Here is a 72,089-nt window from a genome sequence, read left to right as displayed (position 1 = left end):
GTTGCAAACAGTCGTGCCAAAACTAAGCAACTTTCTCCTTTTTGTTTGTCGCCTTTCTGCATGAAGTCTGGCCCAGCTTTATGTGAAGATCTTCATGCCTGCTCTGCCGGTGAGTGTGGTGCATTCTAAACCCTGTGTATGAAGATAATGACACAATACATAAAGAGCTTTCATATAACATCATTACTCAATCTGACGATTCCAACAGTATGCCAAAGTGACCCTGATCCAATTTTCTGTTTCCTTCTTCAGGCAGCTTTTATGTACCAGCTGCAGGGGAGGTATCTTCAAAATCAGGTGCAGCTATGCAAACCCACTGATGTTAAAGTTTATGGCTGGACCAATGTTGTTAAAATTGATATTGATACTATGTGTTTTGGTTTACAGGGAATTATATGGCCTCAGGTTGTAACTGGAGCCATTGCAAATATCTTCAACGCAGTCATCAACTACGTCTTCCTATACCGTCTGGATTTGGGCGTTGCGTGAGTTTCCCAACATCACTATATTGCAGTAGTGCTGTATTGGATGACATTATACAGAGATATCTATTTATCTTGTCACTGTGTTATTTTTCAGTAACTTATTTACACTAATCTGAATGGCCATCTGAACACACAATTAATATTCTATTTTCATAACCGCAAAGAGCTGTCAACAAAATGTGAAAATAATTGTGCTTTCTACTGTTTCCTCTAAATGCTTTTTTTTTGTTTTATAAGTGGCTCTGCTGCAGCCAACGCTATCTCCCAGTATGTGCTGGCTGTGGTCTTATTCGTCTACATCTGCTGGAGGGGTCTGCACAAGGCCACGTGGGGAGGTCAGTTGTTTTCTCATGTTATTGAGACATTTTTACCACAACATGAAATTGATTCAAATGTTTTCTTGTGTTCTAATGGGGTGGACTACATTAAATCAATCAATCAGTCAATCAAACTTTATTCATACCGCACTTTTCATAGACAAAGAAATAAAACAAAGTGCTTCACAAAAAAAAACCAATGCCAACACCCCCCTCCCAGTCCATAGACAGAGCAACACATAACTTTGTGATTAATAAAAACCAACAAAACTCAATAAACACACGACTGGATAAAACAAGACTACATAACATTTAATTAAAAGCCAAGCTAAAATAATGGGTCTTGTAGTAGGGTCTTGTTGTCTCGTAGTAATAAAAAAGATGCCTCACTCCCAGAAAACCTGAGGGTCCTACATGGTTCTTAAGTTTAAAGCAAATCTGATAAATAGCTAGGATCAAGACATTCAGAGCTTTAAAAAACAATAAAGTATTTTAAAATCAATTCTGAAGCAGACAGGTAGCCAGTGCAGTCTTTAAAATAATGTGTAATGAGTAATGTGTGAAATATTTCTGGTCCTCGTTAATACTTGTTCAGCTGAGGTTTGCAGTAATTGTAGTGGAGCTACATTCTTTTAAGGGAGACCAGAAAATATAGTATTACAGTAAAAAAGCACTTTTACATTTCAAACATGTGGTTCAAAACTGAGTTCTGAGTCAAATATAACCCCTAGGTTCTTTACTGACATGAAGTTTTGAACCCAGTTTCTCTCTCTGAGGTTCAGAACCATCCATCCATAGCCTGATATCTACATCTATTGGTCCTGAGTCATCAGAAGACATGGCAATGTAGAGCTGTGTGTCATCAGCATAACTATGGAAACTTATGCCCTGTCTCCGGATGACGTTTCCAAGTGGAAGCATATATAAATTAAAAAAGTGCAGGCCCTAAGATTGAGCCTTGGGGAACACCACAATTCACTGTCTGTCAGCTGTTAGAGGCTTCACAAGAGAGCAAGGTCAGGTGAATGTTCTTTGGTAAAAGGAATGAGAATACCCGGGAAGGGTGAAGGCCATTGTTTTTAAAAAGCTGAGGTCCATTTAAAAAAAGGTAGTGAAATTGTCCACAAAGGGGAAGTCTCTGTTCCTGCAGTAGCTCTTCAGCCAAATGTGGAGTTGGCATAAGCGACTGAATTGTATATCATCACCTGCTTCTCTTGTTCCATCCAGTAATATCACCTTCTTTCATCCTTCAAGTCTCTGGTCTTTCACAACTTCCTGATCGGTTTTCCTTTGTGAACATTCTAGTTCTTAGGTCTTATATAACGTTATATAATTTCTCAGAAGCTTGTTATGTAAAACTAGCAATAATTTGCCAGCAGTACATTCTGACTTGAACTAAACGTGTGCACAATTATTGATTTATTAAGTGAACCCTGAAGCCCACTTTATGACTTTTAAAATACATCTGCAGTATTTGAATAATTTCACATAATAAACTCATACGGATGAAAGAATTTCTACCATAAATCTCACATCAGCATACGTCCATCCTTTTCTGTATTTTAGCAAACCCAACTGCTCACAAGAGATAGCTCTAACATGAAATGAAAAGATAACCAACAGCTTAACATCCAACCTTTGACCCACAGGTTGGACAATGGAATGCCTGCAGGAGTGGGGTCCCTTCGTCCAGCTGGCCATCCCCAGTATGCTCATGCTTTGTCTTGAGTGGTGGATGTTTGAAATAGGAGGATTCCTGGCCGGATTGATTAGTGAAGCTGAGCTGGGCGCTCAGTCCATAACTTACGAGCTGGCAGTTGTGGCTTACATGGTAACTCCTCTAAATGTTTTTCCCTACACATTAATTATGTATTAATCGCTAACTCTCTGCTTGTGTTGGCCATTGAACTAATGAAGTTATAGTTAAAGGGACAGTTCACCCCTGTGCCATCTAGATCCATTATATTGGAGAGAAGGCCGATATCTCCAACACTCGTCAACACATAAACATTCTAGATTAATAAATAGCACTGCAAGAAGAAAAATTAGATTTTTGAGTGAACTGTCCCTTTAAATAAAAGTAACATTAAAAAACATCTGGTAATTACTCATCTATTTTTATTCCCATAGTTCCCGTTAGGATTCTCTGCTGCTGCCAGCGTACGGGTTGGGAATGCTCTCGGTGCAGGAAACATAGAGCAGGCCAAGCTGTCTTGCAAAATCCCCATAATTTGTGCATGTAAGACCCAATGCATACAGCACATGTTGCCTGAAACACCATTAAACCTGAGCAGTAGTAGTACATCACAAATACATGTCAATCATCTGAAAATACAGTTAATACACAAGTGAACTGGAGCTATTTATCTGTTTGATGTTTGTATTGTGAAGCATCATTTCAAAGATAACAAAACATGGTATCGCCATGCTTATTTACAATATAGACAAACAGATAATAAAAAATTATAATAAGAGGAAAACAATAATGATCATATGTTAATGAAATTATTTAGGAAAAATAGCAATAATCATAATAACAATACTAGTGCTTATATCATTTCACCTGCAAACTGTTCTTTCCTACATATCAAAGATAAACACACTCTTTATCTCCCCCACCCCGCACTGCAGCTAAGATTCAGTTCCTTCTGCGAGATGAGACTAAAGGTTTTTCTCTTAATGTTTTAACTTGTCTTTAATGATCAATCAGAATCTCTCCCGTTGAAGTTTGTCCAACAGTCCATAGTTTCAATATTGGGCCACTTTGAGTTTTCTTACATCTTTAGATTTTGCCAGAATGTTGGCTCTATCTGAACATTCCATATCTTTAGAGAAGAAAAGAGTTATTAATACAGTAACCTTGTATTTTGAGATAAAGAACGTAGCTGTGAAGTAAATTACCTTCCTCTGAGTCCTCTGGAAATATTATATGTCATTTTTTCTTGGAATAATATAATCTGTATATAATGTTATAACAATGCTGTGCATTATTGAACATGTGTAAATAGTTATTTTGTATCTGAGTACCCAATTATTTCCCCCACTCTGCTTATTGTGGGATATTATACGATCTGACCCGCCTCGCATTCTCAAACTTTTACATAATTTCCAATTTCTGGAAACCTGAAGCTGATGGAAATATGCAAATGTTCCATTTATATACAAGTCCCCTATATTACGTATCCCCAGTTGGTACTAATTATCTTAAAACCATACTGCATCAGAGAAAAAAAGTCTTGAGTCATAATGTTCCACCGATCCTGCTGTCAGCTCTGTGTCGTCTGGGCTGTTCTCAGAACATCATCAATACATTGTGTTTGAATTGATATTTGATCTGAATGTTAATTACAGAAATAGCATCCATCCATCGTCTACCACGTATCCGGGTCAGGTTGCGGGGGCAGCAGCTCCAGTAGGGAACCCAAAACTTCCCTTTTCCCAAAAATAGCATTGTCATGTAACTCTAGCACCTTGGTAACCCAAAGGTTCCAGTGTATGCCACACTACTGCAGAGTACCGGTTGGATTCGAGCCCTGAGACCTGTGTTGCACGTCACTCCTTCTCTCTGCCCCAATTTCCAGTCACTGTACCTACACTGTCACGTAAAAGCAAATGTAAAAGAAGAAAAAAATAATACTACGACCCATTACAAGAAATATGCTAGATGTTTTTTTGTAACATTTTTTTTAAATTAACAACTGTTTTGTTTCTTTTCCCCATGGCAGTCATAATTGCGTGTTTTGTTGGAGCCATCCTCACTGGAGCCAGAAATGTCGTTGGATACATCTTCACATCAGAACAGTGAGTAAAGTTGTCGGCACAATATTCTTCTCTTTATTGCTCTGACAGAATCATTCATTTTGTGTATCCTTGTTGGTCGTCATAGCAGGCTTAGTTATACATTTCTGTCCAGACTGTTATACATTAATTGAGGTTATAATCATCATGCTGCCTCACAAACAATGAACACCTTATTGCTGATGCCACACAAGAGAGCTATTCATTACATGTTTGCAGCCATGTGCCCAGTTTCAGTTCAGCCAAGCAAACCTAATCTGTTCAGCTTGAGATGCCAACATGCCTCACCATCACATCGTAGTGTCCATGTCTATCTTCATGTTTTGTAGAGAAATTGTACAGAGGGTTGCTGACGTCATGATCATATTTGGCTTCATGCATCTTGCTGATGCCGTTGCGGTGAGAAACAATTTCATGCCAGTAATAAGAATTTTAGACCCAACACCGACAGATTCAGAATGGGATTTGAGCAGATCTCTGTTTGATATGGACAGGCTGTGGCTGGAGGAGTTCTCAGAGGAGCAGGAAAACAGCTGATTGGTGCTCTGTGTAACCTAGTGGGATACTACTTCATTGGTTTCCCTATTGGTGTGTCCCTAATGTTTGCAGCAAACATGGGCATTGAAGGTAAGACCATTAACATACCAATTGAAATAAGTGTTGTATGTAGTCTTATCTCCTGCTTGTCAAGTCATGTTCAAGCTATTAAAACTATTCTCTCGTCTCTGTCAAAGGAATGTGGACAGGACTTACCATTTGTGTGTTAATGCAGTCGATATTTTTTGTCACATTTGTGTACAAACTCGATTGGAAGAAGGCTGCTGAAGAGGTGCGTACCTACCCCCCCCCTCATGATGCCACTTTGTACTACGTCTTGAGATGTGTTTGAAGTTAAAGGGATAGTTTGGATGTTTTAAAGTTGTATGAGGTACTCATCCACAGTCAGTGTGTTTCCTGCAGCAGATGGCGGTCAGAACGCCTCCAGTTTGGAGAAACAGACCGCATTACCATCACAGGAGCTGAGCAATGTCCTGCTGTGGACGGGGGCAGCAGCTAAATGTGTTTTAGCGACCTATAAAAATCTATATTTTCACCTTGGCGTCAGTCAGGGAACTGAAGCCGTTATCTACGCTCTCTTCAAAGCCCCCAGATTTTTTTTTCACCCGAAAACAGGAGTTACTGGTGTACCGCTGCCTCAATCGTTACGTTTGTTTGTGTAATTGTGTGACTTTGGTGAATTCCGAACTAACCGTTTAAAACACCAAACACACACACAAACAAACTATCGAGGCAACGGTAGACTTGCAACTTCCATGTTGTGCAAGGTACAACACGGGAGTTGTTGTTGTTGTTGTTGAAGAGAACATCGAATACGTTAATAATATAATAGTAATAGTTGGAAAGGGCAGTCTGACGGCAAGGTAAGAGAAAATATTCTAATTATATAGTACACAAAAATATTTTTTTATTTTAGGTCGCTAAAATACATTTTGCTGCTTCCCCCGTCCACAGCAGGACATTGCTCAGCTCCTGTGATAGTAGTGCTGTCAGTTTCTCCCAACTGGAGGCGTTCAGACCGCCATGTGCTGCAGGAAACACACTGACTGTGGATGAGTACCTCATACGACCCCACTTTAAAACATCCAAACTATCCCTTTAAAACCTGATACCAACAATTGTTTTTAATGTCTCATCAGGCTCTTGTGAGAGCAGGAGTCCAGATCAAAGAAGAAAAGGAGATGGTCGGGATGGAAAATACAGGTAAGCTCCGAGGCATTAACTGAAGCATCTTGTGACAGTATTTTGTTAAAACTAAAGGTTGTCCCTCAAACCTCCAGACTCAAATCAGATCCAGTCCCAGGTCAGCAACGCTGCATCCAGTTCTGAGAGTGCTGAGGAGGACCACACATATCAGGAGGTGCATATTTCAGGCCACAATAAATCCACTGCCACGACAGTGGGAAATGTTCTGTCAATAAAACAGCTGGTCTTACGGCGTGGCCTCACATTGCTGATCATGGTCGTCATCGTCGTCGTTGGAATCTTTGCAAGTAACTTCCTCACCAGGCTGCTGAAATGAGTCGTCCGCTGATTTAAGGTTGACTGGTGGCTGACAGGATTGATAAGGTCTATTACACAATATTTTTAACACTAAATGACCTTGTAGTGAAAGTTACTGCAGCTGATGATCCCACTGAGAATCAACCTCTGTGCCTGCAGCATTTAGCCAACAACCCTCTCATATACCTGGAGAGTTTCTCTACAGCTGAATTAAACAAGGGGATAAGCGTGGAATATCTAGCAAAGCAAAGAGGCTGACATTGTTTTTGAGGAGTAAGCAGTCCAAACCAGTCAACGTATACCGGTCTGGACAGCAATAGGAAACTAAGCCTACTCCGGCACATAGAGGGCGAAAATTGCTTAATGCAAATCATGAATTTCTTGAGGTATGTCATGTTTGAATTGAAAAACAAGCAAAGTTAAGTAGCTCAGGTAGAGTTAAAAAAGGGAAATGTTTTGAAGATGTTTGTATTGTAGAGGAACACTTTGAGAAGTTTACACAGTACTTTTGGTACAATTCAAGTGCACTTAAATGTAAATGTATTTTACAGGTAAACAGGGGAGCATAGCCATGTCCTATCAGTATCAAACATTATTCCTCCTATTGTGTTTGGGTCAAAACTTTCCCTTTTTTAAGTCTATATATTTCATATATATTACTTTGCTTGTTTTATTGTAAAAGGCTTCAAAGAGCTCTATAAATACAACAAAACCAATGGTTATCATATGATTTGATTTTGAAGGTCTCGACGTTATCAAGGATAACGATAAAGTTATGAGGTAAAACACTGTATTCGGATTTCTGAGTTTCATATAATGAATTTAAAAATATTGTCAAATGTTAAGATGTGCCTAGCACAATATGAGGGGTGGGGCAACTGTTCCAAAGGTTTTATATAGAGCTGGGGAACGTAGGACCGTTTATCAGATACCCATGTGTGTGTGTGTGTAACAACAATCGTACTACTTTTATTTTGTCATCAAAGTTTTGTTGTTGCAATACCAAAACATGCAAATTCTGATATTTTGTTATTCAGGTTCCTTTTAAGTTACTCTTTGTATCGTGGTCTGTTGTTTCAGTATATACACAATGTACACGTAACATAGACGTAGTGTTTTCCTGCCAAATACAGTTACCAAAGAGAAAATCAGCAATACCAACAAAGTTATGTAAGCAATACATTGAGAGTGTTTGCTATTATGGGTAGTATTCTCATCCTTGTCATCTCTTGATCTAGCTAAAAAATCATTAAAGGATTTATATAACTGTGTTGTATGTATGTGTGTGCTAAGTAGTACCGAACACTATTGCTCATTAAAAAGCAGGGTTTCACAGTACATGAGAGGGTTTGAAAGAATCCTTTTAACGACTATAATCCAGGAGTGCAAGGACGTTCTTAAATATCTCACGGAAACTCATGTTCCATTGCTTGACCTGAGTCTGAGTTTGGGAGAGAACTGATTCCAAGTTCTGCGGGATGAGATGCTCAGTGTACAGAAAGGTTCCCGTAAAGGCCACTGATGTCATGTCTTGTATTTTTCCTGAAAATGTGGAGTTTTTACAAAAGACAAAAAATCTGTCATGTTGTTATCATAGAAAAACAAACAAACATACAGCTCAAGTGTTACTCGTCAATTTGTAGCTGTTTTAAAGCTGTTTCTTCCTGTCAAATGTTGGCAGTTCCTCTGGATTTGAACTGTTACTTTTACCAGTTATCTGTCTTCTTAATTAAACCGTGATTTTTAGTTGTTTCTTGTTTGGAAATGACCATTTCCAGTGCAAAGACTTAAGTCAGAATCATATTTTGAGTAGCTAGTTTGTCAAAAACAGCTTTTCAAAATATTTCGCTAAAGTTATCTAACCTGGCTAAACCTTACCAGAACAATCGCTCGTGGTGAAACCTGTGGGTGGAACTCAAAATGTCAATTAAGTTGAGTAATATAATGTAAGTGATCTTATCTGCCTGCATTTATAAGAGAGCATATTATGCTTTGTCATATGTCCATATATAATTTTATTATTGATATTGATAATAATTGACTGTTTTTTTTTGTTGCTGTTAGGATTAATGTGTAGCTTTGTAGACCCGTGTAACACTTTAATTGTTATATTTGTTTATGCTCTGCAGCGAGCAGACGTGCTTGTATTTATTTAAAATTAATACTGGCTGCCATTACAACAAAATTACAAAAATACATCTGCGAATACACTATACACTTTTAAAAAATGGTATTTGTTCAATCTAATTAACAGTGAACTCGAATGGTTTACAGTCCAGGATTGTTTGAATCTGTGTCTACATGTCGCCAAAACGCCGATGAAGACAAACGTGGGAGTGGGAAAAGTCTGGGATCAACAGACTTAACCGGTAGCCTACATACTGGACACTAACAAGTACATCACAACTATGATCAAACTAATGTTAACGGTAGCTACTTATCGACCAATAATGGCTAACGTTGATATTTCAGTGTTTCAAGCAGTTTGTCTACTTATTGCCGTTGTCATGGATGTATTGCTGGAGCGCTGGGTCTAACCTATAGCAACAGAACGTTTGACGGTCCGGCGGGGAGTCGGCTGACTCAGTGCTAACTGCTGAGTGCTAACAGAAGATCTGTCCGTCTCCCTGGCACACTCTACTCCCGGAGGAGCAGCCTCCTGACAGTGGTGAGGACGAGGCGAAGCTGCCAGTCCTTTTCTCGTTTCTGCCACTTTGGATTTAATCAAAGCAAACTATCAACACATGTAGGTGTAACCGATGTATAAATGATAACATGTTTTATATTTCACAAACATCCATTTGTTCATATTTTGTTGTAATAATACTCCTCTTTGTATATTTATTTAGAGGAGTCTTATTTTGTTAAATATGCATTTATTTTGATACTCCTGAAACCGGCACTTTCTGGGGGTTCGCGCCACTTTTCCGGAGACTGTTGGAGGTTCCGCGGAAGAGAGGTGTGCATGTCCAAAAACCCTGACTGAAGTTACCGTATGATGACTTTAATGTGTTTCTTCTGTTTCAGCGGTATTTTATGGACAAATTAAGGAGAAAACCAACGGTCAGAGACAATAAATGCTGGTTGAAAAGGCAGAAGTTCTTGTTGAGGAAAAGGTTGAAGAAATCGGAGCTTGAATGTCGAATCAATACATAAAACTTGTAGTTAAATCGAAATATGATAAGTCAAGCATGGAACATATTCTCAGCTGAGACGTTCCTGTTTTGCAGTCTCTCTCTACCCTGCTTCGCAGTAAAACGTCCCGCCTCTCGGTTACATCAGTTTTTATATCATTTCCGGTCTTTGACGTCTGACGTCATCACGTCACATCATACGGGGTATTCGAACGACTCTGCCAGGGATAATTGGGATATTGTGAATGCATAATATGAGCGGCGCGCTCATATTATGCATTCACAATATCCCAATTATCCCTGATATGATAAGACAGTTATGAGTGAGTTGAGCTTTATTTAATATAAATAGTAACTAACATTTCTTCACATTATCTATGTAAATACCTCTCTGGGAACCATCACCTTATCGTGGTGGAGAGGTTTGTGTGTCCCTATGAACCTGAGAGCTGTGTTGTCTGGAGCCTAGTGCTCCTGGTAGGGTCTCCCAAGGCAAATTGGTCTCAGGTGAGGGGCCAGACTAAGAATGGTTCAAAAACGACTTCATGAAAGAAAGGAAAAGGAAAGGAGAGACCCTGCCCGGAGGAAGCCCGGGGCCCCCGTCTGGAGCCAGGCCCAGAGGGAGGGCCCGACAGCGAGCGCCTGGTGGCCGGGTTTGCCACGGAGCCCGGTCGGGCACAGCCCGAAGAAGCTACGTGGTGCCTCCCATCCATCCATCCTGTGGGCCCACCACTCATGGAAAAAACCGCTGGGGTCGGGTGCGCTGTCACATGGGTGGCAGTGATGGTCAGGGACCTCGACGGACCAGACCCGGGCAGCAGAGGCTGGAACGTCACCTCTCTGTGGGGGAAGGAGCCGGAACTAGTGCGGGAGGTGGAGCGCTACCAGTTGGATCTGGTGGGGCTTACCTCCACGCACAGTCTTGGCTCTGGAACCGTACTCCTGGATAGGGGTTGGACTCTATTCTTCTCCGGAGTTGCCCAAGGTGTGAGGCGTCGGGCCGGGGTGGGGATACTCACTAGCCCCCGGCTGAGCACCGCTATGTTGGAGTTTATCCCGGTGGACGAGAGGGTCGCCTCCCTATGCCTTCGGGTTATGGTGGGGAAAACTCTGACTGTTGTTTGTGCCTATGCCCCAAACCGCAGTTCTGAGTATTCGGCCTTCTTGGAGACCCTGAATGGAGCCCAGTAGGGGACTCCGTAGTCTTGCTGGGAGACTTCAACGCACACGTGGGAAACGATGGAGACACCTGGAGAGGCGTGATTGGGAGGAAGGGCCTCCCTGATCTAAACCCGAACGGTCGTTTGTTATTGGACTTCTGTGCTAGCCATGGAATGGCCATAACAAACACCATGTTCGAACATAAGGATGCTCATAAGTGCACGTGGTACCAGAGCACCCTAGGCCAAAGGTCAATGATCGATTTCGTAATCGTATCATCTGACCTGAGGCCGCATGTTTTGGACACTCGGGTGAAGAGAGGGGCGGAGCTGTCGACTGATCACCATCTGGTGGTGAGTTGGATCAAGGGGTGGGGGAAGACTCTGGACAGACCTGGTAAACCCAAACGGGTAGTGCGGGTGAACTGGGAACGTCTGGAGGAAGCCCCTGTCCTGGGGATCTTTAACTCACACCTCCGGCGGAGCTTTTCAGCCATCCCTGTGGAGGTTGGGGGCATTGAACCTGAGTGGGCGATGTTCAAAACCTCTATTGCTGAAGCTGCGGTGATGAGCTGTGGTCTCAAGGTCTTAGGTGCCTCAAGGGGCGGTAACCCTCGAACACCGTGGTGGACCCCGGTGGTCAGGGAAGCCGTCCGACTGAAGAAGGAGTCCTTCCGGGTTATGTTATCCGGGAGGACTCCGGAAACAGTTGCAGGGTATCGAAGGACTAGAAGGGCGGCAGCTTCTGCCGTGTCAGAGGCAAAGCAGCGGGTGTGGGAGAAGTTCGGAGAAGGACTTTCGGTCGGCACCAAGGTGCTTCTGGAAAACCATCCGGCACCTCAGGAGGGGGAAGCGAGGAACCATCCAAGCTGTGTACAGCAAGGTTGGGACCCTGCTGACTTCAACTGAGAAGGTTATCGGCCGGTGGAAGGAGCACTTTGAGGAACTCCTGAATCCGACTAACACGCCCTCTATGGTTGAGGCAGAGCTGGAAGCTGATGGGGGATCATCGTCAATTTCCCTGATGGAAGTCACTGAGGTAGTCAAACAACTCCACAGTGGCAAAGCCGCAGGGGTTGATGAGATCCGTCCAGAAATGCTGAAGGCTTTGGGTGTTGAGGGGCTGTCTTGGTTGACACGCCTCGTCAACATTGCGTGGAAGTCTGGGACAGTGCCTAGGGGTTGGCAGACCGGGGTGGTGGTTCCCCTATTTAAAAAGGGGGACCAGAGAGTGTGTGCCAACTACAGGGGTATCACACTTCTCAGCCTCCCTGGTAAAGTCTACTCCAAGGTACTGGAAAGGAGGGTTCGGCCGGTAGTCGAACCTCTGATTGAAGAGGAACAATGCGGATTCCGTCCTGGTCGTGGAACGGACCAACTCTTCACTCTCGCAAGGATCCTGGAGGGGGCCTGGGAGTACGCCCATCCGGTCTACATGTGTTTTGTGGATCTGGAGAAGGCGTATGACCGGGTCCCCCGGGTGATACTGTGGGAGGTGCTGCGGGAGTATGGGGTGAGGGGGTCACTTTTGAGGGCCATCCAATCCCTGTACGCCCAAAGCGAGAGTTGTGTCCGGATACTCGGCAGTAAGTCGGACTCGTTTCCAGTGAATGTTGGCCTCCGCCAGGGCTGCGCTTTATCACCAATCCTGTTCGTGATTTTCATGGATAGGATATCGAGGCGTAGTCGTGGAGGAGAGGGGTTGCAGTTCGGTGACCTGAGGATCTCATCGCTGCTCTTTGCAGATGATGTGGTCCTTATGGCATCATCGGTCTGTGACCTTCAACAGTCACTGGATCGGTTCGCAGCAGAGTGTGAAGCGGTTGGGATGAGGATCAGCACCTCCAAATCTGAGGCCATGGCTCTCAGCAGGAAACCGGTGGATTGCCTACTCCGGGTAGGGAATGAGCCATTACCCCAAGTGAAGGAGTTCAAGTACCTCGGGGTCTTGTTTGCGAGTGAGGGAACAATGGAGCGAGAGATTGGCCGGAGAATCGGAGCAGCAGGGGCGGTATTACAGTCACTTTACCGCACCGTTGTGACGAAAAGAGAGCTGAGCCAGAAGGCAAAGCTCTCAATATACCGGTCGATCTTCGTTCCTACCCTCACCTATGGTCATGAAGGCTGGGTCATGACCGAAAGAACGAGATCACGGGTACAAGCGGCCGAAATGGGTTTTCTCAGACGGGTGGCTGGCGTCTCCCTTAGAGATAGGGTGAGAAGCTCAGCCATCCGTGAGAGACTCAGAGTAGAGCCGCTGCTCCTTTACGTTGAAAGGAGCCAGTTGAGGTGGTTCGGGCATCTAGTAAGGATGCCACCTGGGCGCCTCCCTAGGGAGGTGTTCCAGGCACGTCCAGCTGGGAGGAGATCCCGGGGAAGACCCAGGACTCGGTGGAGAGATTATATCTCCTCTCTGGCCTGGGAACGCCTCAGGATCCCCCAGTCGGAGCTGGAGGATGTGGCCCGGAGAAGGGAAGATTGGGGTTCCTTACTGGAGCTGCTGCCCCCGCGACCCGATCCCGGATAAGCGGTAGACGATGGATGGATGGATATCTATGTAAATACGTGGCTTTGTCAGTTATTACACAAGATAATACATTTATTAGTTCATAATATCACAAATTCCCTCCTTACACACCATTTATGGTGTGTATAATACTATTGATATATCAGGCACTTTTAATAACTGTGATGCAAATTCACTTTGGTCCAACCAACAACTTTGGTATACAAATACAATCACAAAGTGTACCATATCACCTTTGTGGTGCATCAAAAACAATCTTTAGTATAGTTGACATGTCTTCAGTGCAAAACTTCAGTTCATAAAAATAACTGCAATATAAAAGATCATTTTAATATGAAATCCACTTTCGTGCAGAATATTCAACTTTAGTATAGAAATTCATTTAGTGTATAAAACAATAAGAGTATAAATAGAACAAAACAAAAAATAAAACTTTATAAAAGTTGAGCTTGTTTTTACATCGATAACTTTTTTTGTCACACCCTCTCGTGACATTTTCTCCTGATTCTTTGGTTAGGTCAGTGGTGATCAGTCTATTAGCAAGAGTGCAGATTCACGGGATGCAGCAGCATACACACAGTATTAATATGCCTATCGATGAGTCCTTCCAAGGCTCTGGTAATGGATCCGTCTGGGGCAGTGTTATTTGGGATGAAAGTACAACACACAGATCCAAACCATTTACAGAAAACCCCTTTTTCAGCTTACATGTCTAATGCAATTCTGTTCTGTTGTGTCATCAGGCTAGTTCTATCAAATTGCATAAATCTATGGAGAGGGGATGGTACTCGTGTACATTTGTTTTGTTATTGTGAAATCAATCAATTTTGTCATAAGGATTCTCATTCATGGTATAAAACAACATCCACATGTGGTGACTATTACAAATCAGAATACTTCTTTCTTGCCATGTAGGTTTTTACCTACAAAGAATTTGCTCTGGTTTAGCTGGTACATAAATATAAAAATTGCATAAATATTTACAAAATATAAACAGTGGAGATAATGTACAAATTAATATAGCTATTAATTCTGAAGATACCAGTGACATGAGAACTCTCCATTTCCTGAACCATCTTTCCATAGCATCAACAGACTAATGCTCTACTCCTGAATTCTCTGCTAATTCTCTATAATGTTGTCAATCTTTATACGGCTCTGGTAACTGATCTCTCTGAAACAGTATTATTTGATATAATAGTGCTACAGGATGATCCAAACATGGCACACGCACCTTTCTCTGCTAGGTCCATTTTGTCATGTCATTAATCTGATGGCTGCTTGTTGTTCAACTTGTCCCTTGATGCCCTTCACGGAGATGATGTACAGGTTCTTAGCACCTGTGTTGTCAGCACAGTTGATGACCCCTCCCTGGGACACTCCTACAGCATTTTTATTTGCTGTGGAGCTGAAACTCCTCCCAGGTGCTGTGTTTCTCTTCAACTGAGTTCAAGCTCACAAGAGTTTGCTCTGTTATGGGCCAAACATAGAACATAGAAACGCTCGACCAGTGTCATCAATGCACATATTTCTGTCTTGTGCTATTGGTTCTGTGAGTTGAATATCTCTTAATGAGATTTTTGCAAATTGGGCTGAGTGGTTCTGTTACACTATACATCATTGTCATTTGTCCAAATAGAAATAGGACTGGGCTTAAAAGCAAGGAGGGGTCTGGCTGGTACACACACACACACTATATCTTTACTGAGCTAGCGGTATAGTTTCCAGTCAAGCCTGTAACGGTACGATCAAGACAGAAGGGAGGTGGGACTCAATTGCATGACACAGAGGCAGATAAATGTTGAATGGAACTGGTCTTTACTGAAAACTTTGCAGTTGCTATGGTACACGCATAGACAGTTGAACATACAAAGTATCAAGGGGTAATCCAGGAGCAGAGTCGGGTCACGGAAACAGGTTTGGTACACAGGTTTGGTACACAGGCAGATACTCAGCGTAACCGCACAGCAGACAAGGATCAGGCAAGGGCAGAATCGAGTCACGGAAACAAGGTCGAGGAAGCCGGGGAATCAAACGCTTGGGAAACAGGAAGACGGGACTAATGCTGGAACACTTGACATCGAAGTACAAAGACGAACTGGCAACGAGAGACAAACAAAACAGACTCTATATACACACCAAGAAGTGAGAGGGAACGAGCTACAGGTGAGGACACTAACGAACAGATTGGGAACACCTGGGGGTAGGAAGTAGAAACAACAGAGAACAGGTAATTAACAAAATAAAACAGGAAGTACAAACACAACACAAAACATCTAACGAACAGGCCGAGACCTAATAAAGCCACATATTCTTTTCTGCATATCCTGTGTCCATGCTTATTCTATTTCTTACTGTAGTAACTTCATATCCTTTCCTACTGACTGCTTTGAGATTGCAGTCTTCTTGTTGTCTACCTTTATCCTAAAGTGTCCTTGTGGACCTGCTCCTAAAACCTCTGCTGCTTAAAACGAACAGTCTCTAATCTCTGGGATGCGATGAAACGATGGTGAGGAATAATGAATCACAATCATATATTTTTTTACATGTCACTCCTCCCCGTGGCGCAGATGTGCTCCTCTGCCCACCTGATCTGTTTTGCATATTGTTAGAGAAGAGGGACAGGTTATTACATTACATCACATAAATCAAATTTGATGTGGTGGTGCAGTCTCTACTGACTGATGTTCTTTTAGGTTCCATGTTTCTCACCAGATGAGTGGGAACACCATCGCTACATGATCTGATTTTGATGATCTAACTATGTTGACTGGTTGTTTCTGAGTCTCAGGTGTACAGGGCCATACTCACCCTCCTGTGATGACTCTGACTTCCGTTTCACAGTCCCCTTCTAAAACTTTTGGTTGTTGAATCTTCACTGATGGTGTACCACTTCCCTGTGTAGCCAGACTTCACCACAAAGAGGTCCAGTTTCTTTATGGAGTCAGTGTCTCTCACAGGAGTGGTGATATATTTACCATTTTACAGTGTGTCAGGTGTCTCCAGGATGCTCTCTCTTTAACTCGGACTGCTGTGGGTCAATAGGATTTGAAACAGTCCATCCCATCTTGGAGAATGCCAGTCCTTCCTTTTGATCATCTTTTAGGAGACCAATCTCCCGGTTTCACTGGACTCTCCTCTCAAGTTTTCTGTATGTGACACAATAAATTTCGTTTTATCTTTTCTATTTAACAGTTATGACATTTCTTCTTCTTCTATGTCTACTTCTGGATGCGATTGTTTGTCCATAAGTTCTCTCATAGCTGGAATATAAAATATAAATCAAAATGGCGATAAGCCTCTTGCAAAATGTGCATTTTTAATATTACTGGTGGTAAGCACTTCATCCAGCTTTTCCTTGTACACCAAGCATTGTTGTTAATGCTTCAATGATATCATTTAAAAATGTGTCTCATTATCACTAAATATTCTTTCTGGTATCCCAAATCGTGGTATATTTCAAAATATGGCTCTGATAGTGAAGTACTTTGGGCTGCAATTCTTACATAAAGCTTATTATTATTATTATTATTATTATTATTATTATTATTATTATTATTATTATTATTATTATTATTATTATTATTATTATTATCCTTTACTAACATTACCTTATTTTACAGTTCATTTAGCTGTAAACACTTTAGCTACTGTCATAGCGTCTACTCTATGTGTTAAAAATACTTCAACCCCATTTATATGTCTATTATTGTCAAACAATATTTATTTATTTCATATTTATTTAATTGAATAAAATCCATGCAGATGTGCTTATGGCGGATTTTCTGGAGTCGGCATTTGGCCTTAAAGTCAGATGCTATGAATATACTCTGTTAATATAATACTCCCTCCTTTTGAGACATGGTGAAATGCCGTGTCTCAATACACACGCACATAAGCTTCTTGGTAGTACTAATGTCTTCTCTGATCAAGTATTCTTTCGAAAGTCGTCTGTCTTGCTTACAATTATTTTTAGTCCAAACTGCTTTTTCTTGCTTTGTAGCTGCATTCTGCATATCTTTCAATATCTCTCTGTCTTGTGTTCTGGTGTGTTTGTCTTCTCATTTACCTATTGTTGCCTACTGAAACTGGATCAGTTCTTATCGTATGTGTTGTGCCTTTTATATAAAGCAATATACTTTGGTAGCTGTACTGCCTTCAATAAGTCTTCTATTAGAGTGTGATTAATATGTTTGTTAGTCAATGTTACCATACCTCTATTCTGTCCCTGTTGAGCAAACACATGTAATGTTGAACATGCATAGTTACCGTCTGTGTAGATATTTACAACTTTGTCTTTCTTTAATCTGCATGTCACTGTCAATGCTATCAGTTCTGCTCCTATGCTGACAGATGATTAGGTAGAGCTTCTGCTTTTAATACGTCGGTCTGTGTCACTACAAAAATCTTGTCACATTTGTATTATCTAGGTTACTTTACATGATCCGTTAACAAACATTTCTATCGTTGGTTCCTCTTAGTGAATGTCAGTCAAGTCTGGTCTTGGTGAAGTTTCTTGTCCATCTCTGTCATTCAGTCATGTGGTTCTACGTCTTCAGCTGTTGGTAATAATGTAGATGGATCAAAGTTGTACATTTTTCTATCGTTAGGTGCGGTTGTGAAAACAAAACTGCCACTGCATGCCTGGTGCCTTGCAGGTGACATGTAGGTGATATTGTTCTCTACCAACAAAACTCACACTGCATGTGTTACTGTTAAAGTCAATGGCCTGAATAACACTTGATGCAGAGGCCTGACCTGCCATTGAAGCTGCAATTACTGCTTATGTGCAGTCAGGCATTGCCTTATCTACTGGGTCTAATTATGAAGAGTAGTAAACCACTGGTCTACTCTTATCTCCATGGTTCTGTGTTAATACTAATGTCATAAAGTCTGCCGTTTAAATAAAACGTTTCTTATAGTCTGGTATTTCTAAAACAGATGAGTTTACCAAAACTTTCTTTATTTTCTTAAATAATTCGTCAGCTGTTTCATTCCATATTATCTTATCAGATGCTGACAGGGTTTTTAGGAATCAGTTTTGACTGATTAATTAATAGTGCATCATTTGGCACTCAGCTTCTACAGAAATTACATAATTTGTCTCATAGTCTGGTTTAGGTGCTTCTAATTAAGTGTTCTTCCTCTCCTCTTCAAGTGCTCTGCCTGATTGTGAAATGTTGTAACTCAAATCCTTTACTATTGATTTGAACAATTGTAGTTTATTATATCAAGGCGCTCACCATATCCACCATATCCATATCCAGATTGTTGTGTAAGTGCACACTTCTTTCCCTTATACTGGAAAGCAAACTAAATCTGACTTTCTTTTACTACTTAGCTGGAAAATAATGCATTTGCTATATCTATTATTAAAAATGTGCTCTCTAGATCTATGGATGCTCTTGGTACTACAACTTTATTTACTACCTGTAAATCTGGTACCATTTTCCATCCTATATATGGCAGTTTTCCTTACTGGAAATATGGATTGCTCCTGGCACTTGATCTAATTCTCTCAGACATTTCTTGCTTAAACAGATACCATCTCTAATATGGCCTGATACTAAAGTTTTTTATTATTATTTTTTATTCTGAACATAATCTATCATTAGCTGATTTTACTGAGATTGTTTTTATTTTACGCTCTTTATTCTGAGTATTTTGCGGCTCTGTTCTGCTCTAATCAGTTATGTCTGCTCCGGAATTACACAAAAAGCAACCAACAGCTAATGAAAGAATTTCAATCACAGAAAAAGAAAAGACTAAGCTTTTGGTTATGCCGAGTGGCATTTCAGTGCCTGATCCCTTGACATTGCAGGATGGCTGGGTCAATGAAAACAACAGTATGACTTCTTGGCCGCCGATATACCTCAGCGATATAACATTATCTTTAATGTCTGACCACCCAGGGAACGATGTCGAGTTTCATAAACGAACTTTGAACGAATACAAAGAAGGCAAAGCATTTAGACTGTTTGACTCTGGCTGGTTGAAACAAATATCTTTCAATCCTCTCGCAGATTCTGAGTATTGCTTTTTGAAAGCAAAATGTACTCATTCAATGAAAGTTTCCCATACGCCACATTCGGCATGGATCTGCGTAGTCAAGAAAACTGGCGATATCATAAGTGCTTATTGCAGTGTAAGCTATTACAAATATATACCTAACTTGTGTTTGTTAATTATTATAAAACTCAATATATAGAAAGTACATTTGTCAATATATAAATCAAGTAGATCGACTACATACCCCAGGTCGAGTTCAGGATCAGGGAATTAATTTGTTGGTTTTCCTTGCATGAAATGCTCACTGCAAACCCGCCAAGATTTCTTGGGCTCCCAAGACTTCCCATTGTAATCCTGTGTCTTTACAGCTTTGGTCCATGCTAGCCTTCTATCATTGTTCTTTAGTGCTGTTGGAAATGGAAATAGTTCGAACGGGGGCTTGCAGTCGCAATTTTTTCAATCGTGAAGCTCACAATGAGATTCTGCCCATTTATGTAGCTTTCTCCCACTGTTTGAACATCCTTTCACCACACAATGTCGGTGTCCAAATCCCATAACTAGAAGAGCAATGATTACACACTAAAAACTAGCCAAATACAATGTAAACACGCTTGAAGAATAAGCTAAATACAATGTAAACACGTAGAGAAGAAATCCAATATGGCGGCCCTTGTAGAGTTGGTGTTCACTTTTCTAGGCTTGCCACACCAGCATGCATTGCGATTCCACTGGAAGCCTGAAACTCCGATTCCGTCTATAGCCTACTGGTTGGTGGGGGATGGGTACAATGTCTCCTTTGTTTCCAAAGTCTTTCCATACCCCAGGTGGGGGATGAAGTAATGGCCAACGGCTGCTGCTACCCCCACTGGGCCTGTGTTTTGTCGGGTTTAGGAGCTCTGAGGGCGCTATGACTGTTTTTCAAATTAATCCAGCAAACTTCTAAATGATCAAGATAGTATTTATTTAAAGTGATGATGACAGCATTTCAACAATACTCTCAGCCGAGGGCACTTTCAACACACCAAGTCCACAGTCCGAATCAATAAAGAGCCAGTTAGCTGTCTGTTGGTAAAAGTGAAAGTGGTACAGAAACATCATGAACATTTTGCTATATTCTCTTCAGAAGGGCGTCGTCTTCTCTCATTGGTCCACGTTGGCGCGGTTACGCCCCTTGGTGGGCAGAGTTGTTGTGACGAGATGGAGGGAGACCTGAAACTCTCTTAAAGGAGAAGTGTACCTAAAGTGTTTCACATTCATAACTAATATAGTGCTCATTATACATTCTTGTGCAGAAACACATGTTGTTGTTTTTTTTTTACAGGAGCTTGTGTTATTCTATCGTTTTACTCTAAATGGAGATATTCAAATTTTGGAGATGGGATTTGTGGACAGACAACAGGTGCTCCCGTTAAAAAAGAAAAAGAAAGGTACGAGCCATACAAGATGAGCAAAGTAAATTTCAAGAAAAGTGGCCAGGAATTTGTATTTGCCCTTCACGAGTCGAACCCTTTGTGCTTAATGTGCAAATAGACCCACTCTGGTTTCAAGAGAAGTCATTTGGAGCGGCATTTCCAAAAGACACATCCAAAATTCAACGAAATTTACGCCCCTGGGAGTGAAATTAGTAAATAAAATAGAGCACCTTTCTTCTTCTCTTTCTGGAAAACAAAGGCTCATACACAGGACAACTAATACAGCTGAACGATTAACTGAGGCATCTTTTGAGATTGCATGGATTTTGGCTCGGGCAAAAAAAACCTTCTCAGTCTCAAAAGTTGTGAAAGACTTTTTTGGCTTCAGCAGAAATATTGTTTGGGGAGTTTGACAACATCATCCCAGTATTGAGCTAATCCTGTTTTTATTGAATGTATTGGTTGGCTGCATTGCATATTGCATGTTCTGGGTGGGCTGATTAATAAGCAGACATGCTTTTTATGACTGGATGTTGCTTTTCATACTTTGCGGTAAAAGTGGCTCTTCCATTGACTTTATCCTATCAATGTAGCTCTCATGTAAAAAATAGTGAAGACCACTGACCTAGATATTACGGGTTAGGTTTAAATTCTGGCACATCTTACACATTGAACCTTTAATGTTCACGTAATGATTAACGTTAGTCTGCCTGCTGATTATTTGCTCTATGAATATAATTACTGTTTGGTCTATAAAACATAAAAAAAGAGTGAACATTTCCAAAACCCAAAGATATACAATTTACAATGAATTAAAAAAGTCCTCACATTGGAGAAGCTTAAAGAGCCTACGAAATGATATTTCGTCAGTGTTATTGGGCTTGTTATATGATAGAGGTTGCATTTCTATTGTGAGAAGTGCCATATATATTTTATTATTATTGATGTATTCTTAATAAATCACAATCATAACAGCATAAAAAAGACGCTAACAACAATCGGTCGCTGCGCGGGGAACATCTACTTCGGTAATCTTCGGGCGATGACGTCACAAGTAGAACACAGCCGCCAGTGTTTGTATGCGTTGAAGCGTCCAGCAAAGACTGATGTAAATTATTATGAGAAAGAATGGACAACAATCGATTGTCAAGAATAATTGGCATGCGATGTGTTGTATGGGGATGTGGGGCCGTCTCCAAATCTAGCTTTCTGTGGCCAAAAGATGATAAAATGTTGCGTTTATGGACAAGACAAGCGCGTCGAACGAGGGCAGACTTCGCTGGATCAGGAAAACCAGGGTCGATGAAACTGAAAACTGAACGCAGATGCTGTGCCTACAATACTGCCAAGATCCCAGCCAGCACAAGCCACCACGCCGATTCAAACACGTCCGCCGATGCAGAGTCCTCCACCAAAGAGACGACGAAATGCATTCGCCAAAAGGGAGAGGTAAGGTAAGCCGTGCTACTTGTTGTTTACTTTATTTATTGTTACAATCATAAAGCCATAATCGGTCTAGGCCTACTGTATGTAACGAGTTTACCCCAGGCCCTAGCCGATATCTGTGTTATTGTCTGTAGTATTAATAATTTTAGCTAATTACACTTAATTACACTCCATTAAGTATAGAGTCAATGTTTATAACAGGCTTCCCCATTTTATTCTGTGGTTTGAGTAAAAGTTTTAGTCTATTTAACTTTTAACTATCACCCTATTATTACATAGGTATTGGAAACATTGTTGAATGAGGACACATGTATGATCAGCGACAATCTATTGGACATCCACACTGAGGAGGACGCTGTGTGTACAGCAGTAAGTATACAGACTGTACGTCATCTGTACATTACAGTTGTAGTACCAGTAGACCTGCACATGATGTGTTACAAATACAATGTATAGCATCACCACATGCATGTACATAATTCATATATTTAATTCTTTGATTTGATATCATTGCTCTCTCAATCACTTCAACCACATCTTTTATCATGAATGTTATTAGATATTTTCTTTACGCAGACATGTACAAACAATACAATTTCAAGCCGGTTTGAAATGTTTATTAGTAAAGTTTTGTTTTGTACATTTCAGACATGTCAGAAAGAAATTGCTGTGCAGACGGATCTCCCTCCACGGACACACCACAAGTCCATGCAGGCGCGACCACGTGTCAGGTTAGCTGGACTGCAAGTTCCAATCCATGTTGGTTGTTCCAAAGGTCGGCATCATACAAATACAGATACACATATACACACATACATACATACACTATTTACTATATAAATATATTATATTATATTATTATATATAATATATATATATATATATCATTCTTGATTATAAAACATATTTTTTGCAGAGTATGTTACTGAACTCTTGAGCAAGACTCTACGCTTGTGCCAAGACCATGTTGATGAGGAACCTTTCGATGTCCCAGATCCACTCAGCAGTCGGTGGAAGAACCAAACCAGAGGGACACTGTTGTGCTGTGTAGAAGCAGATTCAATCACTGATCTGATATTGTGTTTTGTTTTTGACTCTAATAAAGTGCTGGATACTTGAACAACGTTTAGTTGTCAGATGGAAACATAGCACAGATCTTTTGAATGGCACATGATGGCATTATGTGGTTCTTACCATGTATTCCCCAACAAAATCTCACCAGCTGGCGGTATGCCACATAGCGATACATTCTGTAATATACAAGATAATACATGTCAATGGTAATTTCTTCAACCTTATTTGCTTATTTATCTATTTATTTTGTGACTTTGCCAGAGTGACCATTCAACTTCCCATAAATACATTCACTGAGTTCCTCCATGACTTGCTTTTCTTGGCAGCAGCTCTTCAATTGCTTCCATAATTGTACAGTTTTCACATGTACACCTAAATGTATAAAAGAAGAGTGGTAAGGACATGTACACAATATGCAATATCCAGAAAAAAGGCCAATATTAACGTTATCTTAATTTCATACTATACCTGCTTCACGACAGGCTCGTAAGCCTGTTATGGTCGTACGGAGGTCGGATCTACCTAGTAGCAACTTTTTACCTGTTTCACGTAGTTCTCGTAAAGTTACGACATCGTAACTTCCATGAGAATCTGGTAAGTGTTCCGGCTACTACAGGCAGCCGTAAGACGGTCAGCTGGCAGACTATACTTTATAAACCAGCGCTGTCCTCCGGTCTGTTTGTTAGCTAATAGCTAATGCTTTATATACAGCTTGTAATATATGACGTTTGACATCAGACACAACGATAGAACCTCAACCGCAGAAGAATCAAGTTATAAAGCTTTACAGACGTCGATGTGTCCAAGTAGAAAAATAATTGAATTTTTAGCTATCGAGCAATTTGCGGACAAGTAGTCGGGTTTCATAACAATTCAAGGAAACCAAGCTATCGACTCGATATAGGATAGCTCGCGATCCCGTCTGTGTCTCCATCTTGAATACTGTGGCTCGAACTGGGCTGTTTCCACCACGTTAAACTCGCCCGCATGATCTAAATCCACGACATAGGCATCCTCTTCAATAAACTCCTCTTCTTGAATGTGCAACGAGTCTATTGACGACTCACTGTCACTCGATTCTGTGGAAATATCTGAGACAGAGTCCGACATTCCACGTCTGCCGTGCTGTCTGTGTATTCAACTGGTGGACTGTTCTACTTGTGACGTCAGAAGATGGCGTCGGCAGTTTCTGGTAGCGGCGATGCCAACATCGGTGGTCGACATAATAAATCGTGATTTATTAAATACTGCGGGCATAGTGTCATTAATAACACATTATTTTACACCACAAATAGCATTTATTATCATCAGTAGAATTTCATGTGTATCATTTCATAGGCTCTTTAAACCGGAGATAATTCACTGGGTTAAACAAAGTGTGAGCAGACAGGTAATATGTCCAGGACAGGTATACCTTGTGATCTGTCATTGAAAACAGTACATTTATATCTACAGTATGTATTTATTTCTTACATTTTGTTTTACAAAGTTATGAAAGCAATGTTTAAGTCAAGTGTGATGTTGACTCACACAATGAATGACTGGAGTCATTCACACAATGAACGACTGGGATCTACCTTGACAAACTTTGCAGGTCAAGAGGAACATTCAGAGTTCATCAGCAATATTGCTAACTTAGGGGAACTCGAGAGGGTCTCTAAAACAGGTCTGTGACCTTTGTTCTTGCCCACTCTTTGGCAATGTACGGTTTTATGTATGTGTTATCCATTCAGTCCATCTGCCTGTCAGTGTGCTACTATGGCTCTGAACATCCCCGGTGTGATAGCAGTGGTTCTGTTCTATATCCTGATCCTGGGGACAGGGGTTTGGGCTTCCCGAAAGTCCAGGAAAGCTGAGAGGATGAGCCATGGAGACAGGACTGAAGCGGTGCTCCTCGGAGGCAGAAATATCAGCTTGCCGGTCGGGATTTTCACCATGACTGGTAAATTGTTCTGTGGGGCTTATGAAATCAGTTCTTTGTATTAGTTTAGTTTTTTGCTAGTGGGACATGGATTTTATGCAAAGATGCTGAGAGTGGCCCTGTTTGAATGTATTATTAACATCTTGTTATCTCAATATCAAGTGAATTATCTCATTATTTTGCAATAACAAACCTGTATCTTCATGATAACAGTTTAATTATCTTGTGGTGTAAAGAAAAGTTAGTTTTTCAAGATAACATTGGTAACAAAATGTATAAATGCATGTGGTTACGGTAGATGTCATTTCCTGCCCTGACCCTTCGGTTATGTTTTTCATTGTGTCATTTATTCACTCATAATTTCCTGTTTTATTTTGATATGCTCAAACCGCCTGTGTGATTGTGTTCCATGCCCTGATTCATTTAACTTATCTCTCATTATCATTATATCTTCCCTTTCTCAGTGCAAGTTCATCATTGTACCCAGTGTATCAAAGACTTTTTGGCAAGTAAAGACTTGAGTTTGCCTGTGGATTCTCCAGTCCTTACAGCACAAACGGACCAAACTATGGGTTCAGCCCACTCTGATTCGATGCATGCTGCAGTCTGCATAGGGATAAGAGAGCTGAGCGAGCACCAGGAAAATTCACAGGCTCCATCGGCAGCCAGGTTTTCCACCAGCTTGCAGCCCGTCTAGAGACTCGTGTGACAGCATATCCGACCCTAGCGGTTTTACCCATGAGTGGTGGGCCCACAGGATAGATGAATGGGAGGCACCACGTAGCTTGAACCATTCTTTGACCGGCCCCTCGCCTGAGACCAATTTGCCTACCAGGAGCACCAGGCTCCAGACAATACAGCTCTCAGGTTCATAGGGACACACAAACCTCTCCACCAGGGTAAGGTGATGAGTCCCGGAGAGGTAAAGGCAAAGTCATATTAGTCAAATATACAGTATTACTACCGGTCTACATACTGTATGAAGTAGTAAACCCTGAAATAGCATTTGGATCTTAAAGGGTTGAAAAAGTAAATGCCGTTTCTTGTATTTGACACTCTCATAACTTTTGTTTCAAGTCAATGTAGCAGTGCTTATTTTGTGCTCTGGTGGTGCTTTTGGTGAGATATGGTGGTGGTATGACTTGTGGTGCTTCAGCTTTCCCAGCTTGTACAGTTGCAATTAACAATTATTTTTATTATTGATTAACATACCAATTATCTTCTTTATTATTAAATATCTTGTTTGGTCTGTAAAATATAAAAAATTACTGAAAATATCTAAAACCCAAAGATATGCAATTTAGACATAAAACGGAAAGAAAAACTAAATCCTCACATTGGAGAAGCTGGAAGCAGAGACATTTTTGGAGGTTTTTGCTTGACAAATTAGTTGATGATTAAATTATAATCAAATGAATTGACACATTTGTTTTGCTGTATGGTTCAATGCAGCTCACTCTTAGAACGTTTGTATCTAATACTGTTGGCTCTATTTGATTATGTAAGTCATTTCAGTGTGCCATTTTGTGCAAGGCTTTGTGCATTTTTACTTATATCCCCTACACCAGCCACAGTACATATTTAATGTAGTGATTGGTACAAGTTGTGGTTTTGGCACTTCACCCACTGCCCTAATTCACTGCCCCTGATTCATGTGTTTTAAAGTTTAAGCAGAGAGACAATGCAGCCAAGAGAGGTAGATCATATTAAGCTGTCATTTTAACATATAGTATTGGAGTGCCTTCATATTACAGCGCATGCCTCATTAACGCAGCGTCCAGGATTCCATTCAAGCCTTGGGACCTTTGTTGCATGTCATACCTCTCCTATTCCCGTATTTCTAGTCTCAGTCTCTACACTGTCAAATAAAGGCAAAGATGCCACAACAAAACATATGGTATTATTTATATTATAAATATATATTTATTTATAAGTATTACTGAGGCATTATTAGTATGAGCAAGCTATGCATTCTAGTAAAAGCCATGACAGGACAAGTTCAGAGGTGAGGGTTGTGTAATAGTAATTGTAGTAGAATCAACAGAATGGTAGTTTTTACTGGCAGAAAATAAACTAAAAACTAATTTAAAATCAAATCCACATGAAGCTGTGAAGTGAGAATGTTGGAGTGTGAGAAGAAGAATGGACATTTTTAACTAGCTAAAAGAGCATGAATAAAGCAGTCAATATGAGCAACACAAATACACAAATGTGAAACGCCCAAAAGCGAGGTGTATTGCCAGGACTATGTGTGAGGGGATGTTTTGAAAGTCTTCATTTTGTAAAAGTGAACTTTGGCTCTTTCATTAATAAGTAACTTTCAGAGTCATCAATACTGCCAACTCAAATGAACTCGGGAGTGTCTCCAAAAGTTGTATGTGACCTTTGTTTTTGCCTACCCTTTGGCAATGTACGATTTGTGTTATCCATTCAGTCCATCTGCCTGTCAGTATGCTCCATAGTGGTTGGCCACTATGTCTCTGAACATCCCCGGTGTGATAGCAGTGGCTCTGTTCTATATCCTGATCCTGGGGATAGGGCTTTGGGCTTCCCGAAAGTCCAGGAAAGCTGAGAGGATGAGCCATGGAGACAGGACCGAAGCGGTGCTCCTCGGAGGCAGAAATATCAGCTTACTGGTCGGGATTTTCACCATGACTGGTAAATTGTTCTGTGGGGTTTATGAAATCAGCTCTTGTTTGGTCTTGTTGTTTGATCAAAACATTGTGCTTTGTCTCATAGTGGCGTTTCACATCACCACTTTAATGAGCACCACGGTCTCTGAGTATATGAGATGCTGGTGTTATGCTCCCAGTGGGAAGGATGAACATGAATGAGTCCATTCTCGGTTCAGGGTTCATTTATGTCACTTTATACTGCATTCTCTTCAAAAGTCCAACATTTTTCCCTGTCAGATTTGAACAACCATCCGTTGTCACGCCTGCCAGCTTGTCCCATTTCAGTCCCAACTTGTCCACACATGAATTTACCTTCATGAACAAATCACTCCCTGTTGTTGTCCCTTTCATTGACTGCATGGCTTCTCAAATGCCTCCTTTTCTCCGGGCATAAGAGTGCTGCAGACTCCACCAAACACTCCTTGATAAACTTTACGTCAGAAAATGGTTTACTTTTTCTAGCGATTTTGTGGGATAAGACATAACTTGTCTTGACAGCTGCATCTCTGGATGTGCAATGTTTTGTAAAAAGTCCTTGTTGGTTTTGCAGTTTAGCTAGCAGAGCACCCGACTCCTTTTCCCGCTCTTCATCAGACAAGTTCTTGAACAGCGACTCAAATTGTAATCTTTGAACACAGCGACCTGCGCACCACAAACTAAGCACACGGCTTTACCTTTGAGTTCCGTAAATAAATACTTAGCAGTCCATGTCTTCTTGAAAACGCGACAATCTGTATCAATCTTTCTTATTTTGGCGTGAGCGGACATTTTGAAGGCTAGCCGGCCAGCATTCCTTGTAGCTGTTCAGGTGCGGGGGGCGTGCATACGTAAATAAAGAAAAACAGCACCCTTTTCAAAATAATAGCAACACAGTTAGAAAGTTATTTACACCATGCACGCAATACAATAGTGTTGCTCTTATTTTGAGCTGAAAGGGTGCATGTTTTTACGACTTACGATTGTCCTCACACATCTGGACCGCGGGCCGTACAATGCCCTGGTCTGCATTAACAACTCAATCGCGAAATGGATTGCAATGGACTGCAGGTTGTAGAGGACAGGGGGTTAACGGAGTGTAACAATCGGCTTGTTCTTTGGTGTCCTGTTTTATGTTGAAGTTTTCACTCTCCCTTGTTATATGTCTAGTGGTACTTCCTGTCTGTGTCTTTACCCTCCTCTTCCAACGAGGATTATCTTTGTCTTTATGTCGAGTTAATATGTATTTTGCGGGAATGGAAAGAGGCCTTCTTCGAGAGGCCTGTGGGGAGGTAGCTAAGAAGCCTTGGTTGAGGAGTCTTCTGCCTGAGGTACTCAGGAATTTCCTTAACCTTGCCGATCGGTCTGCCTTTCCGTCAGCTCGGCAGAGCTCCGTTCCTGCAGCTGGACCTCTGCAGACCCCGGCCGTCCCCCTGCCGCCTCTGCAGACCCCGGCCGTCTACCTTCCGCCTCTGCGGACCCCGGCCGTCTCCCTGCCACCTCTGCAGACCCCGGCCGTCTACCTGCCACCTCTGCAAACCCCGGCCGTCTCCCCGCCGCCTCTGCAGACCCCGGCCATCTCCCTGCCACCTCTGCAGACCCAGGCCGTCCCCCTGCCGCCTCTGCAGACCCCGGCCATCTCCCCGTCGCCTCTGCAGACCCCGGCTGTTCCCCAGCTGCCCCTCGAGATCCCAGCTGTTCCCCAGCTGCCCCTCGAGATCCCAGCTGTTCCCCAGCTACCCCTCGAGGCCCTAGTCCCTGTTCCTGCTGTTGGGCCGCGAAAGCCCTCTGTTTCTGCTGTCGGACCGCAACAGCCCCCTGTTTCTGCTGCCGGGCCGCAACAGACCCCTATTTCCGCTGTTGGGTCGCGACAGCCTCCAGTTCCTGCAGCCGTGCCGCGACAGCCCCCTGTTTCTGCTGCCGGGCCGCGACAGCCCCCTGTTTCTGCTGCCGGGCCGCGACAGCCCCCTGTTTCTGCTGCCAGGCCGCGACAGCCCCCTGTTTCAGCTGCCAGGCCGCGGCAGACCTCTGCAGTCTTCAGTTCCCGCTGCCGGACCTCCGCAGACTTCAGTTCCCGCTGCCGGACCTCCGCAGACTTCAATTCCCGCTGCCGGACCTCCGCAGACTCCAGTTCCCGCTGCCGGACCTCCGCAGACTCCCTTTCCCGCTGCCGGACCTCCGCAGACCCCCCCTGCCAGACCTCCGCAGACCCCCGTCTCTGCTGCCGGATCTCTGCTGACATCCGCCCCAGCTGTTCCCCAGCCCCTGTGCTCCCGTTGCCCCCCGAGACCCCAGCCCCTGTGCTTCCTCCGTCCCTGGAGACCCCAGCCCCTGTGCTCCCTCTGTCCCTCGATACCCCAGACCCTGTGCTCCCTCTGTCCCTCGATACCCCAGCCCCTGTGATCCCTCTGTCCCTCAGGACCCCAGCCCCTGTGATCCCCTCTCTTCTCCTGAGACCCCTGTGCTCCCCTCTCTTCCCGAGACCCCTTCGCTCCCCTCTCTTCCTGAGACCCTAGTGCTTCCTCCAGCCCGGACTCGACGCCGCCCTCCCCTCCGGCCTCCTGAGCGACTGCGCCCGCATCCTGCCTCCTGAGCGACTCCACCCGCATCCTGACCGGCCTCCGCGCCGGCCTCCTGACTGGCTCCGCCTGCATTCTGCCCCGCCTCCTGTGGTCCTTTAAATTTACAATTCCTACTTATTGATTCACTCATCTTCCAAAATCCATTTGAATATTTTGAAATGTGATTAATTTAGATTAATTAATCACAAAACATGTAATTAATTAGATTATTAGATTTTTTAATCCCTTGACAGCCCTAATTTATATATATATATATTTTCTAATTAAACTGTGTGTGTGTGTGTGTGTGTGTGTGTGTGTGTGTGTGTGTGTGTGTGTGTGTGTGTGTGTGTGTGTGTGTATGTGTGTGTATGTGTGTGTATCTCATTCTTCTGCAGCTACATGGGTTGGAGGTGGTTTTATCCTGGGTGTGGCTGAGGCGGTGTACTCTCCTAAAATGGGGTTAATATGGGCTCTTATGCCTCTGTATTACTCGGTGTCCTTCCTAATAGGTAAGACAAGTCATACATTATAGAGCCGGAAGGTTGTGCTAATCTTGATCATTTCAGACATAAACTTTGTGGTTTTCTGTGTGGCTCATTTCATCTGTTTTGTAAACTACAGTAAATGTACAACACAGCTTGATGTTCTGGATACCAGCAGTTTACAATACACAGTGCCCACAGCATCAAATGATGAAAAATTTGCCACACAAATGAAAATACAATATAATGCCTAATATCTCATCCCTGCACAAGGTGGTCTTTTCTTTGCAAAGCCAATGAGGGATATGAAGTATGTCTCCATGATGGACCCATTCCAGATAAAGTATGGCAATGTACTCAGTGGTGCTCTGGTGCTGCCTTCTCTGCTGGGGGAAGTGCTGTGGGTGTCCTGTACTCTGCTTAGCTTAGGTAAACATACAGTATGTACCTACCATGTAAAACCACACATTTTGGTGGATTTATTTTGGTGGATGCAATGAAAGCATTTTAGTTTCTCTGTTTGTGGCTTTGTTCAACAGGAGTAACTATGACTGTGATACTGGACTTACCCTATGCCTATTCTGTGTGGATCTCATCAGCTGTGGCCATCATCTACACTTTGTTCGGAGGCCTATATTCAGTGGCCTACACGGATGTTATCCAGCTCTGCCTAGTTTTCCTCAGTTTGGTGAGTTACAAGGCCTACATCAGTACATGTTCATTTTAAAGATGTATATTATCTGCAGGTATGTTTATTGACATCTAGTATAAAGCTCCACGACCCAACATGTATTTCCAACCTACATCTTGATAGAATGAATGAATAATTTCATTTTATCATTGTGTCCAAATGTTGATTCATTACTAACTTTAAATTTGAATTAAATTTAAATTTGGTATCACAGATGTCATTTAAAAATGTGTCAGGTTCAAGTATTTCTCCCATTTCACAAGCACTACCTTCGTTTTTGTTTATTTAGTTTAAAATTATTAAAATGTTCTTTTGACTTCTTAGGGAAACATTTATTATTTATTTTTAGAATAGTTGATCTGTAATTGATCTAGCTGTAGTGGTGCACAAAGAGCAAAATAAAATGTTGTCTAATGCCAAGTTAATGGATAACATATTTTTTTGCTTTTGTTAGTTGTAGTTCAGGGACTGTTGTGTGGTGGGCCAGTCTTAAAGGGATATGTGGATGTTTTGAAGTGGGGTTGTATGAGGTACTACTAGCCAATGTTTTACCTACAGTATATGGCGGTCGGCACTCCCCCAGTTTGAAGAAATAGACAAGCGCAGCACAGAAGCTAAGCTATTTACTTCTGTGGACGGGGCAGTCAGCAAAACATATTTTAGCCACCTAAAGAAAGGCCCAACAAAAAATATGTTGAACTGTAAGCAATATTTAGAATATTTTCACCGCTTCACCTTGCCGTAAATAAGTACCCCACACAACCCCATGTCAAGACATCCGAACTATCCCTCTAAGAAGTTTGCACACAAGTCCATATTTTCCCAAATTAAATGGAGCTCTCAAGCCGTGTTGTTTCTCATTTCTGAACAAATAGAGTAGGCAGGACAATGTACAAAGTGAAGCTGCTGAACTGCTTTGACATAGACTCGATCATGTGGAGACCAGTTTGATACAGTGAAATGACTGGAAACGCACGTCACAAACAACCTAAACAATTGCTGCAATCCTGAGAAGTCTTTAATACAGAGTTTCCAGTAAAAGGGAAAACACTTGCAGAAAATCAAGACTTCCAAAACCATCCATGCCAATCAATGTTATCTTTGGTGTGTAAACACAACGGATTGAATGTTAGGTCATATTTGTATTTTAACATCTGACAAAATAACGGTCTTGTTGGGCTAAGGTCTTCAGTCTGATGATATCTATTTGCAGTGGTTGTGTGTCCCCTTCCTGCTGCTCAACCCCTCATCTACAAACATTGCCTTGACTGCTTTCAACCACACGTTCCAAGAACCCTGGGTCGGCACTCTGGAGCAGGACAGAGTCTGGAATTGGATTGATGACTTCTTAATGATTGTAAGCTCAATATTAATCAGTATCACTTTCCTGCTTCCACCCATAAGGTATGATATTGATATTGATTGTGCAATTAAACAGATGGATTTGAAACCATTGCAAAATGACCAATGAACAAAGGTCATTTGCTGCATGTCGTTCCCTCTCTCTCCCCCTTTCATGTGTATCTTGGCTGTACTATATGATGCAGGCAATAAAGTCCCAAAAATAATCTTAAAACAAAAAAGTCAATGAAAAGATATTGATTGTGCAATTGAACTCATTGTTACTGACGGCATTGAAACCATTCCAAAATGGCAGGATGTCGTCTGTAACCACCCTAGTCCAAATGGACATCTTTCACAGACAAAGACTACGACTTTGAATTAACATGGTTGTGATGTATATGGTCTGGAACAAGGATATGTTTGAATATGCAGAACATTTTGAGCACAGGCAGAAATCTTGCAAAAACACATTCAAATAAATAAATGTATCGTTGACGCGAATAGCTGGTACATGCACAATTACACCGTATATTTGTGCAGAGCAGGAACATAATAGTGCATAATAATTCTCCAGAGTGCAGGAAAGTGTATGACCCCCCCATCCCAATATTGAAATATTGAAATCCTGGAGGCCTGTTTGTGCAGTGTTTAGTTTAAATGGTACATTTTAAAACGGCTCACTTCACTATCCTTTGCGGTCTAAGTTGTTGCAGTTCCTATAATAATAATATAATTTTTTTCTTCTGTGCAGTATGCAGTTTGATAAAAAAAAGGACAGTACTTTTTTATCAGCATATTTCATTCTTTGGTTATCTTCTTTCTGGTCCTCAACATGCATCTTCCTCCTCTCCCTGTGCTCTTGTTTCCAGGGTCTTGGTAGTGTTTCATTTCAGAGCTTCCACCAGAGGACGCTGTCTGCCTCCTCATCACGAACTGCCCAGTTAACCTGCTATGTTGCTGCTGTTGCCATTGCCATGCTGGGAATCCCCCCTGTCTTGGTTGGGGCAATCGCCGCCTCCACAGGTAGGATGAGGTTAGAGATGACAGCCCTTTAAAGGTTCAATGTGTAAGATCTGCCAGAATTTAAACTTAACACATTTAAACAATGAACTATCATTATCAAAAGAGTGTGAAGAGGTAACAGTGTTGATGTTATGTCAAAGACGTCTCTGTGTTGTGTTGCAGAGATATCTACTGAAGTTAGCATGCTAACAGCTAGCTGCGCTTCGTCCAGTCTGTAATACCACTTGTTCCTCTAGAGGTGATAGTGAGTCACTGTAGCTGCAGTCTGCCTCAGTACAGAGAGATGTTTTGGTTTAATCCAGACGGACAGATCTTCCGTTAGACGTCACCAGATAGCACTGATTCAGCCGACTCCCCACCAGATTGTCAAACTTTCTGTTGCTGCTGTTACACACCGCCGATTGAATATTCGGATATTGTGAACTACCTTGTGCTACAAACATTGTGGGCAACCAACGCACAAATGAAGGCATACAAGAGCTTAAGGTGCTTATAATTTCTTTGTTTCTGGCTGGGTTGGTAGTCTTCTTACCAAACCACTGAAAGATGACAGGGTGCTCGTCCATGCCCGTGTAAATCACTCTCAAAGAGCTCGAGATACACCGCTCAAGCCTTGGTTTGTGAGTGAGAAAAGCGGCGATGTTATCCTCGCACACTGTGATTGTATGGCTGGATTAAGCGAAGCATGTTCTCACATTGGTGCTTTGCTTTTCGCAAGTGAAGTAGGCTCAAGAATAAGCAAAACAAAAACATGCACAGAAGAAAAGAGCAAATGGCTGCCATCACATGTAAAGAAAGTGCCTTTTTTTACCAGTCAGCGATATGGATTTTACTGCGGCCAAAAAAAGTAAGGTCTTACAGTGTTCAGGTATATCATAAGCATAAATGTTTAACGTAAACATTGAAAACATAGCTTTAGCATGAGCTCTTACCAGATATAAAGTGGACGCCACACACACGGGAGAATTGTGCTTTTTCTTCTGTTAAATCCTTACGATTTATGTTGCTAAACCACAGTTTACGGCGTTCGGTAGACAGCAATTCATCCCTCTTTTGTGGATCGTTGTTTTTGATGATTTTAGGAAATCTAAAGAACCGTTTCTTTGGGTCACGAGTAGCGTTATGAGCACAATTATACACTACGCACAAGATTGGTATTTTCTTTCAATCTTAGATGTTTAAATACAAAGAAAATGACGAAGCTTTGCAGCAACTCACACGTGAACGGACGCGGTCTTGGTTGTGTATATCATCCAACATGGTTGACTTACGGGTTGGGAAATAAGCGTGACGTCACATGCACACGATCTATTGGGCCAGTAATAGGAAATACTGCCCTCGTTTTGTCCTGGAAACCATTGAGCCTAAAATTACTTCCTAAATTGTCATCTATTGTTAATTATGGTTTAAGGCAAAACAAATACAATTGTTTGTTGAAAGTTCAAAGAGATAAGTTTCATCTTATTGTATTAAAGCATTTTCATATTGGGACACTATAAAAAATTATGCTTGTGTTGCGCAAAAGATTCAGGTACTGGAAACTTGCTTAACGTAGGGTTATCTCATGACACACTCCAGATGCTGTGTCTGCAGGTTTAGGGGAGGCAGGTTTTGTGACTTTGTTGTGAGTTAGGCAGCTTTTTTACATTTTAGTCTGGGTAAATTGGAAACTATAGATAAATTCTAATGCAAATCTACAATTAGAGTTTATAACCAGGGGTGCACATAACTGGTACGCAAGTACGCATGCGCAGAAAACATCTGGATTGCGTAACGTCACTTGTGTTACTATGCGTCTTTGCGTAGGCCTACCTGATAGGTCATCAAAACAAAACATGTTTTGTCTACACGTGTTTCTTGTCAACACTCAATGGAGTAGTCTACTAGACATGACCAAAAAACAAAAGACATTAAGCAGCTACTTTGGCTTTTAGCCTTATGCAAAAAAAAACAGCAAACTGAGCCAGAGCAGAAGAAAACTTTTTTTTCTGAAAAGTGGCTCCAAGACGTGCCATGTCTGAATGCTAATGATGAGCTCACTGAAATGTGGTGCAAAATATGCCGCTTGCATCCACAGCAGACAAAACAGGTCCGTTTTACACAGGCTCGAAGAATTGCAACCACCCTTTGTTTGAAAAACATGACAAGAGCAAAGAGCACGTTAATGTGGCACAAGCTATTGCTAATAAACAAGCTAGTGAAGAAGAACTATCCAGCCACCCACTTGCTAGCTAGCAATACAAGCTGAATGAAGAACAACGGCAAACCCTGTGTAATATTTTTCTCCTCGCCTTTCATAAAGCTAAACATGCATGTCCCATGGAAAACCAAAAAAGAGCGATTTGAGTTGAGTAGAGTCGTGGGATACCATGCAATACAAATGCTGCAAAAGTTAACAATTCGCTGGTGAACATTTAGTAACTAAAGAGATGGGATATTTTCCTGTGACCCAAAATACCATTTTAAATGAATGCTAATGTCACTGAATATGTAAATAAGCAACTATTTGCAAACATGTTTGCCATAACAGCCTTACGTCATAGCATGTCACTGTTGTTTATACAGCTTGTTCCACTGCCCCAATTGCCAAAAAAACGATTTAAAAGTACACAAATGTAATCTAAAACTGTATAATTTGTATTGCTTAAATTGGGACAATATTACCTTAGATAGCTAAACCTTTTAATTATAGAACATTTCTGTACAAGTGGTCTATGGATCGAGTATTCTGGTGAGGAAATTTTACAGGATATTATTATTATTATTATTATTATTATCACTATTTCTCTTGTCCAGACTGGAACCAAACGCTGTACGGTTCTCCATCTCCATATGTACGTGGTGAGCATAGTTTGGTCCTGCCCCTGACTCTACAGTACCTCACTCCATCTTACATCTCAATCATTGGAATCGGAGCTGTTGCCGCTGCTGTCATGTCATCCACAGACTCTAGCGTGTTGTCTGCAACTACTATCTTCTCTTCAAACATCTACAAGAATATCCTGCGTAAACAGGTAAGGCGTAAAAGATGTTGATAGTGGCAGCTCAGTGGCAGTGTGTCTCTAGAGAAGAGAGCTAGGATGCACAATTGTTGCAAACTAAAAAAGTAGATCCAAATCAATCTATTTTGGAAAGTAATCATTTGAATGAATAATGAAGTGTCTCCTTTTGTATAACTCCATGTTCCCAGGCATCAGACAATGAAATGCAATGGGTGATTTGGGTCACAGTGGTGGTGGTGGGTCTGGTTGGGACATCCATAACGTTCTACACCAACAGCCCCCTGGCCCTCTGGATTCTCGGAGCAGACGCCTCCTACACTCTTATATTCCCCCATCTGGTTGCTGTGCTCTTCTTTAAAGTGACAAATGGTTACGGTGCCACGGTGGGTTACATCACAGGGCTGACATTAAGGATTTTGTTGGGGGAGAACCTTTTAGGTCTTCCTGTTGTTCTTCATCTTCCTGGTTGCACATTGAAAGATGGCGTCTACGTCCAAAAGTCCCCTATCAGGACAGTCTCCATGGTCTGCACTTTGGTAACCATCTTAGTTTTTTCCTCGCTGGCTTTGTTCATGTTCAATCACGGCCTGTTGCCTGAGAGGTGGGACATTTTCAAAGTAAAACATAATGTCACTGTGTCACCTGCGGATCCTGTCACACAGAATCTCAGAGAAGAAGCTGGGAGCGATGCTGAGTGTGAAGAGAACAAACATGGAGTTGCCTTACAGCCAGTGCTGGAGACAGGAAAGTGATCATCTTGAAAAAAAACTGTAGATTACTGGAAATAAAAAATATATACTTTCAAGAGTAATGTACATTTCCATCACTTTATTCAATACATTCAATTCCATACTTTTTTTCAACACTCTGTTGTTCCGGATTACTCATCTAAAGTGTTATTGTCCCATTTCATTCACTGCGGGTGTTTGATAATGTCCCAGCTAGACTGTATTTTGCGGCATCATACAAGTACCAAACGATGAAAATAGCTATATTTGAAGTACTGTGTAGGAATCATGCAAGTCACTGAATTTTCCACAACTAGCCCCGGCAAATGTTTTACAATAAAAGCCTTGGAAATGAAAAGACTCTATACACTGAAATGCTACAGGGCTTTTAATTTAAAACGGATACAGGAAGTATACAGGAAATTTACCAAGACAAACAGGGGCACATTAGAAAAGAAGGAAGCTTTATACGATGTATGACCAAACATACTTACTTAGAAATAGAGGCTTGTGTCTCTACAATACAAAACTGCTTCAAATAAAGGCCTGGTGCCCTATGGCCAATGGGGAAAACCAAACACTTGACCAACAAATGGTGTAACTTTATCACTAACTCAGAAAAGCCTTGGTTATTCTCCCAAACATATGAATATATGGACAGCTGCAGACACCAGGGATGCGTAGTAGTTATGTTTATACTGTTTACTTGGAGGTCAAGTTCAAAAAATGTGCAGTAGATTGCTACACTGTGTTGTAGTAAACTTTCCTCCAGTAACTGTTCTGTGTTATAAAATAATTAGGGCTGTCAAATTAGCACGTTCATTTCAATTAATTAATCACAGATTGGCCTTTTATTGTCCTTTTATTGACCAGCCTAAGGCACACCTGTGTAATAATAATGCTGTCTAATCAGCATCTTGATATGCCACACCTGTGAGGTGGATGAATTATCTCAGCAAAGTGCTCACTAAAACAGATTTAAACACATTTGTGGACAATATTTGAGAGAAATAGGCCTTTTGTGTACATAGAAAAAGTCTTAGATTTTGGGAAGAAAAAAATGGGAGCAAAAACAGAGGTGTTGCGTTTATATTTTTGGTCAGTATGACACCGGGAGAGTTTCAGCGCATTGTAGCTGATCTACCACTGCACAAAATCAATGAGCTGAGGCTCACCAGAAGTAAAGAGCTCAGATGACGGTCAAATTAACAAGCCAGGGACAGACAACATTACTTGTACCAATAGCTAAAAACCCAGTTAGAGGAGATGACACGAGACGGATTGTCTTATCCAACGCCTGCAGAAAAGCCTTGACATCATTGACGGCTACCAATATCTGCGTGGAATTGGCCTACCCAAACTCTGCCACGTTGAACTATGGACTCTTTGACATATCCATCCTTCAAACATGCCCCCACACCCACTATGAACTTTGGACTCTCTGGCACATCTGTCCCCAAATAAAGCCCCACAGAAAACCCCAAAGAAAACCCCACACCCCTCCATAATTGAACTAAAGACTAAATTAGCACACATTGAAGAGCCTCAGAAGAAAAGGAATTCACCAGGGCAGAGTGTCCTGGTGCCAGTTTTTTTTAACACCTGAAGAGGTTTCTAAAACACCTATACATACAGTAATACTAAATGTGTCGTATATTCATAAAATATAATGTTGTATTGAAGGTTCAAAATGCTAAGGGTTAAAAACTCTAGGTCACAACAGATGACTTGCATAGAGGATCAAGTTTAGGTGGAATATTGACTGATTGCTCATTGTAACCACATGGTTAAGAAATGCAAAATAAGCACTATGATCTTGAGTGAAACATTATATCACTGTAATGGTAATTTTTTATCTTGTCTTATACTATCCTATTCTTCATATGTTCATCTTATGTTTGTCCTACTACTACAGCGATTGGGACCAGAGCACACTTTGGTCATGTCCCCTTGACATTTTTGTATCTCTAGATGTGCCAGCTTGTATCTCTTGTATCAGCTAGATGTGCGTAGTTGCACAGCCGATTGTCTGTAAACATTGTCACCCACTTGGTGACTATATAGTCTACAGCAGGGGTCACCAACCTTTATGATACTGAGAGCTACTTCAAGGGTGCTGAATAATACGAAGGGCTACTTGTTTGATACAAACTTCCTGAATAACATAGTTGTACAGTTCACCTTTAATGATAATATTATCATCAATAATAATAATCATAATAAATATTCATATATGTGAAGAGACTGTCTGATCACATGTTAATGTTAATTATTCCTCACAATGATTATTAACAATGATTTACCATGGTAGGAAACACAGATATATTTAAACATTATGTATTTATGTTCTCAATGTATTTCAACATTTGAAAGTCAGAGTTATCACATCTCTGATGTTTTTGTAAATATCTTTATTGACAGTTTTGTATGAATGAGCACATTTGTAGCATTTTGTTAAAAATCACACCGGTTATATTTTAGTACAAAGTATCACTTCTGTAAAACAAAAATAAGGAAATCATGAACTGTCACATCTTCAAATCATATCCTGTTTGTACAAACACTAACTTTGTAACATCAGAGAGAGTGGAGATGACATGGGAACCTTTCTTTTCGTCTTTGAACAGTGTTTTCAAAAACATCATTGCACCTTTCAAGACCTCTCCGTCCGAAAAGGTTTTCTTGTACTTTATTAAAAATGTGCAGCTCTAAAAGAAGCTTTGTGTGACTTTTTCACCAGCCTGGTGAAAAGAGATGCTGCCCAAAGCTGCCTTTAACTCTCGGCTTGTTCTGCCCGCAGTGCTGCAGGTGTGTAGGTAGTTAGTTAGTTAGTTAGTTAGTTAGTTAGTTAGTTAGTTAGTTAGTTAGTTAGTTAGTTAGCATGGTAGCTTTGTGACACGTACCGAAGAGTGTACACAATGTGCTGCGTTGCCGTCGCCCAGCAAATGAGACATAATAATAATAATAATAATAATAATAATAATAATAATAATAATAATAATAATAATAATAATAATAATAATAATAATAATACATTTTATTTATAAACGTACACACTTTTCTTTCACTGTTGTAAAAAATAATTCTTCCTCCCAATCATTGTGTCTCAGCGAAAAGGGAAATGGAGATTTAGCTTGTGCGTGGAATTGAACTCTGACCCTGTAGATATGTACATAAAACATTTTTGTTTTTTAAATTCTATATTCAATATTGTCCTTTTAAAATAAAGAATAATTCAACTGTTATTGATTTTTTTTTAAAACAGCAAAACAATTCAATACTAATTTTAGATGGAGCTTCATGGTGACTAGTGCTACTTTTAGAACATGCCCTGCGGGCGACCTATCTAGGCCCTGCAGGCGACTAAGTGCCCACGGGCACCACGTTGGCTACCCCTGCTCTAATGGTATTCTCTGTTCGTTGAACTTCATGGTAGAGTGTTTGAGCATCAAAGGAAGACTGTTTGAACTTCATTGTGGACTGTTTGAACGTCACAATAGGCCATTTGACACACCGTTTGTTCCATTCCTGCAGGAATAAAGAGCTCACTTCTTTGACCAAGTATCTTTATTTTAGTATAATAGATTTACTTCTCGCAACCCTTTGGTTTAATTTGTATCGGCAGAATTCCACGACACCACCCACCAAGTATTTTATTATACCATGCACTGAGTGTCATGCTATGACCACACACTGGATGTTGTGATATGCTATACACTGAATGTCATTCATATTTAACTCTGTATTTAAACGAACATATCACGTGAAGTGTACCGACGCTGGCCTCGTAATTCCCATACTTAGAGTTGGCTTTAATATCATTAGCTTGCTCAAACCAAACAGCTCACTGCATAGTGATGTTTTTGCACAATGTGTGATCATATAATTATTGTTTTTAGAGTAAAGTATGAGCATTAGAGTAAAGGTCTTATATGGTGCAGAATCCATGTTGCCTACATACTTGGGGTAATTTTAGATGCATGTGTTTGAACCTGTCATCAGGCTTTATCCTCATGCATTCATCCCACAGGATAGGTACTCTTTAAAGCGGTACGCAGGAATGTTATGTGACTAGTAAGTTACAACAAAGGGAAATGTTTCCTATAGTAAATGCTCTGTGTTATAAAACAATGTAATGTAATAAGGTATTCAGCATATTGATTGTATCCATATCTAGTGTTAAAATAGATATTATGTCTGTTCTTACATGTGCTGAAATTAATGAGGTCAGAGTGCCAAAGTACCAGAAACTCACTATGTAAAGCCCCCAGTTACACAGAAATGTCCATGTCAGCAGGAATTAACACCTGGCCAATTAAAAATGCCTAATATGGACAGGCATGGCCGAGCCCTGGGGATGCGAGCAGGTCTGTCCTGGCGTAAGAGCTTTCGCGGATGCTGAAGTCAGCTACAGCTAACCAGGGGGGAGTGATATCATGTTACATGTGATACACATGTTAACATTATAGAAATGTGCATAACAGTGATATGTAAGGGAAATGGTAGGAGGAATATAGTCTTTTCCCCAATCTCCACCAATGAGGAGCAGAGTATGAAGTATAAATCAAATGTTTCGTTGTCCACTCGTCGTACTGGAACAGGCACTTTTCCCTGGTATAACTCCTTCCTCTTTTCTGTAGTGAATAAATTCACTCCAGTTAATTCTTTTTTTTAACCTGCTAAGACTCTAATGATTTCACAATTGTACTGATGTTACAGTGTTTGCAAGAGAAGTCGTGTGTGTACTTTGGCCCAGACGCAGACTTTTTCCTCCGACAGCTACCACTTGTAGAGTAGTGACCACAACAAATTGGCGGACAGAGACCATGCGTACACCCTCCGATAACGAAGTTCACGTCACACGGACTTCGCGTTCTTGCAGACGCCGAAACTATAACTTTGGCTTAAGTCACTTAGCAAATCAGGGACAGACCTTTGCATTTATAGGGCATTTATAGGGCTTTTAGCCAAAAACAGGGCTTGAGAGAGAAGTTCAAACCCTGCCTAGCTTTGTATTCTTGTACACCTTGCCTATCATCGCGTGAGCAGCCATGCTTGGTGGATTGTCAGTTTCAGAAAGTTTCAGAAATTCTTGGATTTATCCAAACAAGGTTTCAGACACCATTAGAAGATCCTTCAAGCAGTTTATTTGAAGTATACTGGCGCCCACCACGCTCCAGTTGACATGGACAGATTTTCCATCCAACTTGAATAAACCCATTCATCCAAATAACCAGTTTCATCAGGCCATTTGATATTTGTTTAACTTGGTTTCTCAGGGAATGATCACTGCGAGTCCGGTCATTTTGGTCAATATTCATCCTTTGATGATCAGTTAAGTAAGTCTGATAATATCCTTGTTTTCACAAGTATAATTTATATGTGTTGTCTTTGTTAATTGTGTCAGTGTTTAGTTGTTGTAGTTTTGATATTAATAAATGTGCATACAATTAAGGTGGATTTGTCCTGTGTGTGTATAATCACATTTTTAGCACAGACTGCTATTTTATTATTATTATTATTATTATTATTATTATTATTATTATTATTATTATTATTATTATTATTATTATTATTATTATTATTATTATTATTATTATTATTATTATTATTATTATTATACAGTAACAATAATAGAGAAGGCATTGGCCCTCTGTGTGTAAAGACACTGATACTCTCCTTTGAGTTCATTTTCTTAGTCCTCAACAAATCATGCCAGTGAGCTAAATGTGCTCCTACATTAGTGTAATATAATCTTTGAAGGGCAGATCATCTTCAGCAGCTGGCCTTGTGCTGCAGGTGGGTCTGTGATTTCTAATAGGGCAGAGTCATTCTTCAAAACAACCCAGAATGTATATTATGACTGTGTAACTGCAGTACTAATCACTTCAGGGATACCCTATTGGCTTCGCTGAACGTTTATTTATTTTATCTAAGCTGCAAAGCGATAATGGCTGATTTAATGAGATGTCTAGAGTTGACCTTTTGTCAGCATGAGATTGTCACCATATGCTTCTGACACAGATGGATGGAGCTGTATAGGGCCTAAAAATGTTGCTAAATTAAGAAATAGGTCAATCTATTTTAGAACAGGAAGTTTATAGGTGTGCATCATAAATTTTGCCAAGAATTCCTGACATACATGTTTCTTTGTGAAGAGATAGGTGTCGACCTAGGTTCAGAAACAAAAATAGTTCTCACAGAAAGTGGCGACTCACCCTCTGATGGAGGGAGAATGTATTTACTGTAGTTATGTAGTTCTATTTTTGAGAATTACAGCAAGATGTACAACTCAAAATGGTCTACTTTCTAATGCCTTACATAGCTCTACAAAATCCAATAAAACACCATTTGTTATGGTAGAGGAAGGAGGGGCAAGAGAGTCTACAAAGCAAATTAGTTGTTGTTTACATGTAAAGTACCAACTGTGGTGTGTACCAACTGAATTCCAAACGCATACATAACCTTTAACCCATGATATTGCACTGCTAGCTTCTGAGTCAGTCCGTAGTACCCACCCCCTTCAAGTCATCCACTGTTGTTCCTGTCCCCAAGAAATCAGCAGCCTCCTGTTTAAATGACTATCGCCCTGTCGCACTGACATCAGTCATCATGAAGTGCTTCGAGCGACTAGTCAAAACTCACATCTGCTCCTCTCTTCCTGGGCCACGGATGATGCCATCTCCTTGGCGACACTCTACTCTCACCCACCTGGACAGAGGGAATACATATGTGAGAATGCTCTTCATAGACTACAGATCCGCATTTAACACTATTATTCCCTCTGAACTCGTCACTAAACTCGCTGATCTTGGATTGGAGGCCTCCATCTGCAGCTAGATAATCAACTTCCTGACAGGCATGCCCCAGGTGGTGAGAGTCGGCAGCCACACCTCAACCTCGCTGACCCTGAACACGGGTGCGCCACAAGGCTGTGTGCTCAGCCCCCTCCTGTACTCCCTGTTCACCTACGACTGTGCTGCCAAGCACAGTTCAAACATCATCTTCAAGCTTGCTGACGATAAAACTAAAATTAAAAAATTACATTTGATTGGATACATAAGTAGATGTTCAAGTCATATGGTTTTACAGCAAGAGAAGGATTTTGATGTTAAATTACTCAAATATTGTTCTTTACATTCTTGTCATGAAACTCTACCTCTTCAGCTTTTCCCCTAGATTGATGGCTTTGGCCTGGCGGATGGGCCGCAGGGGGGTAGGGGGATGGTTGTGTGCAAACGCAATTACCTCACAGCAAGTTCCATCCTCAAATTTAACACTTGAAAGATGTTTTTTTAATTTATATTAAACAGTTACTTTTCCAAATATTTTCAGTTACTTTTCAAAAACCACAAACTACTCTTTACAGCGGCATACATTAATTTACCGCACTGCACGTATTTAAGAAGAAAATACGTCATTTCTAAAACTGGTTTCCCTGTTACTCCCGTTATTTACAAAACAGTGGTAAATATTCCTGGATATTCTCTGGTCTGGCTAAAGATACAGACTCATTCAGCACGTTAACGTGTCGGTTTAACAGGTAGGCTCCCAACAATGTTAACTTCACTTCACTTGTTCAACTGACTTTAGCAGTTTCATTAACAGACACTCGACTGTCCTGCTGTTATGACATGTGAAATAACCACAGACACTTGCCTTGTTCACACACTCCTGAGTGCGCTGCTGCAGAATGAATATATAGGAAACACTGTAATTGATATTTGGTGTTATCTTTGGAATTAAAAATTAAAAACTCCTACTGTGGGTCAGGCCCTTGTTTTTTAAAATCTGCGTAGCCCTCCTACTATCGCTGAGTAAGTTTGTTTTCCCCATGTTCTCTGACTTATACATTTCACAAATATACAGCAAGCCAGTTCCCTTCAATCTTTTAGTCTTATCTCTCTGTGCTGGAACCTCTCTCCGCTTTTCTGTTTCTGCTTCTCTTCACATTTGTCCATGTCTTTATTGACCTAGTTCTTGTTTCTTCATAGGTGCCAGAGGCAATGTCTGTCTCTTCCTGTTAATACAGTTTTTTCTGTTTGTTTTCAGTCCATTATCCTAAATCTAACAGAGAGACCTCTGTTACAGTATATGTTGCCCAGTAATCTGTGTTTGTTCCTCAGCCTTTACTGACCCTCAGCCCGACTCAGCATCTATCATATTGCAATCCTTCTCCTTGCTCCAGTCTGTCTGTCTTGATTGTCGGCCTAAGCCCTGGCTCTGTAGCACACTCTCTGTTGCCAACATTCTGCCTGTTCCATGTGTGTGTGTCTGATCTAACCTTCCTGCCTGCTGACAGCTGCTGAAAGACCTTGTCCTTGTATAATGCCTTTTAACTATATATGCTGTGTACTGGTGTCCTCATTGAAGCCACATTTCCCCAATGAGCTACCTGGTTCGTAAGTTAAATGAGTTGTAGTCATTTGTATCCTATCTTGGATTTAGGCCCACTCTTCGACTTAAATAATTGAAATGGTAATAAGTGCGGCGTTACAGCTGCGGTTTAGTTTGAGCTGCTTCTCTTTTCTAGAAACAATCATTATTATTATAGGTGCTAAATTCTAGGGCTGACCCAAATGCTTTGAAGCTTCGACCATCGCAATTTTAATCAAAATCCATTTCAGTATTTGAATGCAGTGTTTTAATTTATTTATTCATTTTATTATATCCTTTGCATTGCCCCAACAATCCCGGATAGCCGATGAAAAAGTAATGGTAATCACACATAGGATGCATCAACATTAATTATTATTAGTTATTCTTAGACTGAAAGCTCAATTTGTTCTGTTTCTTTTATTTCAGCCTGCTCCCTCAGTTTTTGCTTTATACCTGTATTAGTATTAAAGCTCGCTTTTTGTTATTGCTATCTGCCTGTGTTTACTGCATTTGGGTCCAACTTTTAACTGCACTCTGACAAGATCCCATTCTAATCTACTTTTGGCTTTTGGTTCATTCTTTCCAATGTTCTAAATAGTTTTCTTTACATTGTTATTAGTCTTGCTTTGGTGTGTGACGGCCTCAGAGGTGGCCCTGTCCTGTCCTTCCCAGGCTGTGTGATTAACATGTGTTTCAGGAGGTTGATTGGTGGAGCTGAGACCTCGTCATCTCCTCGTCAGTGATGCAGTACACCTGAGCAGGCTGGGCTCAGGCTATAAAGCAGACCTGCAAGATCTTCTCGGCCTCTTCCCTCTGGCCTGCTGCCTGCTATTATTATTATCCTTGTGCTTTGTGTATTATGTACGTAATTAAACCATAGAGCAAAGTTATGGATTGTGTGGTCTCCCTCCTTGTCGCCTCCTCTCGAGCCAGGTTGTGACAGGTGTCTGCGGAGCGGTTTTGTTGTGAGACTGGTCAGAGTGTGTCTGAGAGGGGCCATCAGCCTCAGTTTTTCTGTGTACGCGTAAAATGTATCTGCTTAATTCTGCATGTAAAGCTTCTGTTGTATGTTTGTCCCAGCGGGTGTCCAATTTTAACAGCGCACTTATTTTATAAATACATTGATTTAACCAGATCATACATTTTGTCCCATTATACCACAATATGGAATATGGAAGCCTGGAATATTAGAGACCTTTATGCCAAATGGAGTCAAAAGCTTTCTTGAAATCAATGAAACAAGTATAGATCTTACCATTTATTGTTTGGTGTACAGGTTTGTTAATTAAGTGTGAAGGGTATACACGTGGTCGGTGGTGCTGTGTCTTCGTCAAGAAAATGTAGTAGACTTTTATTTTAAATACTTCAGAATAATGTACCTGACACAGATGCCACGGGAGTTAGTAGGGTCTGATTTGTTCCCACTCTTTTGAATGGGGGGGAATGAGCCCGTTGCACCAGATGTCCGAAAAACATCCTGACTGCCATACGATATTGAATCAAATCAAATCAAATCAAATTTATTTGTATAGCCCAATATCACAAATTATACATTTGTCTCAGTGTGCTTTACAGACTGTACAGGTTACAACATCCTCTGTCCTTAGACCCTCGCATCGCACAAGGAAAAACTTCCTAAAAGAAACCCCAAAATTAAAGGGGAAAAAATGGAAGAAACCTCAGGGAGAGCAACTGAGGAGGGATCCCTCTCCCAGGACGGACAGACGTGCAATAGATGTCGTGTGTACAGGATAAACAACATAGTACAAATACAACATTTGACAGAAATTATGTTGTGTTGGAAAAAAAAAAGAAATAGAAAGTTTGGATGAATCCAGGAAAATGTCAATAAGGCTTCCCGGTGTCCAGCAGGACCAGGTCAGCAGGCGCTGTCACAATTCATTCATGATCCTGACGTAAACTTTATCAGTGGCAACCTGCCACATGAGAGACAGACACTCCGGGGATGATACCCCGGATGGTGAGTTAGTAACATACATTTACATAAATGCATACAGATAGAGAGGGAGAAGAAGAGAGGGAGAAGAAGAGAGAGGGAGAGAAGGAAGAGAGCAGGGAGGTGTCCCCCGGCAGTCTAAGCCTATAGCAGCATAACTAAGGGCTGATCCAGGGCAAACCTGAGCCAGCCCTAACTATAAGCTTTATCAAAAAGGAAAGTCTTTAGCCTACTCTTAAATGTGGAGAGTGTGTCTGCCTCCCGAACACAAACTGGAAGCTGGTTCCACTGGAGAGGAGCTTGATAGCTGAAGGCTCTGGCTCCCATTGTACTCTTAGAGACTCTAGGAACCACAAGTAACCCTGCAGTCTGGGAGCGTAATGCTCTAGTTGGTTTATAAGGTACTATGAGATCTTTAAGATATGCTGGAGCCTGACCTTTAATTGATTTGTAAGTCAGGAGAAGGATTTTGAATTCTATTCTGTATTTTACCGGGAGCCAGTGCAGAGCAGCTAATACAGGAGTAATATGATCCCATTTCCTTGTTCTAGTCAATACACGTGCCGCTGCATTTTGGATCAACTGAAGAGTCTTAACCGACTTTTTTGGACAACCTGATAACAATGAGTTGCAGTAATCCAGCCTTGAAGTAACAAATGCATGGACTAGTTTTTCTGCATCATTTTGAGACAGGATGTGTCTTATTTTTGCAATGTTACGTAGATGAAAGAAGGCAGTCCTTGAGATTTGTTTTATGTGGGAGTTAAACGACAGATCTTGATCAAAGATGACGCCAAGATTCCTTACAGTGGTGCTGGAGGCCAAGTTAATGCCATCCAGAGCTTCTATGTCATTAGAAAATGCGTTTCGGAGGCGTTTAGGGCCAAGTATAATAACTTCAGTTTTGTCTGTGTTTAACATCAAAAAGTTGCTAGACATCCAAGTTTTTATGTCCTTAAGGCATGCTTGAAGTTTAGCCAATTGATTGGTTTCATCTGGTTTAATTGATAGATATAATTGGGTATCATCCGCATAACAATGAAAGTTTATAGAGTGGTTCCTTATAATATTGCCCAAAGGAAGCATATATAAGGTAAATAGAATCGGTCCAAGTGCAGAACCCTGCGGAACTCCGAGACTGACTTTGGCTGTCATGGAGGATTTATCGTTAACAAGTACAAATTGAGATCGCTCAGATAAATAGGACTTGAACCAGCTTAGTGCGGTTCCTCTTATGCCAACACAATGTTCCAGTCTCTGTAGTAGAATGTCATGATCAACAGTGTCGAAAGCAGCACTGAGGTCTAACAAGACAAGAACAGAGACGAGTCCTTTGTCTGAAGCCAATAGAAGGTCATTGGTAACTTTCACCAGTGCCGTCTCTGTGCTATGATGAACTCTAAATCCAGATTGAAAAACCTCAAATAAACTATTATTATGTAAAAAGTCACACAACTGTTTTGCGACTGCTTTCTCAAGGATTTTAGCGAGAAAGGGAAGGTTAGATATCGGCCTATAGTTGGCTAAAATCTCTGGATCAAGACCAGGCTTTTTAAGAAGTGGTTTTATTACAGCTACTTTAAAGGATTTTGGTACGTAGCCAGATAATAAAGACAGGTTGATCATATTTAATAACGAAGTGTTAATTAAGGGTAAAACTTCTTTAAACAGTTTAGTTGGAATCGGGTCTAAAAGACAGGTTGATGGTTTAGACGATGAGATTGTTGAAGTTAGTTGGTTAAGGTTGATTGGAGTAAAACAGTCTAGATATATTTCAGGAGTTACAGATGTTTTTAAAATTCCAACAGTTGAAGTTAAGTCATTACCAATTGAGGTCAGGAGGAGATTAATTTTGTCTCTAATAATTATAATTTTATCGTTAAAGAAACTCATAAAGTCGTCACTACTGAGAGATATAGGAACAATTTCAACACTGCACCCTGCATCCAAGGATGTAGGTTTGATTTGGAAAGTGGTGTGGACTTGCATTTGGCAGGGAGTCCTATCTCAGAATGTTTTAATTTTTTCGTCACATTTCCTGAAACTCTACACAATATACTCAGGGCGCACCTCCAACATTTAGGACCTATAAAAGAACATAATATTGGGCTCCCACAAAACTCATTTGACGACCCAAAGCTTGATAATTTACCATTAGTTACAGTATATCTCAAAAGTGAGTACACCCTTTAGATTTTTGCAAATATTCTGTTATATCCTTTCAGGGGATAACATTATCCTACTGAAACTTTGATATAACTTAAAGTAGTCAGTGTGCTGCTTGAATAACAGTATAGATTTATTGTCCTTTGAAAATTACTCAGTACACAGCTGTTAATGTCTAAACAGCTGGCAACAAAAGTGAGTACACCCCATAGTGAACATGTCCTAATTGTGCCCAATGATGTTGTTTTCCCGCCCTGGTGTCATGTGACTCGTTAGTGTTACAAGGATTCAGGTGTAAATGATAAGCAGGGCTGTTAAATTTGGTGTTTTGGGCACAATTCTCTCTGAATGCTGGACAACATGGCACCTCATGGCAAGGAACTCTCTGAGCGGCTGAAAAAAAGGATTATTACGCTTCACAAAGATGGCCTTGGCTATAAGAAGATTGCCAACACCATGAAAATGAGTTGCAGCACAGTGGCTAAGATCATACAGCGGTTTTCCAGGACAGGTTCCACTCGGAACAGGCTTCGCCAGGGTCGACCAAAGAAGTTGAGTCCACGTGCTCAGCGTCATATCCAGAGGTTGGTTTCCAAAAATAGACGTGCGAGTGCTTCCAGCATTGCTGCAGAGGTTGCAGAAGTGGGATGTCAGCCTGTCAGTGCCCAGACCATACGCCGCACACTGCATCAAATCGGTTTGTATGGCCGTCGCCCCAGACAGAAGCCCCTTCTGAAACCGATGCATAAGAAAGCCCGCAAACAGTTTGCTGAAGACAATGAATCCAAGAACATGAGTTACTGGAACCATGTCCTGTGGTCTGATGAGACCAAAATAAACCTGTTTGGGTCAGATGGTGTCCGGCGTGTGTGGCGGCACCATGGTGAGGAGTACCAAGACAAATGTGTTTTGCCTACAGTCAAGCATGGTGGTGGCAGCATCATGGTCTGGGGCTGCATGAGTGCTGCCGGCACTGGGGAGCTGCATTTCATTGAGGGACACATGAATTCCAATATATACTGTGACATCCTGCAGCAGAGCATGATCCCCTCTCTTCGGAAACTGGGCCGTAGGGCAGTTTTCCAACATGATAATGACCCTAAACACACCTCCAAGATGACAACGGCCTTGCTGAAGAAGCTGAAGGTTAAGGTGATGGACTGGCCAAGTATGTCTCCAGACCTAAACCCAATTGAGCACATGTGGGGCATCCTCAAGAGGAAGGTGGAGGAGTGCAAGGTGTCCAACATCCGTGCGCTCCGTGATGTCGTCGTGGAGGAGTGGAAGAAGATTCCAGAAGCAACCTGTGCAGCTCTGGTGAATTCCATGCCCAGGAGGGTTAAAGCAGTGCTAGATAACAATGGTGGTCACACAAAATATTGACACTTTGGGCACAATTTAGACATGTTCACTATGGGGTGTACTCACTTTTGTTGCCAGCTGTTTAGACATTAACAGCTGTGTACTGAGTAATTTTCAAAGGACAATAAATCTATACTGTTATTCAAGCAGCACACTGACTACTTTAAGTCATATCAAAGTTTCAGTAGGATAATGTTATCCCCTGAAAGGATATAACAGAATATTTGCAAAAATCTAAAGGGTGTACTCACTTTTGAGATATACTGTACATAATACTTAGCCAACTGTCTTTGACGTAGGATGTGTCAGAGGTGTGAGTGGCATCTCTCACTAGACATGTGAAGTCAATGTGAAAGTAACATTTTAGGAATTCATTCAAATCTAACAGTATTTTAAATTCTGCTCAACTTTACTCCTGTAGAGTTAGTTTGCCAGTCAAATGGCAGTAATGTCCCGCTGAACACTGAACCCTGTAACCTGCGGTCACAGAAGTCGTAGATGTAAACCCTGCTGTCACTCTTCACCTCTGGGTTTCAGTATTTAGTTACCTATAGACCTTCGTACCTCAACTGGAGGTAAGTAAAATAAAAGGAGTTTATGCCTTGCTGCTGCAAACCTCCTTATTAAACAGAATCCACCTGTCTGCTTCATTTAATGATTTACTATATGCAGTTGAGTTTGATGTTTGATGAAGAACTATTTATTTGTTATAAGATTAAATGATGAGGTTTTCTTGTGCAGTGTAAGTGTACATTTAAAAGAGGAATCCAGCTTTACAAACAGAGATAACGTTCAAACACATGAGAATGAAAAGGAGTTTTACTCCATACAGCAGCTGTACAGCTACACATATGTCTTTGTCTATCTCAACATGGCCCCATGTCTCTGTCTTCTGTCTCCCATGTTATTACAATCACTCACAAGTTCATGTGTATGACCCAAAAAAATGTCTTCTCCTCTCACTGATGGACACACATTGTCTACATATTGTATAAAATAATTACTTGTAATGTTAACTAGAGTATTCCCAGGCTGCAGCCACACACAGATTTGCCCAACAGGTATTATACCAACATTAAAAGAACAAGAACAGCTGTTACCCAAGTCATGAGTAACATTAATAGCACAAATCCCCTACGGCACACATTTAGTTTGCTAGCTAACTATGTTATCTGTTAGTGCAGGGGTCTGCAGCCTGCGGCTCAGGAGCCACATGCGGCTCTTTAACCCCTATGAAGTGGCCTCCTGTATCTTTGATAAAAAAAAACATGGAACATGTATTTTTTGTTGCACAGTGGACAATCTTTCAAAGGGAACACCTCTTATCTTGGAGTTCGAGGTGATATTGTGACACTGAAATAAAATATTTTTTTTAATATTTCGGCAACTAAAACATGCGTCATATTCTACTGCGTCTATGGGCAGGGTGCCTTTCCCTGCAGGTGGCTTATCTTGAGTTGCAGACCCTCTCCTAACTCGGTATGCTAACCATGGATAAAAAACACCAGAAAATGTAATGTTAAAAGACATTTTGTGGGACATTTGTGAGGCTGTTGTGAATTGTTTAAAAGCCAAAGAAATTATCGCCACCTCCATGTGGATGAAGACACACTGAAACGGACATAATTAGGTACAAACTGGCCTATTTTTAAGTTTACTCTTTTTAAGTTATTAGGATGCAGCTATACGTTTTCTTTATTTCAAAGTGGGCTACTTTTTTATTCATTTCATTTTTATGTTGTATTTGTTATTGTTTTGTGCAGTTTTATATTATATTTATTTTTATTTTATTCAACAAATATGGGGAGGACTCAAATAGGCCTGCATAGTTCTGTGTTTAATTTATTTAAATGCCAGTGTATTCTTTACTTCTCTTCAAAAGAGTTTGGTGTTTTCCTTTGTTAAAACAGATAATAATAGCAACAGTTTCTTTCATTGTAATTCGGAAATTTCATAAATGCAACAAATATAGTATAACTATATATTAAATCTATAAAACTGTGTTATCAAATATGTTTTGCAGCTCCAGACAAATCTTATTTGGTGGAAGAGGGGCAAAATGGTTCTTTAGATAGTAAAGGATACCCCTGTATTAGTGTTAACAGTTGAAGTTAGAAAGACAAAAACAATTCCAGGACAATTAGCAGATGCTCTTGTCCAGAGAGACTTATAGTGAACTAACTACAGGGACAGGTCAGGGTTAAGTGCCTTGCTAAGGGGCACAATGGTGACAGCTGGTGTTGAACTCACAACATTCTGGTTTGGAAGGTGTACCTCTAGACCACTAGGCTATCACCATCACTGTCAGATGGCCGTGAGTTCAATACCAGCTGTCACCATTGTGCCCCTGAGCAAGGCACTTAACCCTGAGCTGTCCCTGTAGTTAGTTCACTATAAGTCTCTCTGGATAAGAGCGTCTGATAAATGACCTGTAATGTAATGATCACCTGCGACAGACAGCCTGCTCAGGTGAGATCTGTCCTCTGTCTAAACTCTGCGATTACATCCAACATTCACTCCATCAATCACATCGCTGCATGTTAAGACCAGAGCAAACAAACAGCAATAGAAACTCGTCATCCAGATGGAACAGGAGGGATTTAACCCTTTGTAGAGCCGATGGAAACTATGCTTTATTTAAAACATGTGCAATTAATATCAGAAAAGTGGTGGGGACTACCATAAATTACGCCATGCCTGCATCCCTGGGGTGCATTTGAGCTATTTGCTTTAAATGTTGTCTGTGCCGCAAGCTTTTCTTGGCGGGAGAGATTTTGTCTTTGTGGTCAATTCCCAAGTAATTGCGAAATCAAGGGGGTTTTGTTTTCTTTAATTATTTCTTCTAATGTTTGGAGTTTTTCTTTTGTAATAAATTGAACTGAATTAATTAGATTTGTTGTCTGTGTACAGATTTTCAAAATGTGCTCTCAAAATGTCACCATTTTGGATGGGATGATGCTTGTGGTTGTTCTGTGTTAGTGTGGTTCCACGTATTTAAGAATTTATTTTGATCACTGGCATTCTCAATATCTTCAAGTTTCATGTGGGTATAATTTAGGTTTTCGTTTCTAATTGTACCTTTTTTTTTTCTTTCTTTCTGGCAAATTCTGTATCATATATGTTTGCTTCATTATGGGCTTATAATGACTATATGACTGCAGGGGGATCGGAAAATGGGTGTTATGTTTTTGCGTCAACACCGTGGATAGGGACGGAGTTCCCAGGCGTAAGCGGCGTATATGCGCAGTGCAGAACTGCAGCCATTAGCTAGCCAGTGGGACCGACACATAGGGATTCAAATGCACTGACATGCATGCACGGACGGAACCACTATGTTAACAAAGCAGAGAGAGAAGCTCGAATTACAACACACACAGAGGTAGTGTGACTTCCTTCTCTGCTCAGGACAACATTACTCAACTATATCCTTACATAGCAAATTGTTGTTTTCTGCTAATTATTGCTCTGATTATGGAATTAAGAACCTTTCTAATCAGATTAAAGTTATTAATTTAAGTGTAAATTTGACAATGCTGGATGAATGTGACATACCAGCAAAACAACTGCCAAATATATTCAGAGCCAAAAGGTTGGATGTTAATTAAGGCAAGTAAATATTGTTATAATATATAATATTTATGTTATTACTAGTTACTTAAAGGGGTAATGAAGCATAATTTAACACTGAGCAATTGCTTCGAGGAGTGACTTAATTAAAGGGATTAGATTTAGAGATAAGTAGTATGTTAGGCAATATCATAAGTGCTAGGGGTTTCCTTAAGAAGTAGTTTTTTACTCATATAACCAAATCACTCACTTCCTTTTCGCTTATTCAGAAGAGAGATCAAGAGGAGGCTGGACTAAATGCTAGTGGGTTTTTGTGATGCGTTGTCCATCGACTAGGTTTAAGTGTTCAAATATTTCGAATATGTCACTCAATGGCTGGTCTGGTCATCTATTATTGCCAACGCTGTAATCTGTAAAGTTCCTGCCATTCATTTTTCTGAACAAAGGTTTTCTAGTGTAACAGAAAATACACTGTACACACACTCATGCACCAGTGACGTCATGGAAAAACACTGTGCGCACTCTCTCTCATTGCATGGCAGAGAGATGCTGCTGCTGCGGCCGTTATGAAGTTATGTTAGCCTTTGAGTCACATGCACAACTCTAAATATGATCCCAATATGTCATTGTTACCTTTAAGGCAATGATATACACACTGCTTTGCCTCTTTACCTATTTGGCTTGCAGCCTGGCAAGCATTATGAACTGAGAAGTCAAACTATTACAACTAATTCATTGCTTGGATCATACTGACGGATGTCTCATCAAGTCTCCACCTACTTCCTGTAAACACGGCATCAGTCCCACTCTGAATCTGCAGGTCGCGACACATTTACCAGGAGATTCCTTCAAAGCAAGGGGGTGGACTAATTAACTGTTCCAGGACTTTATGTCCCCAATCTTCAAATGTCTGCTAGCCAAACAGAAACAGCTACAGCTGTCAAACACCCACTGTTGAATGATAAGGAGAAATCAAAGTTCTTGAGGAGACACTACATACTCACCTACCAAACAAAAAGCTGGGCATTGATCACATGTCTATTTTTAAATTATGAACATTGTGTCTCAAAAAAAAACAGGATTTTGTATTACCGTTGTTATGATTCCACGGCCCTTTCGCTCTGTAACTGCACTCACAGGCCAACTGGTGTGCCGAATATGTTCCCTTTATTTTTCTACATGTAGGGAGAGAACATTGAATTACTGTAAAATCAGTTATTTTGATGTAACATAAGAAGCTGTGCGATTGCATAAAAAGTCAATGGGAAGGCACATTTAGCTGCAAATTTGCCTGGGGCAGAGCTAATTGTCTTCACGAATCTGCTTCAGAAACATACAGGGATAAGATGGAAAGTTAGAGACTGAAAGGAAATGACAGAAGAAAAAGAACAAACAAGCACAGACACATTTCCACCAACTGCGTCTGTGGCTTGCTATCTTACAGCTAACATCTGTCGGGTTGGTACATAAACTGACTTGGACAAATCAACACAAATGGTTCACCAGTCAAAATTGTACGTGTATGTGTATGTGCTGTTCCAAGTCTGGGATCCTGTTCCAGCCCAACGACATGTGTGTTTCATGACAACAATGAATCTTAAAACCAACACACCTTCCTTTTTTTGAAGGGAAGAAACTTAAGTACTCTGAGAAAACAAGTTACCACAATGTGACATCACAACTATGGCCGTGCGAATTACCGTCAAGGTGACGTGAATAAAAGGGCTTTGCCATTACCATGACAACCTAGAACATAAAGCAGAGTTGTGATGCAGGAGTATTACAAAACATTTGAAATATTTAGCCTGTGAACACCTTCTCCTGTGCTGAGCATAATACAGAATGCCGGCTCCTCCAATTTGTCCCCCAGGGTAATAAGGAGTAGAGAAACCTGTAAGAGATAAGCAAATAAACACAGGACACATTCTCACAGTCAGCTGCCAATCACACAGGGATTACACAAGGATAATACAATCTAAAAACACACCAAGTAACTGAAGCTTAGACATGTTTTGTACAAAAAGATAAAACAAAGAACTGGTGGACTTTTTTAAACCGAATTTGAAGCAGAATATACATCCCACACTTCCTCCTAGGTTGTGAAAGTCCTGCCCTGGATTACAAAGTGGAAAATGTACAGCTGTATGTTCAGAAACCGGCCTTCCAAGGCATATTACAATATACACCTCCAGGTTTCTTCTATCTCCATAATATCTGTCCTCCCAGCCAGACTAAGTACACAACCAGTACATCTGAAGCTCTAGGAAAAGGCTGTAACCAAAGAGGCATACAGTGTGGATCTTTGCACTGTAACTATTTCTAAAGTGCAGGTATTTTTAGCCATGCTAGTGGTATGGCTGCAGGAATTGTGGTCTGTTGGTTGGGATGTCAGTCGGCTGATCCACTACTTTGGTCCAGACTGAAATACCTCAACAACTCATTTTGTACAGACATCTGTGGTCTCCTAGAGATGAAACCAACTGTCTTTAGTGATCCCGACTTTTGTGGACATCGTTGTTTTTTAGTCAAATTAAAATTTAGTTTTTTAGTGAAATGACTCAACAATTATCAAAATTAACTGTAACTAGAAAGGCACTCAGAGACCTCTGCAAATCTCCCAATGGTAAAGTTGGTTACCGCTGACATCGCCATCCGGACGACGTTGTCTCAGAAACGAAGCGTTGTTTGCACCGTTAGCCGCTATTTCGGATTAGACAACTCCACGATTGCTTGTCACCTCAAAGCTGAGAGCCATGTGCAAGCAGTCCCGGCCAGACTCTGAATGTCATATACAGTACCAAAGAAAACAACAATGCGTGTCTGCCCTTTGACTCAGAGCCGCTTTATGATTATAACAGGAATAATAATATTGAATAATTAAAAACTACCTCTCAGAGCCTGCTACTGTTTTGTTGTATGCACTTTGTTACATCAATACATTAATCTTTCTTATCGGAGTTTTTAATAATTTTTGTATTCCCCAACAATAATACCATTGAGCTCAGTTTCCCCCTGTAATTGCCAGAACAATGTTGTTAGTGCTAGTTTTGCGAGTTCTATGATTCCCACTGTAATAGAAAATATCTCTGTTAGTTTGCTAGAAACTGTCCCTAGTCTACAGTCTACAGTCCCTGTAGTCAGTTCACTGTAAGTCCCTCTGGATAAGAGCGTCTGATAAATGACCTGTAATGTAATGATCACCTGCGACAGACAGCCTGCTCAGGTGAGATCTGTCCTCTGTCTAAACTCTGCGATTACATCCAACATTCATTCCATCAATCACATCGCTGCATGTTAAGACGGGACCAGAGCAAACAAACAGCAATAGAAACTCGTCATCCAGATGGAACAGGGGGGATTTAACCCTTTGTAGAGCCGATGGAAACTATGCTTTATTTAAAACATGTGCAATTAATATCAGAAAAGTGGTGGGGACAATTTTAGATAATCACAAAAGTGGTGGGGACATGTTCCCACCGGCATTATCATAAATTACACCCATGTGAACAAGTATTCACTTATGTCAAGCAAGTATTTAGTAGCAGCAGTTACAGGCAGGCTCTGTCAAGTTGCACAGGAATTGTGAGTGAACAGTCTTTTTTAAAGTCAAGCCACAAATTCTTACTTGGACTGAGAAGTGGGTTTAATGTTTGGGCTTATTGTCTTGAGGAAAACAAAATCCTCGCCCAAACTGCAGGTTTTTACCAGATTGGTTGTCATTGTATTTTGCTGCATTCATCTGCAGAGAAGCATCCCCACATCATGATATTTCTGATGGTGTGCAGTGTAACATGACCTTTAATCTTATGGCCAATATATTCTTCTAGCCGACTTTGGTCTCCCCCAGTGACTACTGACGTACTGTAACTGAAATGTTGTGAGTTGTTTTAAAAGTAGCTTTCTTTGCCACTCTCTCATAAAGCTGCAACTGGTAGAGCAACTGTTGTTGCATGCACGGCCTTTTCAATCTGACACTCTTCAAAGGTCTCTTGGTGGCTTCCCCTCACAAGCCTCCTTCATCTACTATTTGCATATCTTTGACCTCAGAACTGGGGGGAAGTGATCCACTTTCTTGGTGTTAGTGATGACAGCAGCGTTCTGAATCAGCTGCATCTGTTATCTGTTATCGATTATCTTTTTTTTTAGGGAGACCTGTAAAGACACCGTTACAGTAATTGAGTAATCTTGCTGTTATTGCAACATTAAATATTAATGAAATGCTTTGAAACTTTGCAAGGCTGTCTATGTCTTTAGGTCTAGCTGATGCCAGCCTATTGATGGTCAGGTTAGTTAAAGAATACTCCGGTATAATACAAGTTGAGTTTTATTTTTGTAGCTCCAGCCATTGGCTCTATTAGTATGATAACGTTGTACTGGCCAAAGTAAAACCTGAGATCTCAGAACGCAGCCCCATCGCAAAAAAATAGGTCCTGTGGAGCAGGAAACCCAAGAAGTCAGACATTGATACTTTGTAAACAAGCCAACAGTTTTGCCATATTAGCTACCACCACACGAAAAAGCACACCAGAAATGTCTCTCTCTCTCTAGTGTGCACAACTACTGAAAGTAGGGTAGGTCTCTTCTAAATAAGTTTGACTAACTTTGTTTTTTTTCTAACCTGATCATCTGATTGTCTGCCATTCTGAGAGTTTTGATGTTAACTAGGAGGAATGGTGAATCTTTTTACATGCCAGACCATGAAGTAGTTTCTCCCTCTGAACCCTGCAGTAGCATGCACACAATTTGTCATTTATGATATACAAAAAGAACCACAAATAATACTGTGACTAACATTCTAAAGTTATAATAACTCTTCTAGAAACACAGGGAAAGAGCTCTAGTCTTGATCATCATATGAAATAAGTTGGATTATTGCATTTTTGTCATGTACACAGTCATCTGTGTTCACCTTCCTCTGCTGAAATGTTGCAGCTTGAATTCACCAGTGAAACTGTTCTGTGTGAGTGTGCCATGCAGCCTACTATAAGTGTTACATGTGCGTCACACATTTTCTTCACCGGGACCATAAATAAAGTCCAGTCATTAACTAACTATTGTTGGAATGTTAATGTACATTGAGGCTACACAAAACTGAATACATGGAGGATTTTGAGCCACAGCACACATTTAGTTGTATGTCTATAGTAATGCTGCTGTTTAGCACAGGAGCTTAACCCAGATTTAATCAAAAACACGCAAGAGTTTTGCTCAGAGGCCAATCCGAAACCTTAAATGCCCTTTAAAACACTGGAATAACTTTACAGCTGTAATTATGTTTGTTTACAGTTGAAAACATCCTCTGTGGTCCGGTGCATCTCGTTATCTGGTGTAATTTCCCTTACACGCCCACAAAACATTGACAGATAATTATCAGCCTCCCTCTAAATTTCAGCTGTAATTCTAGCACACTGTTGTGTAACCATGCACACAGGCACCCTGTTTGCCTTCCCATTGTCCGGGCCCCAAATTAAAAACAGATAACCATACATGTTTATAAAGGGAATGTAATGTGTTCGCAAATGCAACATTAGATCATTAAAATATTGTTAAGAGGAACACAACACTGTGGCCCAATCATATAAACATGATGTTGTACCCGGAGTACTTCAGTAAAAACCTGGGTTTTGTGTCATACCTGATGCAAGTTTGTCTACAATAGAGCTGTCAGTCAGTAAAAAATATAATATGATACATGATGTAATAATAATCTACACACGGAAATAATAGTAAAACGCCAGTATTGATGGGGATTTTTTATTACTTGTCCCTCCTGTTTTCCATTAGGCTACTCGTGATTAGATGGAGTAAACAACAGCAGGGTTGGATATCTGACCAAGGATCTGACAAAGTTGTTTCCGCAGTGAATCCACAATGCACAGAATAAACTGAGACAGGAAAAGGGGGGGAAAGATAGGCTACATGGCATCAAGCTGATATATGCACCATATGTTTTTGGGAATGTAAATGTACGCAAATAAAGTCGGCTATGCAAAGCATGGTTTCGTCAATAGTTTTCGGTGTAGGCTACGATTTACGCATTGCTGTGATCCGCCAGTAAACAGAGTAGAATAAGTAGAGGTTGCAAACCAGAAACAAAACAATTTGCCTTGGTCACGTAGCTCATCTACGAGAGAAATATGGAGAGAGATCTTCAGGAATTTGCTTAAATTAGACAAATCATTCTTTCATGTCAGCTGGTATTAGCCATGTTTCACGCTGTCTGGGGATGAAGACAAATCAATACAATGATTCTAAAGCACGCAGCAAGGGCCGCAGACAGTGGACATAGCGGATCAATCATGTGAGTTATATATTTGCTACATCAGAAATGTAAATGCAAAGGCATTTTCATGTAAACAACTCTTTTTCGACAAAGGCAAAAACCACCTCATGCGAGAGTAAACACTTTTATGCACTGTTGAGAGGGTTTTATCGAATTTTGCAGCATAACAATGTTTATGGTAACACGACTAATGATATCTCAAAATGGATGGTGTCACCAGGGTGTAGAAGTGACTACTCGTAGAGCATTTGCACACACGGACACGCACGCACGCACACACACACACAACACACACACACACACACACACACACACACACACACACACACTCACTCACTCACTCACTCACTCACTCACTCACTCACTCACTCACTCACTCACTCACTCACACACACACACACACACACGCTCTCAAAGCAGGGAGTTCCTGGGCTTTCTTGGTACAGGAAGAGGGGCAGCGTAGCCTCAGCTCTGCACAGCTAATTTCTTTGTTGATTCAAACTGAGGAAAGGAAAGCAGCGAAAACTCTGGATCAAGCTGCTAAATGTTTGTAACTGAGGAAGAGAGTGTTGGTGGATGGTACTAAAATTCCCTCTGGCATTTAATTATGAAATGTTTTGGTCAGGAAATATTTTCTTCTTGACATGATCTTTACAGGCGTTTCGAAAGGGCTATGTTAGTGTGTTTTTGTTAGTTTTATTGACACTATTATGTTATGTTATATACTTGTAGGCCTTATACACTTTTGAAAATATCATGTGAATATTCCACCGGCTCAAATCATTTCGGTTTCAGTTCCCTACCTACGGCCCCACTCACAATAAACAAGGTTAAAGATACTGAAAGCATTATTATCGTTAATATTATTCAAAAAATCTATAGATATTGCGATCATTTCGTTATTGTGAATTATTTTGGCCACGATAATTGTGGAGTGAGTGAGAATCTGATATGGTGACAGCCCTCGTTATGGTGGTTTGTATATGAAGGCTGGCACTTGAAGGTTGAGTTGCCAGGAGAAAGTTGCTCTGCAAACAGTACACATACAGTAGCCTACTATAGTTCAAGTTTGTTGGTTGAATGTGACATGGCCTCGTCTTTCCCCACTAGTGTGAGAATGATTGGCTGACATTTTGCTCCAGCTGGACCGTACACAGTCGTCTTAACAGGAGTCTGTAAATCCAGGCAGACTTTGATGTTTGACTTAAATCATTTTAAATTGAGAAAGGAGCTCCTCTGTAAACAAGAGCATAATACTTTTATTTGTATATCTATATTTGACCAAACTCATGCCTATTTCTTCACTGCCAATTCTGTTGGCCCATACTTTCTGTCTGGTTCTTCCCATGTGATTTACTAAAAGCTTGATATACTAAACTACATGGACAGAACAAGCAACGCTTTGTGGAAGTCATGGGCAAGGAGGCGGTTGTGCACGCCCACAAAACCACCAACCCCCGACAGCCCCTCCCCAACCCGTGAGCACACTGAAGAGAAAAAAACATGAACAAGAACATGTTTTTCTCCATTTATTGTGTGTGTATGAGGAAGCTGGTGGCTGTACAGTCACTGTGAAACACAGCAGGTAGGTGAGAGATAAAGAGGGGAAGTGAGTCATTTCTGATGAAGTTTTAGAATTGTTGGAAATAGAGAGGGAGAGAGTTGTCAAAAAGGACACAATTTGAAGACATTAAAGAGAGGAAATGCTTGAGTTAACTAGAGGCAGAGTTGAACAGAGAAAGGGGGAGTTGTTTAGAAGCTGCTGGAGGTGCCAGTGCCGCCCTGCAGTCAAAGTCATCCTGTGGACACAGGGGCACAGTCTTATCGCATTCTGAACACAGCTTATTGGCTGCAGACATGAGCACTGATGTATACACCAATCAGGTGGCAGTAGTGGCAGATTCCTTCTCCCTTGAATCCTGTCTGACCCTCCTACTCTGTGAGGTTTAAAACCAGGGGAAGGCTGACTTTTAATTCTAGAGAGTTCCATCCTTCATTGTTGACTTGCCTCATGAGCTTCGAACATCAACTCTGACTTCTCTCCCTCTTTGTTGCAGAGCACTTTAAAAAAGAAAACCGTTTTGAAATAGAATTATTTTTTTACCTTTGTGACTTAACTTTTCACTTTCTAACACTGTGGATGAGTGTCACATGAGTCTTTCTCCACCTGGACTGAATTTATCAACTGGCCTGACTCATCTGTTCATCTTCAGATCATCATTAAGAACTGACACGTACTGTTAACCCTAGGTATGTATCCAGTCATTGAATATACTCACTTAAGTCTCCTGTGCTCAGTTTCTTTTCCATTGCTGTCCTGTTGTTTACATTATGTACACCTTTTTGACTTTGTATACATGTTTTTGCCAGAAGTACAGTACAGAAATGTCCCCACCTGTGTGCATGTTGGTCAAGTTAAGACACACTTAGAGAGAGAGTGTATGCCTATCCTAAAAATAGTCCTGAGGGGCACTGCTAGAAAGTATTTGTTGAAAACCTAATGAAAAATCTGTTTTTGTTAAGACTTGTGGTGATCACTAGCTACATTACATTCCAGACTGGCTGTATAGAATGCAGTGAGGGATTTTGTTGTCATTTATTTTGTCCGTCACTGTAGATGCAAAAATTTGTCGGTTCTCAAATTATTATTTTTTACGACAGTATGTCCTGTCACTTGCTGTCACTCTTAAATCATCACCCATGAGGGCTCCCTAACCCAACCACTCCCCGACACATAGTAGTCACAGCCCCTCGAGGGAATTACCTAAGTGAGAAGCTGTCTCCTTCTTTCGTCTTTGATGTCCCAAGTTTACTTTTGACAGATCCTTTTGTTTTCGCCAGACCTTTGATGCACCTGCTTCTGAGTCCTGTGTGTGACTTTGTCAGAGATAGTCAAAGTCTATTTTTAGCCATATCAATAGGACTATTTTTCCCAAAGTCAACTTTAACAGCCAATATTTAATACTCTCGTTAGTTTTAAAACTCACGGAGCAGCAGTAAACAAATGTGATGTTTACAGTGACTGCTGTTTATTCCTTGGAGTTGTCTTGGTTGTAGTTCTGATTGTTAAGCCTTGATAGCCTTGATCTAAATTGGGGCTGAATCTGCTGCAGAGAACTAATCTCTGAATTGTTGGCCAGCCATATTATTGCCAATTTTCCACCGCATGGTACTTGACTCGACTCACTTACTTTTGGTACCAGGTACTTTGCAGAATTGTGTTTTCCACTGCAGATATTACCCCATCAGTGTAGCGGGTCGATCTGCTGTTCGGCGTGGCAAAGCCGCGTAAAACTGCTGTGTCAACGGACACTCCTTTCATCTGCAACCAAACAGAGTCTACACTTCCTCAATTGTTAGGTGTGGTGTATGCTGTAGTTTTGCTAGCTACCATTTTTAAACATCTGACCAATCAGTGGTCTGCAGTGTTTTAACATCACAATGTAGTATCAGCTCAGCTCGTTTGGAACCTCGGTTGAGGTGGTACTAAAAAAGGTATCAGGTACTATGCACAACTTCCCCTAATGGAAAACCAAAAAAGAGTCAAGTAGATCCATACCATGCAGTGTAAACTAATTGAAATGAGAAGAAGGGAGGTAGCAGTCCTGTGAAACAAAGTGCCTGGAGCATTGTGAGGTCACATTTCACTGGTGATTGACATCAAACAGAAGTCTTATAGCCTTATACCATGTGTGAATGCGCATGTGCACACACACACACACACACACACACACACACACACACCTAAACTTGCGGTGAAAGTTACTGTTAACACTCAGTTCACTATTACCCGCTAATAGCAGATGATAGCGTCCGTAAACACTCATCGTCAAATTCCAGGGGAGTGGTGAAGGAGAAGAGGGAGGTGACAAACACACTGTTGTCAGAAGAGTTGGTCTGAATGGAAAAGTACTGAGAGGCAGGGAGATGAGGAAGTGTATGTGTAAGGGAGTATTCGTAGTAAGAGTGTTGTAACTGCGTCCGTGCCAAGACGCACTTCTGCACCTGTATGAAAGAGAATACCACATGGAATATTTAGACAGAGAGAGAGCTCATGTCTCAAGATACTCTCATCACAGAGAAATCAATCTTGTACCTGCTTTCTTGAAGCAGAGCACAGTTAAGGGTACAGTATATTCAGTCCCTGGCAAAAGCCTTAAAATATCATCAGGCGCTGTCAAACCTGCAGTATATCTAATGTTAATGTAAAATGTATTCCAGCATTGGAACTGTGAGTGAACTCCTCGTACAGAGTTAGGCGTTTCTAAATAATCCTTTAAGCTCAGGTGACTTAAGACATTTGCTATGGAGACTGCTTTATACACCGATGGGCTTCAAAACTCAAACTGTCTTAAAGCATCTATGTTTTAGCAAGTTATTTCAATGGTTTGGAACTATAATTCCATATTTATGATTGAATGAGGAACAGTGAAGAAATTACCTCAGCGTATTGCTGCCATGCCAGACCTTTTAGTGCCTTGAGATTACTTTTAGCTTTGAAAGGCGCTTTATAAATACAATTTATTATTATTATTATTATTAGAAAAAAAGAATGGGTTAGTATCCAGTCATAACGTCAAAGTTTATTGTTAAAACAAGATGTTTTTTACATTATAAACAAGATATGTTCATTTAATTATGATATCCAAGCTTATCACAAAACGTTTGAAGTCATAACGTGATAAGTTTGTATTTTGCAATGACATGGTGTGGCATCAATACGCTTCCAATTTTTAACCCTTAGATCCTTAATAAACTTCCAAAATACCACTGATATAGAAACAGACTTGGTTTTTAACCCATAGTAGGTTAACCGGGTTTCCTTTCCTATGCAAGGCTGTCTGGCTGCTGGTGAATGTTTTGTAAGGCTACACAATGTATGCTGTATGTGACTAGGATTGAATAAGAACCAGAATCAATAAGCACAATCAGATGTAGAATCAGTCAAATCTAGACTACGTTAGAAGGACTTGTTTGATTGGTTGTTTGAGTGACCTTCATCGGCAGTCTTGAAGGGAGCCACACCCTGTCTTTTACTAATCCCTCAAGTAGTTGTCAAGGCACCCTGAACATGTCATTAAAATACATTGTCTTATTGATTTTATCACTAGGAGGGCACTCGGAGAGTGCAGACCTCCGGCAAGGCCTTTACCACAAGTGAAAAATAATGTGTGTATCCTCTTGTGTTTCGGATCTGCTCCCAAATGTAATGGGTTCTTCCTTGGCCCATGCTACACCTCTTCCACTAAGGTTCATGGTTAATTTTGCTGTGGTTTTATTCTGTGAGTACCTCCTGTTAATGAAAATGTCAAATGTTTGAAACTTTAGGCGAGTTATGACATTAATGGGTATTCTGTTTTTTCTTATTTTTGGTGTGCATGTTGAGTGGGGTTTTCCTGATGGGGACTTTCGTCTTTTGGTTTGCACCACCAAGATCAAAAATAAAGTTTCTGCTACTCCTCAACATTATGCAGACTTTACTGAAATTATATTTAATTGTGAAAATTATATTACTGTTGTCTTACAAAGGTAGCACAAGATGCAAAACCAATACAAATGTTCTGTTTGCACCTCCATTGTATTCACGTGTGAGCCTTGTAGTTTAGAGTCATGGAAAGTTACAAGGGGCTGAAAAAGCACATTGCACAAGCGACGATACCAGGAAAATGACTAGACGCTGATTCATTGAAGTGATAAGTTCTTGCTTGAGGACAGGGTGTTGATAGATTACTTTACAACCCTTTTGCTCTGTGTGTGTCTGTGCGCTGACAGACAGAGATAAGCATGTGCTTCGGATGTGTTAGACCAATTTAGAGGCAGGAGAAGGAAGTTGTGTGTTCTTCTCTACCAACCCAACATACCCAGTTCACATGGAGAACTGTCCAATCTGCCCGCAGTATACCTCAACAAGGTGGAGGAAATGTTTTGGGTGACCTCAAGAGCTGGGATGTATGCTTTCTCTGTTGACTAACTACTGTATATAGCTTGTTGTTAGACCCTTATCTTTCTTTTTTCTGGTAACAGATTACCACCAGATGATATTTACTTTTGCCTAAAAATATTACTTATGTTTCTACCACTTAATGTGAAGTGAGAGAGACGTATTTTCACAATATTGTAAGTGAAATCTTAAAACATTTGTCTCTTGCCATTAACAAATTTGAAGTGACTGTGAGAGCGAAAGGATTCACATTTATCACATGGACAGAAGAGGGCAGGGAAAGTGTGTTTACGCGAGTGTGTAGTGAGGAAAGGGGACATATAATGGGAATGTCTTTTGCAACTCCAAAATAGGTCAATAGGTGTGCATATCCATTTGGAGGGACACCAGGTTTCTCTCCGCTATGTGAAATATCTTGAATACTGTTACAGAGGGGGCTAACTAAAATAGTCTGGACTGTAAAAATCCTGCCTAGCTGAAAAGAACTGAACAGTAAAGGAGAAAAGCAATTACAAACTGAAATTCACTACTGTGAAGCTTCACAAATCAACTTTTTACCTTTTTACACATACTGTTAATGTCAAATTGTCTTTAACCGGTTTTAGCTCGTAGTTTTAGTTATATAGCACATTAACTACATTATGTAATACAATGTTTTAATTTCGCTGCTCTCATTAACCTATTTTCCATTAGCAACAGGACGTTTTTTTAAACAAAACAACACAATTATAACAGCTAGTTAGCGACTGGCCGGTAAAAAAAAGACGCAAGCTAAAGGTTAGCTAAAGAAGCGTATTAGTTTTTCTCAGTCATTAATGACAACAAAAAGAGCACATGACCACATGCTTCTTAACCTTTTTTCTGTCTATAATTAATATAAACAACATTTATTATTAAATGAAATTAAACATTTAATTATTGATGACCATTATGAAAGGCAAACTCAATGTAGAAAGAAAGGGCTGGCAGTAGCAGCGCCGCAGGCTGCCAGACAAATGTTTTCCAAGAATTACATTTGGGTAGTGACCACTCCCTCAACAAACTAACATCACTGCGTAGCGTCTTTTCTGAGAATTGCTTGTTAGATGTCAACCAGGTCTTCCAGCAGCAATTACTCAACTAAGCATTGGTGGAGTATTTTGTTGCTATTTTAATGGTTTGCTTGTGCTGTGCTGTAGCCTTGCCCTGCAAAGTAGCTTGTTTCTACAGCTGATGTAGTGGAGTAAAACGTTCATAAAGTAACTCTGAAATATTGTGTAGAAAATGAATAAAGGCCGTAGCACTGAAATGTGCTGCAGTACCGTTAGTGCTGTAATCAGAAACATATAGATGCATTTGGTCTGGTCTGGTATGCAGAGGCTGCAACAGTGTGCACAAACACATACAGAACAAGGAAAAAGATGTATGTGCCATAAGAGTGAGGTTTTCAGGTTTTTGTTGACTTTGGCCTGGAGCCCATTCCTTCCAAGAACTCAGATAAAACACACACACACAGACACACACACACACACTCTCTCTCTCTCTTTCTCTCACACACACACACACACACACACACACACACACGCACACACACACACACACACACACACACACACACACACACACATACACACACACACACACACACACACACACACACCCTAATTTGCCTCCTACCCATATTTCCAGTCCATTCCTTTCACAAACACTTCCTTCTTTTCCCTCTCCCTATCCTCCCAAGTGGATATACATGCATTCTTTTCTCCTTGACTTTTATGATTCGAGCCAAAGCTTTTTGTATAACAAATTGTTTTTTTACTACGTTGGGCGGGGGCTATGTCTTGTTTTTCATGAAAATGATGGCTGTGTTTTATGAGTTTCTGTTTATAATAAAGAAAAAAAGTTTTTCTAAGAAACTGCCTTACTGTGGTATTTTAGATAGAAAACTTGTCCTGAGTCCTTCACTTTTCCTGGACTGCATTAACAACAGTTGATACTCAACATAAGCCATGTCAATGTGCAGAGAAGTGGGTGCAAGTAGGTGCAAACCAGTAGTCAGGATTAGAGATTAGATTAACACTTTTTTTTATAGACGCAAAGGCTCCTGACATTTTTTTTAGAAAACCATCTGTCCAATGCACAGTTACAGTAACTGCACACACATAGACACACATGTGTACACACTAACGTGGCTCTGAGTTGTGTTCACTTCACGATGTTTGGGGTCGAAACTCGGGCCGCCCAACCACTGAAGACGGGGGACAACATCTGTCCGCCATCTTTGTCAGTGCTGCCAAGTATTATGGTGAGACCCCTTTCGCCTCTCTGACTCTCCATCCTTCCATCCCTCACACCCTCTTTTTTCCTCCTCCTCCACTCCACCCCTTCTCATCACCCCGTCTCCCCCCATCTGCCAAGCAAGCAGAGCCAGGTCATCCGCGATACTGCTGCTCCCACCCACTTCAGCCTCTCTTTCTTTACTTCTTTAAGAAGACATATAGAGTTCCTTTTCTACTTCACTCATCCTCCTCTGTGCATTGATTTGAATATAAGCTACTGTCTTCTATTCATAATTGTTTATCAATTGCGCTTTATAGCTTTCTGCTCATGATAAATGTACCTTTTTGATTGTCAGAGTCATCTTTTATGACACTTGTATTTTGTGCAAACTTGCCTTACCGCCCCCCTTGCCCTGCAGTCCTACACTACTTTTTACATAAATGGAATGTATTGTAATGTGATTTTGTTTGTCCGTTTTCAGCTGTATGTTATAGTGATTTAAACAAGCATAACAATCAGTAATTTTTCATATTTATTTTTTATAGCTTTGAGCATCTCTAATCTTCATGTTTCTTTATTGTGTGTCTCTCTACAGGAAACGTGCACAGGAGTAGTTTATTATGGTTCTCAATGTACCGGGTCTGGTGGTGATGGCATTGTTCTACCTGCTGATCTTGGGCACGGGCATCTGGGCGTCCTTTCGCTCCAAGAAGGAGGAAAAGAAGTGCTCAGGAGATGGCATGGAGATAACGCTACTGGCTGGACGAAACATCAACTTGCTCGTCGGCATCTTCACTCTTACTGGTAAAGCAGTCCGGGCCTGATTGTTTTCAGTCGTGTTTATGACAATAGATAACAGAATTATTTATGTTTGTAGAAAAGAAAGTTGTGATAACTGACTTCTAGTGGTGGTGTGTCTAAAAAAATAAATAAGTGTTTGTTTGGTATGCATGGCGAAGTCAGTGGAATGCACAAGCTTATGTGGTGTATATGTCATGTTTCCCTTTCTAATATGTGTGTTTGTCTTTCTGCAGCTACATGGGTGGGTGGAGGCTTCATTCTAGGTATAGCTGAGGCGACGTACAATCCAACACTGGGTGCAGTGTGGGCTCTCATGCCTGTGCCCTATGTCATGACCTTCTTCTTAGGTGAGTAGCAACACTGACCACTGAGCTTTAAAACCTCTGACACCCTGTCTTCATCTTCTCTGCTTTTTATTGTTGTTGTGACAAACAACATCAGCTGATTGCAATCTGGACCAAAGTAATTGGATACAACTGTGCTGATGACATTGATATAATGGTTCATTATATTGCAGGATTAAATATTTAAATATAACTTTATGTAGTCTAACATAAATAGTCTTGTACACAGTACTGTATGCAGGGTCTGAAATAAATCACCGGTAACTTGCGGAACAGGCCAGTAACATTCAAACACTGGGAAGCCTCACTTAAATACAGATTTTTGGCTTTTTACTGTAGAATTATAACTTTTTGTATATTGTGAAGTTAAGTTTGTCAGGACTTTGTCTTTTGGAAGAAGAAAGAATTCCCTTGTCAACATTTAACTCATTCATTTCAATTATACTAATATACACTAATGAAAATCATTTGGGATAATGACACTTACTAGCTTAGCAACAATGTAATTTGGTGTATCAGTATTTTAGCACTAAGCACAAGTGTGTGTAGGATTAATATTTCAATCAATAGAGTACACTAACCAATTCAGGAAAAATCTAAAATGAAGTTTCTACACACAGTTAGTAAAATACAATATAAAAATTAACTTCTGTCTTGAGCTAAGGCGTTCTTGACGAGTAACGTAACTGCCCCACCCCCATCTCCCATCTGATCTGCACCAATAAAAGTGTTATGTCATGTTAAAAATAGGACCATGACAAATGAGTTCAGGATTGTAATTTGAGGCAACAGGTGCAAAGGGAGAGTTCACCCAGAGACATAAGCTTATTTTGCTCACAGTTCCCGATAAATTTCTAGAATAATCTTTCAGGCACCGCCAGTGATTTTCACTATTTACACATGCACTACATCGAGGAACATTTCCATTTTGCACCTTTTCAAACAAGCCCTGGCAAAAGAAGGGACAGTCCAGCAGATGGAGGTAATGCAACACTTATGGATATGGATGTTTACGCAGCGGAAGAGGTCTCTTGTTATTTTCATGAACATGGCGGGCGTCAGCTGAGGAGCAGTTTTTGCCTGGTGCCAATGTTCTTTTAATGTATTTAGTATTCAAGATTTTTGCGACTCAAGGGAAAGCATTGGCGTAAATGCTAAACCTTAAACAAGTCACAGAATCAAATAGGTCATCAGCGGAGTC

The 72,089-nt window shown here is 40.8% G+C and overlaps 3 protein-coding genes across 4 annotated transcripts in view; all 3 read left to right on the top strand.

Annotated features, from left to right (window-relative positions):
• The window catches only part of LOC115013625 (multidrug and toxin extrusion protein 1-like), a 12,382-nt gene extending 3,790 nt beyond the window's left edge, over positions 1-8,592 (top strand). Inside the window, exons 5-16 of the mRNA XM_029440068.1 lie at positions 67-109; positions 253-297; positions 388-485; positions 723-820; positions 2,452-2,633; positions 2,933-3,041; positions 4,528-4,603; positions 4,930-4,999; positions 5,095-5,227; positions 5,335-5,429; positions 6,298-6,361; positions 6,439-8,592. Of these exons, the coding sequence (XP_029295928.1) occupies positions 67-109; positions 253-297; positions 388-485; positions 723-820; positions 2,452-2,633; positions 2,933-3,041; positions 4,528-4,603; positions 4,930-4,999; positions 5,095-5,227; positions 5,335-5,429; positions 6,298-6,361; positions 6,439-6,680 (1,255 nt within the window). The 3' untranslated portion in view covers positions 6,681-8,592. The remainder of the gene's footprint in view (positions 1-66; positions 110-252; positions 298-387; positions 486-722; positions 821-2,451; positions 2,634-2,932; positions 3,042-4,527; positions 4,604-4,929; positions 5,000-5,094; positions 5,228-5,334; positions 5,430-6,297; positions 6,362-6,438) is intronic.
• Positions 8,593-25,181: 16,589 nt separating this feature from the next.
• Positions 25,182-37,853, top strand: LOC115007878 (high affinity choline transporter 1-like). The gene is made up of 8 exons (XM_029430966.1): positions 25,182-25,365; positions 30,955-31,068; positions 31,315-31,470; positions 31,581-31,729; positions 32,946-33,089; positions 33,946-34,099; positions 36,896-37,113; positions 37,290-37,853. Exons 1-8 carry the CDS (start codon positions 25,182-25,184, stop codon positions 37,851-37,853), a joined length of 1,683 nt encoding a protein of 560 aa, XP_029286826.1.
• A 25,649-nt stretch (positions 37,854-63,502) lies between these two features.
• Positions 63,503-72,089, top strand: part of LOC115013668 (high affinity choline transporter 1-like) — a 23,300-nt gene continuing 14,713 nt past the window's right edge. The window contains exons 1-3 of one of the 2 annotated variants that reach the window (XM_029440123.1): positions 63,503-63,793; positions 70,339-70,547; positions 70,778-70,891. In XM_029440123.1, the coding sequence (XP_029295983.1) occupies positions 70,364-70,547; positions 70,778-70,891 (298 nt within the window). In that variant the 5' untranslated portion in view covers positions 63,503-63,793; positions 70,339-70,363. Of the gene's footprint in view, positions 63,794-70,338; positions 70,548-70,777; positions 70,892-72,089 lie in introns of those variants that run through there. The other variant, XM_029440130.1, reaches the window with a different exon arrangement.

Source organism: Cottoperca gobio, chromosome 1 (genome assembly GCF_900634415.1).
Source record: "Cottoperca gobio chromosome 1, fCotGob3.1, whole genome shotgun sequence".
Lineage (NCBI taxonomy): Eukaryota > Metazoa > Chordata > Actinopteri > Perciformes > Bovichtidae > Cottoperca > Cottoperca gobio.
The sequence above is the reverse complement of the archived record's forward strand: the minus strand, read 5'-3'. Positions and strand labels throughout refer to the sequence as shown.

What these genes read in the sequence shown, in the direction of transcription:
- LOC115007878 (XM_029430966.1), top strand. Translation starts at nt 25,182, where the DNA reads ATGGCTCTGAACATCCCCGGTGTGATAGCAGTGGTTCTGTTCTATATC. An exon ending in TTGATGACTTCTTAATGATT is followed by an intron (nt 33,090 to 33,945) that starts GTAAGCTCAATA and finishes TCTTGTTTCCAG; the next exon opens with GGTCTTGGTAGTGTTTCATT. An exon ending in AGAATATCCTGCGTAAACAG is followed by an intron (nt 37,114 to 37,289) that starts GTAAGGCGTAAA and finishes CCATGTTCCCAG; the next exon opens with GCATCAGACAATGAAATGCA.